At 38.0% G+C, this 72,089-nt stretch overlaps 5 protein-coding genes and 1 long non-coding RNA gene across 8 annotated transcripts; 3 read left to right on the top strand and 3 right to left on the bottom strand.

Annotated features, from left to right (window-relative positions):
* Window positions 1-12,419: 12,419 nt before the first annotated feature.
* Window positions 12,420-22,487, bottom strand: LOC142164640 (uncharacterized). Of its 2 annotated transcripts, none has more exons than XR_012695469.1 (2): window positions 21,400-22,487; window positions 12,420-12,556 (listed from the first exon to the last, which is right to left on the bottom strand). XR_012695469.1 is itself a non-coding variant. In XM_075222830.1 (2 exons), exon 2 carries the CDS (start codon window positions 16,507-16,509, stop codon window positions 15,370-15,372), a length of 1,140 nt encoding a protein of 379 aa, XP_075078931.1. In that variant the 5' UTR covers window positions 16,510-17,419; window positions 21,400-22,487; the 3' UTR covers window positions 12,568-15,369. The 2 variants fall into 2 exon arrangements, 1 of the variants encoding a protein (XP_075078931.1); XM_075222830.1 differs by lacking the exon at window positions 12,420-12,556 and adding an exon at window positions 12,568-17,419.
* Window positions 22,488-35,304: 12,817 nt separating this feature from the next.
* On the bottom strand, window positions 35,305-36,189 carry LOC142165103 (uncharacterized). Its single transcript, XM_075223732.1, has 2 exons — window positions 35,956-36,189; window positions 35,305-35,640 (listed from the first exon to the last, which is right to left on the bottom strand). Exons 1-2 carry the CDS (start codon window positions 36,187-36,189, stop codon window positions 35,305-35,307), a joined length of 570 nt encoding a protein of 189 aa, XP_075079833.1.
* Window positions 36,190-48,888: 12,699 nt separating this feature from the next.
* Window positions 48,889-51,120, top strand: LOC107825437 (uncharacterized). The gene is made up of 2 exons (XM_016652299.2): window positions 48,889-50,866; window positions 50,954-51,120. The coding sequence occupies exons 1-2, from the start codon at window positions 48,889-48,891 to the stop codon at window positions 51,118-51,120; spliced, it is 2,145 nt and encodes a 714-aa protein (XP_016507785.2).
* Window positions 51,121-51,491: 371 nt separating this feature from the next.
* On the top strand, window positions 51,492-52,177 carry LOC107825438 (uncharacterized). Its single transcript, XR_001657060.2, has 3 exons — window positions 51,492-51,608; window positions 51,888-52,004; window positions 52,106-52,177. It is a non-coding gene; the product is annotated as an uncharacterized LOC107825438 (long non-coding RNA).
* A 3,817-nt stretch (window positions 52,178-55,994) lies between these two features.
* On the bottom strand, window positions 55,995-56,780 carry LOC142165102 (uncharacterized). The gene has a single exon (XM_075223731.1). It carries the CDS (start codon window positions 56,778-56,780, stop codon window positions 55,995-55,997), a length of 786 nt encoding a protein of 261 aa, XP_075079832.1.
* A 1,749-nt stretch (window positions 56,781-58,529) lies between these two features.
* On the top strand, window positions 58,530-60,211 carry LOC142164855 (uncharacterized). Of its 2 annotated transcripts, none has more exons than XM_075223595.1 (2): window positions 58,530-58,826; window positions 59,761-60,211. In XM_075223595.1, exons 1-2 carry the CDS (start codon window positions 58,625-58,627, stop codon window positions 60,189-60,191), a joined length of 633 nt encoding a protein of 210 aa, XP_075079696.1. In that variant the 5' UTR covers window positions 58,530-58,624; the 3' UTR covers window positions 60,192-60,211. The 2 variants fall into 2 exon arrangements, with proteins under 2 accessions (XP_075079696.1, XP_075079697.1); XM_075223596.1 differs by having other exon boundaries at window positions 58,538-58,826; window positions 59,764-60,211.
* The last annotated feature ends 11,878 nt before the right edge of the window (window positions 60,212-72,089 follow it).

The following is a 72,089-nucleotide window of genomic DNA, read 5'->3' as shown; positions in this document are numbered from 1 at the left end:
ATCTCTTATGGTATATCATCTTCCTCTGAATCTTAGTCCGTTTGTTGCGTTATCTCGTTGCATGTCACAGTCATCGATTCATCAAGATAAGTAGTAGTAATGCTGTATAAGTAAAGTAATGAGAGAAAACAATAGTAATAAGTGTTGATTCATAAGAAAAATCAGAATGCTTTGATAAATTGCATAATTGTTTTAAACATTGGAGATCTTATTGCAGGAATTGAAAACATAGGAAAATAAAATCTTTCAGTAAATTAAAATAGTGCTTGTTTTAGTCTTGCTACCCTGGGCTCTGGTTGTCCTGATGGTCCAGTTATTGAAGCAGGCCCCTCTACTTACGGCCTGTATGGAAGGGCCTTCCTCCCCCTCCTCCTTGAGAACAATATAACAGCCCATATCATTGTCTTCTAGGAACAAATTCCTCACCGACTCAAGTGCTTATTCTTCTTTTGACCCATAGATAACACCGGCCGGTAGGAAAGTCCGCTCCAACTGTGGTTCTGGCTGCTCTAGCAGATAGTAAGGACCACGCCATGGTGGCGACCAATGGTTGAATTCCTCCCAGGTGTACTCATATCCCAGACCGAAGGTGGTGCCATGTTTCTTGAGTTTTATGGGCTTAGCATTTCCTTGGAGGTTTTTACCGAGCCCTATGCCAGGTTCGTACCCACACCAATTCAGTATACTCTAGATCTTGTTATCCCACCATTTGTCTTTGTCAACAGCATTCACCCTTTCGATGTGATGGTAAGTTTCTCTTCCTAGCTTCCTTCTTCCTTCGATTGACAGAATGGTCTGGCAACTGTATATAGGATTGCTTCCGTTACCGTGAATGATTACCTCTTGATGGTTCCATTCGAATTTCACTACCTGATGCAATGTCGATGCCACAACCCCAACAACATGAATCCATGGTCGTCCCAGCAGCAGATTGTAAGATGTCGGTACGTCTATCACTTGGAAGTCAACATCAAACCAAGTTGGCCCCATTTGCAAACACAGACTAATCTCCCTAAGGGTGGATCTTTAGGAGTTATCGAAGGATTTCACGTTGACAGCTCTGTCCTTTATCTCGTGCAATCCTTTGCCCAATTTCTTGAGTGTTACCAGTGGATAAATGTTGAGGCTAGAACCCCCATCAATCAGGATCTTGGTGATAAAGTAATCCTCGCATTGCATAGTGATGTGTAGTGCTTTGTTGTGCCCCAACCCTTTAGGCGGTAGCTCATCCTTATGAAAAGTAATTTTGTGACTCTCCAATACCTGTTCGACCATGTTAGCCATTTCTCCGCCAGTAATGTTGTTTGGCACGTATGCTTCACTCAGCACCTTCAACAGAGCATTTTTGTGTGCCTCAGAATTTTGTAGCAAAGCAAGTATGGAGATCTGCGCTAGTGTTTTGTTCAACTGGTCGATGAGCGAGTATTCCTTGGCCTGTATCTTTCTCCAAAGATCGTCTGGACCTGTCTCAATGATGGGTGACCGATTGAAGTACTTCCTGCTTGACTCAACTAGGTGTTCCAGGGTATAGATCCAACCAGTTCTCATCATACCCTGTGCGGCAACAGTTTCCTCGAACCAAACCTTGCCCTTCCTCCTTGCCTCAGCTGTATAGTCCCATGGTATAGCCTTTGTGTGGAATGGTGTCATGGTCGACATCACCACTGGGATTGACATGCCTATCTTCACTCCGAACGGAGCATGTTCCTTGGGTGGTAAAACTGCAACTTCGAATGGTGCAGGTGCATTTGCTGGGGACACGAATTCAACCTCAATTGGTGCTGGTGTCTTTGCAGATGACGTTGTTTCAAATTCTAGTGGTACTGACATATTTACCCCAGCGTCCCCAAAGGGCTGAATCTGGACCACGATCGGGTTAAGAGTAACTATTGGTTTCTTTGGGTCATCACCTTCTATGATCAAACCGATCAATCCCTCGGGATCCCAATCATCCTCTATTTCAATCATGTGAATATCTCCACCCTTGTGGTCTAGCAACGGGTTATTGCAGACATTCGGAGCGGGTTCCTTTGCCACAATAATCTTGTTGTCAATCAAAGCATGGATTTCTCTTTCAAAGAGCGACATTCGTCGATGGTGTGTCCTTTCTTGCCGGAATGGTATGCACAGGATTTGTTTGGATTAACCCAATAAAAAGGGTTCTCAGGGGTTACCGCAGGGATAGGGGTGACATAACCAGCAGCTTTGAGTCTTTCGTACAACTGGTCAATAGGTTCAGCAATGGCTGTGTAATGTTTAGGAGGTCTATGATCGAAATTTGGTCGAGGTCTAGGAAAGTTTTGGCATGTAGGAGGTGATTGATAACGGGATGATTGAGTATTGTAGGCTTGGTAAACATGTACGGGTTGGGAATATCTAGGTGAAGTATGTGGATATGTGGGAGACGGAGGTGATTGATAAATGGGTGGTGGAGCTTGGTATACGGGTGATGGTGCTTGGTAGTTCGGAGTTGGTTGATATGTGAGTGGAGATATTAGGTAAGTTTGGTATTTGATAGGATATTTGGTTCTCTGTGCAACCATTACGGCCCCTACGTCCTTTTTCTTGGATATGCCACCAGACTGCAAAGCCTTATTTATAGCTTGTAAGGCCTCGAAGTTCATAACCATACCACTTTTGATGCCCTCTTCGATCCTTTCACCCAGCTTGATAATGTCAGAAAATTTATGGCTCTCAATCAATATTAGTCGTTCATAATACTGCGGGTCTTGAGCTCGAACAAAGAATTTGTTTATCTATTCCTCCTCTAAGGTAGGTCTGTCCTTAGCAGCTTCGGACCTCCAGCGAGTAGCATACTTGTGAAATGTTTTTGAAGGTTCCTTTTTTAGATTCTGAATATAAAATACATCCGGCGCATTCTCAGTGTTGAACCTGAACCTGTCCATGAAGTCGGATGCCATGCCTACCCAACTTGACCACTTCTTCGGATCTTGGCTAATGTACCAAGATAGAGCATCTCCTTTCAGACTCCTCATGAACAGCTTCATGCAGATTCTCTCATCTTTCCCTACTCCAACCAGCTTGTCACAGTAAGTTCTCAAATGGACCCTTGGATCCCCTATACCACCAAACATTTCGAACTTTGGAGGTTTGTACCCCTCGGCCAGTTCGACATCGGGTTGTATGCAAAGATCTTCATAGTTCAGCCCTTCAATTCCCTTACTTCCTTCAACGCCTTGAATTCGACTAGTCAATTTTTTAAGTTCTTTAGCCAGGTTCCTGATGAGCGAATCTTTATCATCAGACTCGGGTGTGTTTGAGACGGGTTGGTTGGAGTGTGGCATAGTCTCCACATAGATGGGGGTGCTATGATGGTTATGGAAGTGGTCATTTGTGGAGTTCAAAGGTTCTGGGATGAGTAGTGGAGCATTGTTTGAAGTATGGCCGGTGTTGCAGTGGTGGTGAGGAGCAGGATGGTTTTGTTGCTTTGGGATATTTTGTGGAGGTGTGGGATTTTGAGCATTTGGGAAGTTGACATCTGGAGTGGTGAGGGAAAATAACAGATTTGCCAGATTCCGAACCTGATCAAGTTCCTCTTGGAACTTCAGCAGCTTTTGTTCCAGTTGGGATGCATTTTCTTTGGAAACCTGAGTACTATAAGCATGAGTGACCTCTACCCGTTCAGTTGAGTTCTCCTTTCTGGTGTTGTTCAGATCTTCCATCTTCCCTTTGTTCTTGTTTCTGACAGGACTAAGAGAAGGAGTGGGTGGAGGGCCCCTGGATCTCGTGGAATAAGATGATGTTGCCGGAGTGCGCCAGAGCTGTCACACCTCCTTTTTCCGGCACCGCTAGGGTACAAGGAGTTTTTCCAATTAAAGGACAATCGAAACGGGATTTGTTTATTTATTTCAGAGTCGCCACTTGGGAGATTTTAGGGTGTCCCAAGTCACCAATTTAATCCCGAATCGAGGAAAAGAATGACTCTGTATTACAGTCCGCGAACCAGAAATCCGGATAAGGAATTCTGTTAACCCGGGAGAAGGTGTTAGGCATTCCCGAGTTCCGTGGTTCTAGCACGGTCGCTCAACTGTCATATTTGGGTTGTTTATCTGGTTTTATATACAATTATGAGCTTATGTGCAGATTTTAACTCTTTACCGCTTTCATTATTATTATTATTATTATTATTATTATTTTACAGGGAATTGCAACGTTGTGAAAATGTATTTTGAACCGCGCCACAATCAATGTACCCGTGATCATCGACACACTTTGATTCCGTTGAGATGTGGATTTGGGTCACATAAATGTGCACCCGAGTTTAAGAAGATTAAATTATTAAAGGCGCGCCTAAAGCGACTAGCGTATCATTTACTTTGGGTAGGGCCGTGAAATTTTGCTAAACGGTCCATCCCGAGGTCTAAGCAATTTTAAAGCAAATATTTACTGAGGGCCCCGCAAATTTATATTTTTTATTCGGCGAGGCTCATCTCATTCTTATTTTTTAAAAGGAATTTGCAACGTCATGGACACGCATCTCGAACCACGTCACAATCAATGTACCCGTGATTAGAGACACATTTCGACTCCGCTGAGATTTGGATTTGGGTCACATAAATGTGCACCCGAGTTTAAGAAAGTAAGATTAATTAAGACGCGTCCTAAAGAAACTAGCGTGTTGTTATTTTGGGTAAGGCCGTGGAGTTCGCTAAGCGGCCTATCCCGAGTTCTAAGTAATTAACACATACATTTTGTGAGGGCCCCGCAATTTGCATTTTTATTTGGCGAGGCTCGTCTCATTATTTTTTTTATTTTTTATTTTAAAAAAAAAAGATAATCTTAGAATGACTACATTTTTTCTATTAAGTTTAGTCTCGAAAATAAAGAAAAAAAATCCTAATTAATTAGGAGTTAGAAAAATTAAGAACATGTAACATACTAATTGCTAAATTAGGACCAATATTAAATGAAAGAATTTTAAAGAAAAAATTTCGAAATTATAAATAAAAATAAGAAATTCGACAACTAATATTCAAAAGAAATCAAATATAGCTAGATTGAAGCTCGCATTGTTATATATAAAAAACAACTATTGGAATTAATTATTCATAGCCATTTGAAACTAGATTTAACCACAATTACTAAAGCTTATTAGAAAGATTATTAAACTTAAACATTATCTAGTCTTGTTTGGCTTTAACTAAATTTAACTATCCATTCATGATTGACCTACTGTTGACCATATTAAAACTTTCATAGCTAGTGAATTAACCCATTTTGCCAAGCTGATTCACTAAAGACCAACTTATGTTATTTTTCTCTTATTCCAATTATTAAACAGTAATACATGAAATAGCCTAAATACAATCAGTAAAAGAAACGAAGAAAAAACCAAATTAAAACATCAAAGTTCCATTCTTCATGTATTCATGCTTCACATTTTTCAGCTTGCAATAGCTAGTATTACAGTCGTGTACCTGGTATTTGAATACAAGGAAAGGAAGAATAGGATCAGCAGCAGTAGAAACAGCGCAGCAACAACAAACAACCAGCAGTCAGAAAACCCAGCAGTAGACTTGAAAACCAAACAGAAATTCCAGCAACCACTCAATAAAGCAATAACAAAGGACCAACAGTTAACTCAAGAAGCCAATTGAAAATCCCGGAAGCAAACAGTAGGCAGAGATCACACTCAGGAATACACGGAAATAGTATTCGGATATTTTAGAAATCCTCTTCTTCAAGATTAAAAGTATGTTCTTATCTCCTCTTTTGTTCTGAAATTTTTATCTCTCCCCCAAAATTCTCCTCCCTTTTTTTTAAGTGTCAAAATGAGTCTCTTATATACCCAAAGCAAGACCCAATATTTTTTCACTATGTGCACCCTTTAACTTTTATTATTACCCACACTTTTACTTTAGTAAAAGTAGTCAATGTGGGCCCCCCCGTGTTCCCTCTTTTTGAAAAGTAGTCAAAGTGGGCCCCCATGTTCCCTCTTTTTGAAAAGAATACATCATTACCCACCTTTTCCTTTTTGCTTTTATCATTATGTCTGGTCCCCACCATAATTAATTAATCTGTAATTGGTTAATTCCCGTTTTACCCCTAAAACTATTGTTACGCCCCGATTTAAAAATCTGTTCAACTTCAAAATTATCTAAGAACCTAAAATTAAATTACCAGCTATAACCAATCCTTAATCTAGTTCAATCAACAAATTCAAACTTAAACTATGAACAACAAGTTAACAATCGGAATTATTTTGACTGAACGATATTTTTAACAACACATATATTTACAGATTCAACAATATTAACAAATTCAACATAACCAACAAATAGATTTGAGTTTCTAAATTCAATAGCCAATTGATCTTTAAACTAAATCTAACAACATTACAACCAAGATGAATATTCAAATTAAATCAAGCATTTAAAACATAAATTCACATTAAATCACCGGATTAAGAACGAACTTCAACCAAAAGATGAACACGAATTTAATCTAAACTAATCAATAAAATGGATGATTCAAGTGATTAAACTAACATATTTCTATATTACAACTAAATTATTTTAAACGAATAAAAATAAACCGAAGAAGAATTAATTGATTGAATTTCAACTCGAATCTAACCACATTAAAATTAAACTAACAATTCCTTTTTTACACAAATAAACGAAATTAACATGAAACAAACCAAAAATAAGTAATTAAATTTCAATTTAATTCTAACAACATTAAAAATTAAAACTAACAATTTCTTTTAAATTAAAATTAAGCTAACAATTTCTTTTACATACTAACAATTAAACTTAACAATTTCAATTTGAATCTAACAACATTAAAATTAAACTAACAATTTCTTTTACAAATTAAATAAAAACACATGAAATAAACGGAAAAACTAATTAATTAAATGATAAACACGAACAAAACAAGAATCAAACATTTAACGATTTTAGATCCGAGAATATCAAAATAAAATACGGACAAAATGAAACTCAAACCCACTAACCGGATCGAAGCGACGACGAACTCGAATGGAAAGTAGTTTGGTCGTTTGGAAGAGGACGAAGAAGGAAACGCCGCAACAACCATGGCAGTGAAGAAACGCAGCAACAGCAGCAGCGTCGTAATAGTGATGACGACAAAGAAGCAACACGGGCAGCAACCACAACAATGGAGAAACGCAGCAGCAGCGTCAGAGAAGAAGAAGCAACAAACAGGTGACGATCTGAAGAAGAAGACAGTAGCAACAACGAGTGGAGAAGGCCAGCAACGACGTGAAACATGGAGGAGAAACAGTAGCACCGGGCAGCAGCCATGGCTGGAGCAACTCGACGGATGAAGAAGGAGAAGCAGCAGTAGCGACGACCGAAGAAGAAGAAACAACGGGCAGCAATGCGACGGGATCTCGTGCTCGTTTGAAGATCTTGGAGACGCAGCCATGGCGGACAGCAGTGATGGGATCTTTTGATCATTTTGAAGAGCTGTAGAAGCAGCCATGGCGGGCAGCATGTGACGAGGAAGAAGAAGCAAAGCAATGGACGCAGTGGCAAAATCTTGAAGACGCAACCATGGCGGACAAAAGAGGGAGATCGACTAGTTGTGTGTGTATGCGTCGCGTATGTGTGCGTATATGTGTTGTGTGTGACGTGAGGGAGAAGGGGTGTGAGGGGGAGGGGCTGCCATGGGAGGAGATTTGGAGAAGAAGGAGAGAAAGAGAGGAAGAAGAAGAGGGGGGGGGGTGCGGGTAGTCTTAGGTTTTTTGGTTTTTTTTTTTGTTTTGTTTTGTTTTGTTTTTTATGAAAAATGAAAGAAAAGGGGGTTTGGGGTCTTTTGGGTTATGGACTGGGTCGACCCAGTTCGAAATGGACTGGGTCCTTTGGGAAGATTGGGTCTCTTTGGGCTTGTGACTTAAAATTGAAGAAAATGCCCAATCCGATCTCTTCTATTTTTATCCTTTTCTATTTATTCAATTTCCTAAATAATAATAAAGCTAGAATGCTAAGATTAAATTATAAAACCCAAAATTATCTGGAAATACTAATTAACTCTTAATAACAGTTAACACATAATTAAATAGCGACTAACGAGAAAATCACACAATTTGGACATTAAGTGCTAAAAATGCAACGTACATTATTTTTATGATTTTTTCATTTTGTAAACAAACTTAATTAAATATTAAACACAAACGACATATTTTTATATTTTTTATTAATCTAACAAATAAACATGCATAGACAAAAATGCAAATAATTACACAGAAATGCCACGAAGAACACAAAAATTGCATACAAAGGAAAATTATTTTGTTTTGAAATTTTGGGAGTAATTCTCTTATAGGGAAAAAATCACGTGCTCACAACTGCCCCTCTTTGTCCGAAAACACAAAGAGTTTTCGTGCAAAGATAAAGTGAGTAGATACGAGCGATTTTTGCCCGTTCGAGTACTCCGTGCGAAGCATTTTTATATATTTTTTTTAAAAGATTTGACCGAACCTTTGCTTCAAAGGTTTCCTACATATCCTGGGCTAAACAGGAATCAAGTCAATGTAGTTCGGGAAGTTTTGGTAGCTGGGACTACCATGGGACTACAATGTTACTGATGCTACATGCTATTGCTACTGCTTTTTGATCTCCTTATTACACCGTGCCAAAAGAAAATAAGAAGCTAGACTAAGCTAGGAATTACAAAATCTTATCTGTATTCCCCTTGCTCTAGTTGCCTTGCTTTCTTGTCGGCTTGTGTTTCCTCTGGTGCCTTTTTTTTTGAAAAACTGCTGGGGATGACACTGGCCTTTTGCCTTTTTGAACATAAGTATTATTATTCTGTTCTGTCTGCTGCGGACACCGCTTCCTACATTAAAGCTTGTTATGCTGGGGATCTTTATTGCACTCCCCCTCATTACTGACTTCTATTTGATCTTGAAATGTACTCCTTTGTTCTGCAGGCGGGCTCCTGACTTTAACAACTTCCTCAAAATTTTAACACCTCCATTCTCCAGGAGGGCTCCTGACTTCTTCAACTTAAAAATATAATGACCTCCGTTCTACAAGCGGACTCCTGACTTCAATAACTTCTTAAATTTTAGCACCTCCATTCTCCAAGCGGGCTCCTGACTTCTTCAACTTCGAAAAATAAATCAGCCTCCATTCTCCAGGCGGGCTCCTGACTTCTCTAACATTGAAAAATAAATCAGCCTCCATTCTCCAGGAGGGCTCCTGACTTCTTCAACTTCGAAAAATAAATCAGCCTCCATTCTCCAGGCGGGCTCCTGACTTCAACAACTTTCTCAAAATAATTCAGCCTCCATTCTCCAGGCGGGCTCCTGACTTCTCCAACTTCGAAAAATAAATCAGCCTTCATTCTCCAAGCGGGCTCCTGACTTCAACAACTTTGAAAAATAAATCAGCCTCCATTCTCCAGGCGGGCTCCTGACTTCTTCAATTTCGAAAAATAAATCAGCCTACATTCTCTAGGCGGGCTCCTGACTTCAACAACTTTCTCAGAATAATTCAGCCTCCATTCTCCAGGCGGGCTCCTGACTTCTCCAACTTTGAAAAATAAATCAGCCTCCATTCTCCAGGCGGGCTCCTGACTTCTCCAACTTTGAAAAATAAATCAGCCTCCATTCTCCAGGCGGGCTCCTGACTTCTTCAACTTCGAAAAATAAATCAGCCTCCATTCTCCAGGCGGGCTCTTGACTTCAACAACTTTCTCAAAAATAATTCAGCCTCCATTCTCCAGGCGGGCTCCTGACTTCAACAACAACTTAAATGTAACACCTCCATTCTCCAGGCGGGCTCCTGACTTCAGCAACTTTCTTAAAATAATTCAGCCTCCATTCTCCAGGCGGGCTCCTGACTTCAACAATTTCTTAAATTCTATTACCTCTATTCTCAAGGTGGGCTCCTGACTTCTCCAACTTAAAATTTAACAACCTCCGTTCTTCAGGCGGGCTCCTGACTTCAACAACAACTTAAATTTTAACACCTCCATTCTCCAGGCGGGCTCCTGACTTCTTCAACTGCTTCCTTCAAAACTGGTGTTTTATTCCTCTGAAAATTGCTGGGGATAACACCGATATTTTATTTCATCAATGTGTCATTTTCCTTCTTTAAAGACTATTTCCTTTAAAGCTGGTGCTTTCACTTCCCTGAAACCTGCCGGAAATAGCGCTGCTGGGGAATTATCTTTCTTCTTTTAACAATGGTGAGGATGATACTGATTATCTTGCTTCTTCCAAGATTGCTTTTCTCTTAAAACTTGTTTCTCCCTTCTCGTATACTGCTGGGGGATTTTTCTTCCTTCAACACTTGTGTTATCTTCTCTCTTTCCCAAATGGCTATCTGATTTTAAGAAAATTTTCGTAATGAGAGAAAATTTTCTGCCCCAGTTTGATAATCTTCTTTGTGACCCTGTCTTCCTGCGGTCAATAATATTTCCTTGCCCTGTTTCAAATCAAAGAAAAATTTGTTAGTTTAAAACGGGGCGAGTGGTCGTGCCACTTCTGTTGGAGATGGTTTTTCCCTTTTTCTTTTCCCTTCTTTGCTACAAAACTTGCTGGGGATGACATTCCTGCTGGGGATGGTTTTTCTTTTTTCTTCCTTCCCCGCTTTGTGTTGTTCGACTATTGTGGAACCTGGTCGAGAATTTGTCAAAGTTGTTCCGGTATCTCGCAAATCTGCTGGGGATCCTCTTGGAATTTGATCCATAACTTCCCTTGGAAATTTGGGCCTCTAATGATCTAGACTCATTTATCATTTGGTCTTGCGACAAACTTCTTTTCGCTTTGTCGCCTTATCTTTGGCTTGCCTATTCGCATTTTGCCTTGCACCATTTTGGCAACTGGTAGTAAGCTCTGAAAATCCTTTTCAAAAATAAACTGTTGGGGAGGTAAAATCTTTTAAACCAAGAAATGAAAGAGTGATAATTTTAAAGATAGAAAAAGAAGTCTTTCTGAACAAACGCTGGGAAAAACGAAAAGAAAAGAACTTATCTGAGTGATATAACCAATCCCAACGATCATGTAGTGCATTCCGGATTGATCAACCCAGTCTATTCGTATCAATCAATCTTTCGGATGGCCTCATCTCGCTGGGGATAAATAAATAGTCAACTTTTGCCAAATGTGGACCTTTTCCGCCAATCTCGCCTTGTCGCCTCATAGTGCCCTTCGAGGGGTTTTCACTAATAAGACTCTCTCATTTCTCTCAACTCCCGTCGCCTCATGGTGCCTGTGAAGGTTTTCACCGATAAGACTCTCTCATTTTATTTTATTTTTCAGCTGGGTATTGGAGCGTTGTCGATATGACGCTTTTTGTTGGGGATTCTTTCGGCTATCAGTTCATTTCCAGTTTATGATCCTCTTCTCTGCTGGGGATCAGAGTGTTGTTCCCGACTTCCACGTGCATGAACTTGGCACTTCTCGAATACTGATCGGGAGGTCTTTTTTGGACATCAATATGGTTTATTTGTGTATGGCTAAAAAGAAAAAGGGGTATCAAAAGTTTAAAATAATTTGGAGGGGTGAAACAGTACAACTCTTGGAATCAAACTTTCTTTTCACAACTTCTGCCCCTTGTTCTTCTTGCTTGGGGATTTTGATTTTTTGGTTACACTATGACCGAGCCGTGAGGCGCCTACGTATCCGTCTTTGAGGAATCAGGTCAAACGTAGTTCCCACTTCCTTTGTTTTTTTTCTTGTGACTTTTATTTTGTCTTTATTATCATTATTTTTTTTCTTTTTCTTTCATTTTCATTACTGATTCCAAAAAGAGAGATATGAAAGAATAAATAAGGCTCAAAAGGGAAAGCAAAGGATAAAGTGTTTGAATAGAAGAAAGAATTGCCTCCGTCACTTCATTCTCCGATAAATGCCAAGTACAAACAAACAACAATTACAATTACAAGAAATCATACATAATATCTCTTAACTGCGTCAGAATTGATAGCCATGTCGATGCATTTCCCTTCGATATCTGTTAAACATAAAGCGCCATTGGGCTTGCTTTGTTCAGATTGCGATAATCAATACACACCCTGATTTTTCCATCTTTTTTGGCCCTGGCACCACATTAGCCAACCAATCAGGATATGGAGCGACCCGAATAACCTTAGCATTCAGCTATTTGGTTACTTCTTCCTTAATCTTCACACTCATGTCGGTTTTGAACTTCCTCAATTTTGCTTGACGGGAGGAAATGTCGGGTCAGTGGGCAATTTGTGAACCACTAGATTGGTGCTTAAACCCGGCATGTCGTCGTATGACCATGCAAAACGTTTTTGAATTCAATAAGTGCTTTTATTAGTTCTTCCCTGATGTTTGGTTCAATGTGGACGCTTATCTTAGCTTCCCTGATATCATCCGCATCCCCTAGATTGACGGCTTCCATGTCATTTGAGTTGGGCTTTTTTTTTTCAATTTGGCTCAACTCTTTGTTAATTTCTTCGAAGGCTTCATCCTCATCGTATTCTGACTCATCATCACAATCTTGTACTATAAGTTCAAAATCAGATTGATTTTTTTAGACTAGGTTGAAGATCCGCCGTGCATGCCATGTCATTAGAACCAGTATAAAGAGAACTATTCAGAAGAGAAAAAGAAGAAGAAAAATTAAAACAAAATAAGGAATGAAGAAAGAAAAAAAAACTTTTACTTTATTAAAATACGGGATAACAAGGTTTCACACTTTGGCGAGCACAAAAAGAAATCTGGAATACAACCTTGGAATAATCCAAACAACAAGAAAGAAAATCAGAGCCCACTACCAAGACTCCCTTCGGATAGGAAGAGGAGTAGCCATTCAGTTGTTGATTTTTGTTTTCATCACCACAAACTGTACATCTGCCCCAATGGACCTTTTTCCCAATACCATAACTGGCTTGTCATCTACCTTTTCCAACTATGCGACCGCTTTTCCACTGGTCGACTTTTCTTTGAACTGGCACGGATCATTATCACTGTTTGTGAGGGTTTCTTTAGCTCCCCTCCTTCGTGCACTAGTTCGATCATATGGGCTTCATGGTGCACCGGTAACGGATTTTCATTGATGTTGGGTGCCTCTGGTACCTGAACCTCGATCCTATTTGTGTCAATAAGATCTTGTATGGCAGTCTTCAACTTCCAACATTTCTCAGTATCATGCCCAGGAGCACCCGAACAATATTCGCAGCTTACTGAATGGTCCAAATTTCTGGGAAGGGGATTTGGCAATTTGGTTTCAACAGGACTTAGTAGGCCTATCTACTTCAACTTGTGAAACAGAGTAGTATAGGTTTCTCCCAACGGAGTGAATGTTCTTGGCTTCTGCATCCTTTCGTTCCTGAAAGTCTGATTTCCGCGGAAGCTTGGCCCTGAACGATTCCTGTACGCCCTCGGTGGTGGATATGTGTTTTGTGGAGGTGGATATGTGTTTTGTGGAGGTATATATGTATGTTGGGGAGCCGGTGCACGCCATTGCGGACGAGCCAGAGGCTGGGTGTAAGTCTGGGCTTGATGGACGGAGAAATGTTGTTCTTGTGGTGGGTAGTAGGGTTGTGGAGGGTAATTTGGAATGTGTGGGTAGTTTAGATGATGGGGTCTGGGTTGGTAATGAGGGGAAGGACCTCTAGATCTGGACCAATTGCCTGCCTCTATTGTCGTGACCTCCTCTCTCCTTTTCTTTTCGAGCACACCTCTCGTGCCGCTCTGAATGGCCTGAGTTGTTGCTTTAATGGCCGAGTAACTCAGGATCTTATTGGACTTAAGTCCCTCCTCTATCATACCTCCCATTTTCACCACTTCATTGAAGGATTTGCCAACTGACGTTACCAAGTGACCGAAGTAAGTCGGCTCTAGAGTTTGTAGAAAGTAATCTACCATTTCTCCCTCTCTCATTGGAGGATCAACTCTGGCTGCCTGTTCTCTCCATCAGAACCCAAATTCCCGGAAGCTCTCTCCGGGTTTCTTTTCAAGTTTTAGCAATGTGAGACGGTCTGGGACTATCTCAAGGTTGTATTGGAAGTGTCCTGCGAAAGCCTGTGCCAGATCATCCCAGGTGTACCACCTACTCGGATCTTGTCTTGTATACCACTCTAGTGCCGACCCGCTCAAACTCTGGCCAAAGTAAGCTATCAGTAGCTCATCTTTTCCCCCCGCTCCCCTCATTTTGCTACAAAAGCCCCGTAGATGTGCCATAGGATCGTCATGCCCTTCGTATAAATCGAATTTGGGCATCTTGAACCATGCTGGTAATTGGACATCAGGGAAAGGGCATAGATCCTTGTAAGCCATGCTGACCTGGTTGCCTAACCCGTGCATGTTCCTGAAGGACTGCTCCAGGCTTTTAAATTTCCGTATCACCTCATCCTGCTCTGGGCTCTTAGCCGGCTTTTCAATCTCCGCCGGGACCTCAAAGTGGGGATTATAGGTATGTGGCTCGAGATTTTTGAATGTGAGTTCACGGGGGTAATATTGTGTGTCGTGAGCCTGAAACAACGTCTCACTAGATGATCTGTGCAATGGGGCTGGGGGAGGCGCCACAAAGATGGGAACATTTGGTGGAGGAGGGTTTTGACTGGGTGGTGGAGCTTGGGGATCATAGGCCTCTCTTCCCTGATAGTAGTGATGGCTTGGGAAACTCTTTGAAGGGCCGGTGGAGGGGTATTCCGGTGTGTGTCCTGGTTGGAGAGTAGGAGTAACGGGTAGTTCATGCCCCTTCTGGGCTCTAGCTAAGGCTACCTGCATTTCATTCATTTCCAGCCTCATTTTTTCCATTTTCTCGAGGGCTTCCTTTAGCATCTGATTTGTCGTCTTTTCCGACTCAACGCTGTTGTCTGATCCAGTCATGCTTTCTGGTATAGGACCTTTCGATCTTGTTTGATAATGGTACGGTGCCAGTACGCTCTAACAACTAACTGGTATTTGAATTGGAAAAACAACAAACTTGTCAGTGTTAGAGTCTTAACAGATATTGTAATTGCACATTGGGGAATGCAATGTTCTTAGGCAAGTAACCATTTCTAATATGCTTTTGCTCTGACTGCAGGCATCATCCCGACTTATTTTATTTGTGCCTCTTTCGAGTGTTTTAGAAACCCCTCTTTTTCTTCTTCTCTCTTTTTTTTTTCAATTACGATCGAATCCTATGGAGATTGCCTACGTATCGTGACCCTGCACGAATCAGACCAGGCTTAGTTCATGAAGAAAGATTTTCAATTTTTCATTACTTAAAACCAACTATTACAAACTAAAATCCTTTTTGCAGAAAGAAAATAACAAACGCAAACTAAGGTCAGATACAAGTTCCAATACTACGGAAATACTTTGGTGCGAAAAGACAATGGACAGACAAACCACAGGCTAAAAAAAAAAATAAATAAATAAATAAATAAAAAATAGAGAAATACAGACACGAACTACGCATACTCTAAAGCTTCAAATATGGGTGCCCGCGGGGCATCGTTCGGCCTCGCTGCGGGCCTAGGTTCCAAATCCCTTTTGAGTTGCTCTAATTCATTCATGATCCGTTTCACATAGATTAGCACTGCTGAGACAAAAATAGCATGGGTCATGTCTTCACAAGCGCGACATCTTCTAAAAATGGCGCGGGTAATGGCTCTAATCATGTCCCTTGCTTGTTTCTTTTCTATAAGCAGGCGTTTTATCTGATTACTGCATGTTCTTAACGCCTGAGAATCCTGCATATGCTGATTCTTCAGTTGCTGCACTTCTACCTCCATTTGGGCCAACAAGTCGTAACAGTGTCCGCTCTCAATTTGAAAATCCTCAGCCTGCTTAACTGCTTTACCCTCAAGTGTAGCTACCTTTCTCTTCATATTGGCAACAGTTTTCTCGTGGTCGCGTTTCAATTGATTCGAGTATCGGCGACGCTTATCTGCTCTTGTACCCCACTGTGATTTGAGCTCTGCCATGACGTTCTCAAACTTTTCTAAACCATCCCGCCATTCTCTGACTTCATTTTTCAGCCCTTTTATCAACTGCTCATCTGATCGACTCCTTGGTTGTTTATCAGGAGCCATTCTCAATTTCTGGATTTGGGCCCTAAGTTCTTCATTTTCTTGGGCCAATCTATTCTTTTCGCCTCGATCCGCAGCAACTTGCATACTATTATCGAATTTCAGACTTTCAACCTGTTGCTTCAACTCACCGATCTCCGCCCAATAACCCCTTTCCTTTGCTAACCAGTTCCATTGCTCCTGGGATGACTCAGCGAAATCTTTGAGATGAGGTCTTTTAGCTGGTTTCCCGCAGGACATGTCACCTCTGAACCAAGCGTGATACCCTTGGGAAACTTCTCCTTTAGCCCTATCCAACACATAAGTATTTGCCGTCAAATGTTGACACTCACTCCAGATCTGGCGAACTTCTTCTTCGGGGAACCGACCGTCAGGACTGATTTCAACCACTTGGGTACTCATGTCTTCATCTTTCGGCACTACTTGATACCTCCCAAGTTGCCTCAAAACCCGATACGGTGCATAGGGTTGGATGTTTTTAAGTCCCATCAACAGAAAGTGGGGCCTGGTTGCCGGCATGTATATGATTTCCTCAACAGGCAACCATCCGAGCGTCCACTAGATTTGGTTGGTAGTGAGAGTTCGGAAGAATGACGTCCAAGCTGTGACTCCCCCGGGTAGACTAACCCCTTTGATTCTTGTGTAAAATTCTCCAATACAAGTCTTCTCGGACGAACCGTAACCCAAGAGCTGGGAGCGGTGGCATAAATGATCGGTCATCCACATTTGCAACAATAGGTTACATCCCTCGAAAAAGTCGCCCCCGGCTCGGCAAGCAGTGAGAGCCCGGAAGATGTCAGCCATAATCATAGGCGCCAGAGTGCTTTTATCTTGGGTGAGCAAGGTACTGACGACCCCAACTACTTTCAAATCAATGTTTCCGTCTTTACTTGGGAATACTATAAGACCCAAAAAAGCTATCATAAAAGCTACTAGCCTGTGTTCATCCCACTTGTGTCGGTTATCTCTACTGCATAGTTTGAAGTCTGGCTTATTGAACCCGCCCACGTGGCCGTATCTAGCATATATGAGGCGGAGACTGCAGAAACCTTTTGCAAAATCTGGATGGTGAAATGTTCGGGGTATTTTTAGGGAATCCAATAACCGGTGTACAGTGACGGCCATGGGTGCAATCAAGTACTTGAACCTTAACGGAGCTTCATCACTTCCGATGTATCCCGCTATTTCTTCCAATGTCGGGGTGAGCTCAAAGTCCGAGAAATGAAATACATTGTGTGTTGAATCCCAGCAAGTGACCAATGATCCGATAATATCACCCCGAGGTTGGATGTCTAGTAAATCCGGGAGATCTTTCAGATACTTCTTTACTTTGTCTTGCCCTTCCTTGCCTAGGTCATTCTACCATAATCGCAACTCAAAAGGGATCTTGGTCATTATTGAAAAGGGTTCGTTTTGTATTGTACTCATCCTGCACATTTATTAAGGTGATTATGCCAACAAAAAACTTTTATTTGACTCAAAATAAAACTATCTATATTCTTTTCCAAGTTTTTTTTCAAAACGATGGACTCGGTTTTCAAATGCGGCCTTTTAGCACTTCGAGAACGAAGATTTTAAGGCTGCGAGAGTCAACCGGACAAAAATCAAAAATGATGACCAAAGATGGTCGTTTATGCAATGTCAGCCTTCCGGCATCCTGCTTAGGAACATTCGGCTATTTTTTGCAAAAAACGGCATTATCCGACTTGTTTATAACGAAAATTAAAATAGACTTTTTGGATATTTTTTACAAAAAGGGAGGTTGGACCCAATGAGGGTTGCCTACGTATCTCACACCCAGTGAGAATCAAACCAGCGTAGTTCGGGCCAATAAAAGATAAATAATAATAAAACATTTTATTTTATTTTTTTTAATTTTCATAATAAAACAAACTTGATTATAAAAGTTTAAAAACTGACCATACTAACAGACTTTGACAAAAGACAACAAACGGACTCGAAAATCAAATAACTCGCATACTCAATCAAAGAATTACAAACTCAAAAACAAACAGCCAGATTCCTTCCCCTATATGCCAATTTTAACCAAATGGTTGTTTTTCAGACGTGGCCCCTTCTCAATTTCACATGAATTTTAAGGCCGGGAAGGACTATTTTATGACCTTTCACAAACTTGTTAGTTCTTTTACAAAAATAGCCCTTCGACAACTGAAAGATACTCTAAGGCTATCTCGGCAAGAATGGTTTAAGACATCATCGAAACCGGGCCGGCTTATTTTAATTAAAAACCAAACGGTATTCACTTGACCATGGGCTATTTTTCTTGTTTTTCAAATAATAAAAGACCTGGTTTTGCAAACACGACCTTTCAGCACTTCAGAGACGAAAATTTTAAGGTTGTGCGGGATAACTGGTCGCAACCCAAAAGAATGACCAAAGATGGTCGTTTTACGCAAAATCAGCCTTCCGGCGTCCCTTTCGAGAACATTCGGCTATTTTTGACAAAACGGCGTGACCCAACTTATTTATGACTCTTTTCTTGTTTTTTTTTTCAAATAAAATAAAAGACCCGGTATTGCAAACACGGCCTTTTAGCGCCTCTGGGACGAAGATTTTTAAGGCTGTGTGGGTCAACTGGACCAAATCTAAAAAAAATGACCCAAAGGTGGCTGTTTATGCAAAGTCAGTCTTCCGGCGTCCCTTTCGGGAACATTCGGCTATGTTTTGACAAAACAGCGTCACCCGACTTCTTTATGATGAAATTAAAATTTGACATGTTTTTTTTTATTTATTTGTTTGTTTTTGGTTATTTTAGCAAAAAGGGGAGGTTGGACCCGATGAGGGTTGCCTACGTATCTCACATCCGGTGAGAATCAAACCCACGTAGTTCGGGCAAATAAACTAACTGATTTTGAAAACAAACATATTTTCCCCCTTTTTTTTTTAGCGAAAGAAACTATTTTTCCTTTTCGTTTTTTTTTTGAAAACAAAGCAAACTAAAATAAAGGACTTTTTCCTACACACTTTCTGCTTTTTTGGGTAAACAAACAATTTTAAAAGTAAAATATATATATATTTTTTTAAAAAAAAAAATCGGTAGAGTTCCATTTAAAAAAAAAATCGGCAGAGTTCCAACAGTACTTGGACACTGGGTTTTTCTAAAATAATCAATTAACTCCCTAACTGTTATTTCTCTCTTTTTCTCTTTTTTTTCAATTTTCCAACGTTCCCGAGATTCAAAAACTGGTCAACATGCGGGTTCGGAATAAATGCACAGCACAAATAGGATGCACCAGGATGGTCTTTTCATTTCAGGTTGCTAGTCCTAGACGGACCCAACCCCTGTGTTGAGTCCCCTAAGTCAAATGCAACATGATTCAAATAATCGTTCCTACTAGGGATCCGGCATGAAGTCATGTTATTCTATATTCAAAACCTGAGTCGGTGTTCTAGACTGTGTACCCGAGTGGACAACTCAAGTCGAGGAGGAGGCAACTTACCGGGAACCAAAAGGCCATCCGGCTTCGTAACTTGTCCGAGCCTCTTTTTTTATTTCAGGGTATGACACTAACAGAATAGGGAGTCTCAACCAGTAAGCACATCCCCGGAGGTGAAGAGAGAAGGGTTCGACACAGTTTATATATACAGTCAAATAATATCAAAGCGGTAAAAGCAGCATTTAGCACATTAGGCTCAAACATGTAAAAATCAGATAAAGCCAAATATAACAATTTATCTAAGCTCGAATTTCTAACCCTGAACCAGTGGTTCTGGGTTACTAGTCCCCAGCAGAGTCGCCAGAGCTGTCACACCTCCTTTTTCCGGCACCGCTAGGGTACAAGGAGTTTTTCCAATTAAAGGACAATCGAAACGGGATTTGTTTATTTATTTCAGAGTCGCCACTTGGGAGATTTTAGGGTGTCCCAAGTCACCAATTTAATCCCGAATCGAGGAAAAGAATGACTCTGTATTACAGTCCGCGAACCAGAAATCCGGATAAGGAATTCTGTTAACCCGGGAGAAGGTGTTAGGCATTCCCGAGTTCCGTGGTTCTAGCACGGTCGCTCAACTGTCATATTTGGCTTGTTTATCTGATTTTATATACAATTATGAGCTTATGTGCAGATTTTAACTCTTTAGCGCTTTCATTATTATTATTATTATTATTTTACAGGGAATTGCAACATTGTGAAAATGTATTTCGAACCGCGCCACAATCAATGTACCCGTGATCGTCGACACACTTTGACTCCGTTGAGATGTGGATTTGGGTCACATAAATGTGCACCCGAGTTTAAGAAGATTAAATTATTAAAGGCGCGCCTAAAGCGACTAGCGTATCATTTACTTTGGGTAGGGCCGTGAAATTTTGCTAAACGGTCCATCCCGAGGTCTAAGCAATTTTAAAGCAAATATTTACTGAGGGCCCCGCAAATTTATATTTTTTATTCGGCGAGGCTCATCTCATTCTTATTTTTTAAAAGGAATTTACAACGTCATGGACACGCATCTCGAACCACGTCACAATCAATGTACCCGTGATTAGAGACATATTTCGACTCCGCTGAGTTTTGGATTTGGGTCACATAAATGTGCACCCGAGTTTAAGAAAGTAAGATTAATTAAGACGCGTCCTAAAGAAACTAGCGTGTTGTTATTTTGGGTAAGGCCGTGGAGTTCGCTAAGCGGCCTATCCCGAGTTCTAAGTAATTAACACATACATTTTGTGAGGGCCCCGCAATTTGCATTTTTATTTGGCGAGGCTCGTCTCATTATTTTTTTTATTTTTTATTTTAAAAAAAAAAGATAATCTTAGAATGACTACATTTTTATTAAGTTTAGTCTCTAAAATAAAGAAAGAAAATCCTAATTAATTAGGAGTTAGAAAAATTAAGAACATGTAACATACTAATTGCTAAATTAGGACCAATATTAAATGAAAGAATTTTAAAGAAAAAATTTCGAAATTATAAATAAAAATAAGAAATTCGACAACTAATATTCAAAAGAAATCAAATATAGCTAGATTGAAGCTCGCATTGTTATATATAAAAAACAACTATTGGAATTAATTATTCATAGCCATTTGAAACTAGATTTAACCACAATTACTAAAGCTTATTAGAAAGATTATTAAACTTAAACATTATCTAGTCTTGTTTGGCTTTAACTAAATTTAACTATCCATTCATGATTGACCTACTGTTGACCATATTAAAACTTTCATAGCTAGTGAATTAACCCATTTTGCCAAGCTGATTCACTAAAGACCAACTTATGTTATTTTTCTCTTATTCCAATTATTAAACAGTAATACATGAAATAGTCTAAATACAATCAGTAAAAGAAACGAAGAAAAAAGCGAAATTAAAACATCAAAGTTCCATTCTTCATGTATTCATGCTTCACATTTTTCAGCTTGCAATAGCTAGTATTACAGTCGTGTACCTGGTATTTGAATACAAGGAAAGGAAGAATAGGATCAGCAGCAGTAGAAACAACGCAGCAACAACAAACAACCAGCAGTCAGAAAACCCAGCAGTAGACTTGAAAACCAAACAGAAATTCCAGCAACCACTCAATAAAGCAATAACAAAGGACCAACAGTTAACTCAAGAAGCCAATTGAAAATCCCGGAAGCAAACAATAGGCAGAGATCACACTCAGGAATACACGGAAATAGTATTCGGATATTTTAGAAATCCTCTTCTTCAAGATTAAAAGTATGTTCTTATCTCCTCTTTTGTTCTGAAATTTTTATCTCTCCCCCAAAATTCTCCTCCCTTTTTTTTTAAGTGTCAAAATGAGTCTCTTATATACCCAAAGCAAGACCCAATATTCTTTCACTATGTGCACCCTTTAACTTTTATTATTACCCACACTTTTACTTTAGTAAAAGTAGTCAACGTGGGCCCATCGTGTTCCCTCTTTTTAAAAAGTAGTCAAAGTGGGCCCCCATGTTCCCTCTTTTTGAAAAGAAGACATCATTACCCACCTTTTCCTTTTTGCTTTTATCATTATGTCTGGTCCCCACCATAATTAAATAATCTGTAATTGGTTAATTCCCGTTTTACCCCTAAAACTACTGTTACGCCCCGATTCAAAAATCTGTTCAACTTCAAAATTATCTAAGAACCTAAAATTAAATTACCAGCTATAACCAATCCTTAATCCAGTTCAATCAACAAATTCAAACTTAAACTATGAACAACAAGTTAACAATCGGAATTATTTTGACTGAACGATATTTTTAACAACACATATATTTGCAGATTCAACAATATTAACAAATTCAACATAACCAACAAATAGATTTGAGTTTCTAAATTCAATAGCCAATTGATCTTTAAACTAAATCTAACAACATTACAACCAAGATGAATATTCAAATTAAATCAAGCATTTAAAATATAAATTCACATTAAATCACCGGATTAAGAACGAACTTCAACCAAACGATGAACACGAATTTAATCTAAACTAATCAATAAAATGGATGATTCAAGTGATTAAACTAACATATTTCTATATTACAACTAAATTATTTTAAACGAATAAAAATAAACCGAAGAAGAATTAATTGATTGAATTTCAACTCGAATCTAACCACATTAAAATTAAACTAACAATTCCTTTTTTACACAAATAAACGAACAAACCAAAAATAAGTAATTAAATTTCAATTTGATTCTAACAACATTAAAAATTAAAACTAACAATTTCTTTTAAATTAAAATTAAGCTAACAATTTCTTTCACATACTAACAATTAAACTTAACAATTTCAATTTGAATCTAACAACATTAAAATTAAACTAACAATTTCTTTTACAAATTAAATAAAAACACATGAAATAAACGGAAAAACTAATTAATTAAATGATAAACACGAACAAAACAAGAATCAAACATTTAACGATTTTAGATCCGAGAATATCAAAACAAAATACGGACAAAATAAAACTCAAACCCACTAACCGGATCGAAGCGACGACGAACTCGAATGGAAAGTAGTTTGGTCGTTTGGAAGAGGACGAAGAAGGAAACGCCGCAACAACCATGGCAGTGAAGAAACGCAGCAACAGCAGCAGCGTCGTAATAGTGATGACGACAAAGAAGCAACACGGGCAGCAGCCACAACAATGGAGAAACGCAGCAGCAGCGTCAGAGAAGAAGAAGCAACAAACAGGTGACGATCTGAAGAAGAAGACAGTAGCAACAACGAGCGGAGAAGGCCAGCAACGACGTGAAACATGGAGGAGAAACAGTAGCACCGGGCAGCAGCCATGGCTGGAGCAACTCGACGGATGAAGAAGGAGAAGCAGCAGTAGCGACGACCGAAGAAGAAGAAACAACGGGCAGCAATGCGACGGGATCTCGTGCTCGTTTGAAGAGCTTGGAGACGCAGCCATGGCGGACAGCAGTGATGGGATCTTTTGATCATTTTGAAGAGCTGTAGGCGCAGCCATGGCTGGCAGCATGTGACGAGGAAGAAGAAGCAAAGCAATGGACGCAGTGGCAAGATCTTGAAGACGTAACCATGGCGGACAAGAGAGGGAGATCGATGAGTTGTGTGTGTATGCGTCGCGTATGTGTGTGTATATGTGTTGTGTGTGACGTGAGAGAGAAGGGGTGTGAGGGGGAGGGGCTGCCATGGGAGGAGATTTGGAGAAGAAGGAGAGAAAGAGAGGAAGAAGAAGAGGGGGGTGCGGGTAGTCTTAGGTTTTTTGGTTTATTTTTTTTTTTGTTTTGTTTTTTACAAAAAATGAAAGAAAAGGGGGTTTGGGGTCTTTTGGGTTATGGACTGGGTCGACCCAGTTCGAAATGGACTGGGTCGTTTGGGAAGATTGGGTCACTTTGGGCTTGTGACTTAAAATTGAAGAAAATGCCCAATCCGATCTCTTCTATTTTTATCCTTTTCTATTTATTCAATTTCCTAAATAATAATAAAGCTAGAATGCTAAGATTAAATTATAAAACCCAAAATTATCTGGAAATACTAATTAACTCTTAATAACAGTTAACACACAATTAAATAGCGACTAACGAGAAAATCACACAATTTGGACATTAAGTGCTAAAAATGCAACGTACATTATTTTTATGATTTTTTCATTTTGTAAACAAACTTAATTAAATATTAAACGCAAATGCGACATATTTTTATATTTTTTATTAATCTAACAAATAAACATGCATAGACAAAAATGCAAATAATTACACAGAAATGCCACGAAGAACACAAAAATTGCATACATAAGGAAATTTGTTTTGTTTTGAAATTTTGGGAGTAATTCTCATATAGGGAAAAAATCACGTGCTCACACTAACCTTTAGGGAGGGAAATAAATAAACAAAAAGTAAAAACAAAAAGGTAACAAGTTAGTGAGGATTATAAGAAAATGTTGCGATATTTAAACACATAGTGCAAGAATGTAAATCGTATCCTATTTGGGAACCTCTTTGTGCCCGAGGTAGGCCTAGCGATAAGTTGATTTGGAGAACTTAGAATGCTAAATGCCTCATTTTATTGATAAAAAGTAGACGAATCCCAAATCGACACTAAATAATAGAAAATAAGATATCACTAGTGGCCATTGGCCTCATTACATTTCATAAAGCAAAAGAAAACTCCTATCTATTTGGTTCTAGAAGGACCTTCCTCGGGTTGAATGCTCTCGTTGATCAGATCCTCCAGTTCGCGTAGATTCACCAGTAAAAATGCCTTTGCCATGTGCTCTCCTTCGTTTCCCTCAGCATTCTGGCAGTCGGTGACTCTCTTCCTCACTTTTCCTTCTAATTCCAGTAGACTGTATTCCAGATATTCCAACTTTTTACTAGCTCTGGCAGCCCTCTCTTTCCACTTATTAATTTGGTCATCTGATGGAAAACTCCTCCACCAGTCTAGCAAGAGTGGGGGCGTGCTAACCATATCGAAACTGGGGACCTCGTTCTTCATTTTCTGCAAGACAAACAAGGTTAGGCCCTTACCCCCGCCGAACTAAACTATTTAACATCAACAATTAGCATAAAAGCATTTAGTTCTCCAAATAAATGCACAGAATACGGTAACGTCCGTTTGGGTTTTAGGAAAACCCAGTGGACTTTGGATAAGGCTATCTTAAAGAGTCATTATGCAGACAATAATTAAAGCAGTATATACAACAGTTCTTTATAATTTAAAGTAGTAGTAAGGGAAAGCAGTAAAGGAAAGTAATAAAGGAAAGAAACAAAAGACAAGTCAGTTTTGCAATCGAAAAGAAAATTGAATGCTTGAAAGAAATAAACAGATAATTGCGCATAAAGAAGCATAAATTCATAATAATAGTCTGAAATGGTAAAAGCCTAAAAGTCCCCAGCAGAGTCGCCACACGGTCGTGTCCCCTTTTTCCTTGCAGAATCGGGTTTATGACATTTGGAGGGACAACTCATTCCTTTTGGGAATTGGGTTTGATTTGAAGAGTCGTCACCTAATGATTAGGGTGCATTAGGACACCAAGAGGGTTTGATTTGAGTAACCAGAGATTGGGTAAGGGCTTGAAATTATTCCAAGGGGAATGTGTTAAGTACCCCTCAGAATACACTAGTGTGGTTCTCGGCCAGACAATTATTGTGAGTTTACGGTACAATTAACATATAGACAAATAAAGCTCAAATAGGAGGGGATTTCACATATAAAGGTTTGAAAATAGACAAAGTTTAAAAGAGCAATTTGAGGAAGCGGATTCTAGAATGAAAATGTTAAAGAAATAAGAGTAAAGGCAAGGGGGTCCTAGGTTTACTAAAAATATGGATCACCCCACACAATGTCCGGTAATCACTCCTCAATGAGGGGTTACACATGACGTTATCACGTGGTCATCATATCCATATCTACCCTTCCCACCATGTTAAGGTATTTAAAGCGCGGGTTGGTCTCGTTTACTTATTGCATGCTATTACCCATCCTAATCCTATCAGTCCCGGAGGTATTTGGGACTACTAATCCTAAAGGGAGGGATATTGGGCTTATTTGTAATTTCAAAGGTAAAAACTCTAAGGCGACATACAAAACACGTATTGCAAGTTGAGGGAAAGCACATAAGAAGCAGAGGCTCAGATATACCTCCTTGAACAAAGAAGCACGTAATCAGCATGACTTACGCAAAATGTTTAGGTCTGATTATTATAGATGAAGAAGGACGGTTACTGAGGTAGTTTTAGTTTATTACATAACTCAGATAAGAAGTCCGAATCAGGCATACCTGCTGGTTGTAATAATTAACAGAAACAGATTCAGTTTATAATTATTACCCTAAGGCTTGCCTAAGTGTTGGACAAGGATCCTATAGGCATGGTATCTACTAGATTCAGAAAACAAGAAAACAACAAGGCTCGAAGTAAACTGTTTTGAATGCATACTCATTAAACTTGCTAAGTGATAGAATCAGATTGTTAAAAGAGAGGCGGGATTTAACGAATTGATTAAAAGTCCCACGAGTGATAGTAGCCATTATTACTGGGTGAATCAGATCTTTTATTAGAAACCCCTATAGGCATGTTTTCTATACATTGCTGATTTTTTTTAAACCTTATAGACATAGTATCTAGATGCAGAGTTTGTTTTAAACCTATGAGCATGGTATCTAGATGTAATGGAATATGCAGAATTGAACAATCCTATAGGCAAAATTTCTATATGAAGTTGAATATGCAGAATTCAGAATGGGCCTATAGGCATGATTTTTATTTGCATTTGAATATGCAGAATTCAGAATACCTATAGACATGGTTTCTATATGAAAGGTTGGATATGCAGAAATATAGTAGTCTTATAGTCATGATTTCTACCCTTTTCATACATAGTTACCCACCATTTTCCATGAACCATCCCCAAGTGTTTATTACAAATTATTACAGCCCAGAATAAATAAAATTACATCAGAAACTATAAAGAAAAATACAACCATAGGAAGCCTAATTCTTGACTTCCTCTCTCATATGAGATAGACCAACTCAAAGAGACCATGATCCAAAGCCTTTCTCCCATTTGAGTGTGTCAAAGTTCCCTAAGAGCCTCAATGGGACTCCAGGCAATGCTCACACCCAAATTGCATTATCAGAATGGGGATCAGTGCAATGTGGAAGGGCCAGCCCTCAAGTGTCCAAGTTCAGAGGGAGCTCAATGGGTCCCAAGGCAAGGCTCACAAGAGAGGGGCAGAACCTAAAGGCTAAGAGGGAGTGCAAGTGCATAAAAAAACTTGAAGAACTAGGGGAGTAAAGGAAAAGGGAAAGGGGTGCTACAGAAATAATAACTCCGCACAAAAGGGATCCAGGGGTTGGGTATTGATTGCAAAAAGCCCTTGTGCCTGGGAATTTATTGATTCTGGGCATACGCAGCAATATGGAATGTTGTTATGCTCACAAAACCAACAGAATATATAACATACAATGGTAGCATGAGGTTATGATCCCAGGGGATCACATTTGAGTCCTAGACAGCAATACTTTAATGTTGTCATGCCTCAAACAACTATCATTGTCAAACACACTTAGAATACACAATAGAAGTAGAACATGCAGAAGGAGAATGCTAAATAAGTATTGAACTAAACACAAGCAGTAGGCAGACAGGAAGAAAAAATGTTAAACAAACACATTGTTGTGGTGCTGAATCTTAATTAGAACATACTAGTTCAAAGAAAGCAAATAGAGAGAGAAGAAGGCAGCAGGATTTGCAAACAGGCCACAAGTAACAAGAGAGAATACTTTTAAGTGTGAGTATGAGTTCAAAAAACTACGAGTGTTGGTGTGTTTGTGTCAATGAAGAGCAAGTATTTATAGTGTGAAAACATGCGGAAAGAAGGTAAGAAAATAATTAAGGAACTGGGTATCAATTAAAATCAATTAGTACGAGACTTCCTTTAATTAAGGAGTTTAAACTTAAATGGTAATGAACAAAATTATTTATGGAAAAGGATCAAGTAAGCATCTTGTGCAAAGTAGGCAATTTGGGATAGATACATAGGAGTTTATTTAAGGGAAGAATTTTTAAATACACGATTAAATAAATAAGGTAAAAATCAATTAGTACATAGTAAATCAAGGAGTCAGAGATTGGTAATTACTGGTCCATGAATAAACCAAGTCATAAAGGCTAAGGAAAGTTTTCGACCAAGTAACAGGGAAATCAGCAAACACGGAAAGAAATCAATCAGGCTTACACAAAGGAAGTCTGAAATTAATCAAAAATTAAAAGCCATTTTAGAGGGAAGTTCGGCATATATAAAGAGCACACAAGTATGTGAGGCTGAATTTATGACAAAGAAGAAACGTCATGCAATTGCAAAATTAGTAAGTAGTAAACTATAGGAACATGGCAGTCACATAGGTCAGTCTCAGTAACTCAGCAATGTAGAAGAGAGAGAGTATCAAATAGCATACAAAGGGTCCAGTAGAAAGACCTTAGAAGAGTTTAACAGGGAATCAGAACCATATAAAGAAACAAAGGTTGAAACAAAGCTTTGGAAGCCTAATCGAGTAGTAGATGAGATAACTTCAACAACTCGAAATAGGTTCAAAGAAGTTAGGGCTTTTTTTCTTTTGAAATCAAACAAGTTCAGATATTTCAGAAAGGAACTGTGACATTTAACATGCATATTTCAGAAGAAGAAACTCATGAAAAACATAGTAAAAGAACAATATGTGAAATACAGTAGAAGAACTCATAAGAAAATAGTAGAAGAAACACATAGGAAGACACAGTAGAAGAACTCGTAAGAACACACTAGGAGAGACACATAAAATTCATAGTAGAAGAAACTAATAAGAAACATAGTAGAAGAAATACACAAGAGAAAAAGAAAATCAGAGAAGCATCTAAATAACTTAACAAAAACCCTAAATCGGAAAGATAAAGGTTTTGAAAGCATAGTCTGTTGAAAGAAATCTCGAGAAATCATTTAAAAGTTTAGGGAAAACACGAATCTAGAACAGATCTAAAGAAATTAGAAGAACCTCAAAAGATAGGGTTTCAGAAGAAACCAGATGGTGAGAAAGGCTTGGAGAGTCGTTGATCTGAGCAGGAGAAGTCGAGATCAGGCTCGAATAGCCATGGCTTGCCGGAGCAAGGGTCGTAGGTGGCCATAGAACCCGAATCAAACAAGCTCTGGGCCAAGCTTCTTCGTGGTCAGGCCTTTAAACTTCAGTAACCAAACGTGTAGGAGTTATAGGAGGCCGGTATAGGACTTCTATGGCCTTGGAAGCCATGGATTCCGGTGGTTTTAGGGTGGAAGTGGAGGTAGGCATCTAGGGTTTCTGAGAGAGAACTTGGGAGAGGGTGAATCAGGGGGCGGCTACCGGTGAGAAATGATTATGGTTTGGGGGTATTGGGAAATTAAAAAGGAAAGGATGAGTATAAGCCGTTGATCTAACTGATCAACGACTAGGATTGAAAGGAGGATCCGTGTGGGTTATTAAGAGGGTCGTGGGTTGGGTAAATTTAAGATTTGGGCAGGGTAATGGGATCTGAAATTGGGTTCAATTAGGGGTGCCCAATCTGGCCAAAATTTAAATACTAATGGGCTATCATTTAAATAGCCATTTCCCTTATTTATTTTATAAAAAATAGTAAAATAATTTAAAGGTACTAAATGATTAATAAGATATAATTATAAAAATAAAAATACTGGAGTCAATTTTATAATTATAAACACAATTAAATTTTAAAATAGGCTAATATTGCAATTATATGCAATTTAGCTTTTAAAAATACTAAATAAATTTGTAAAATTATGCAAAAATTATGTTAGCTATATTTTAGTATAAATGTGAGAATCTAATATGTGAATTGCCAAAATGACAATTTTGGAAATAATTATTGAGTTTTTCTTTATAAAATAGGGCAATAAATTGATCTAAAAATCTTTAAAAGTTAATGAAAAATATGAAAACCCTTGGACATATGCATACATATGCTATTTGAAAGGTAATTTGCATATAAAAATATACAGGAAAAAAATGTGTATCAACACATGGCACTGAAATAGGGTCTCGTCGGAGCACCCCGAGGAGGTGGTGGTGCTGGATATGTGGGCCTCCTAGGCTGACCCCTCCCAGGCTGACCTCTTCCCCCAGCCGGGTCACCTCTAACTCTCCAGAAACACGGAACCTCTTGTCCCATTGCATCTGCTCTCTACCCTTCTGACGGTAACCCTCAATCCTCTGAGCAATTTCCACTACTAGCTTATATGAAGTCCCTATCTCAACCTCACGGGCCATACTAGCCTAAATACCAGATTGCAACCCCACAACAAACCTCTGCACTCTCTCTTCGTCAGTAGAAAGTATCATAAATGCATAGCGAGACAGTTCAAAGAATCTCACCTCATAATCGGTCACTGGCCTCTGACACTACTAGAGCTGCTCAAACTAACACCGCAACTATTCCCTCTGAGAGGGTGGCATATACCTATCCAAGAAAGGCATGTAAACTGGTCCCAAGTCATGGGAGGAGAACCTGCTGGTCTACCAAGAAGATAAGACTCCAACCATCTATGATCCCTGCCCTCCAGCTGAAAGGTAGTGAAATCCACCCCTTGGAACTCCAATATACTAATATTGTGTCGTCTGTCCCTGCACCTATCATTGAAGTCCTGGGGATCCTCATGTCGCTCACCCCTGAAGACAGGAGGGTGAAGCCCGATCCATCTATCAAGTAGCTTCTATGGCTCTCTAGGATCACGTACAACTGCTCCAACTGGCTAGGCTCCGCCCATGGGTAGTATGCCCGGGGTCTGATATTCCGCAGTTGCATGCCCAAGAGCCTGAGCAGTAGGGGTTTATGCCCCCCTCCCGTTTGAGATGTGTCTGGGTCTGCTGGAAATAAACCAGTCTGGGTCATAGAATCCATGAATCGTAGCATACCGCCCATGACCTTCTGAAAGCCCTGTGCTGTCATGAAATCGACCGGGGCGGGCTCTGATGCGGGCACCTCATCCTGCTCCTCAAAAATGGGATCCTCTACTGGGTCAGCTGGTGATACAACTGGGGAAACTATGGGACGTCCTCGTCCCCCACCTCGAACTGGTGCCTTCCCCCGGCTTCTGCCTCGACCTCTCGCAATAGGGGGAGCAACTCCTCCTAGGTCCGAAACGTCTGTCGTGCGCGTTCTCACCATCTGTGAGAGAATACGAGAAGAAACTTAGTACACCATCAACTGAATGATAGGAGATGAATAAAGAGTAGTTTTCTAACACCCTATAGCCTCTCAAAGATAAGTACGAACGTCTCTGCACTGATCCGCAAGACTCTATGAGGCTTGCCCATAACTTGTGAGACCTACATGAACCTAGTGCTCTATTACCATGTTGTCACGACCCAATTCTATAATAGGTCGTGATGGCACCTAACGTCGCTGCTAGGCAAGTCAACTGTGAACTAGCCACGTGATTTCTTCATTTTAACAAAATTTTCCAAGTAATTAAACTTTTCTTAAATTAAAAGATTTGAGAAATAGTGGATTTAAAATAAATAACACGATAGCAACTGAGTGCAATTATAATCATAGAATAAAAACAAAAACCACAAGTCTACTAGTGTGTGGAAAGACCTGGTGTCACGAGTGTATGAACATCTAGTAGAATATACCAAAGAATACTATTCTACTGTCCGAAGAGGAATAGATAGAAAAATATAATCAAAAGAAAACTCTGGCTACTGTAGATCGGGCTCAGAAGGCAGCTCACCGTGAAGCCTCAAATGGTAATCAAGTGTGCACGTCGTACTGATATCTAGATGCACTTGCCTCATATCCTGCACATTTAAATATAGAAGTGTAGCGTGAGTACATAAACTACATGTACCCAGTAAGTATCTAGTCTAACCTTGAAGAAGTAGTGACGAGGGGTCGACTTCGACACTTACTATGGGCAAACAATATAATAATGTGAAATTTTAATTAAACATGATAGATATAAATGACAATAGAACTCAGAGTAAGAAATAAACAAACAATCATTTTTCCGTGAGCAAGAATCGAATCATTTCCCTCATTTAAACATATAATTCTTAGCCAATGAAAAATATATCAAATATAAAGGGGAGTTCCAGTATTATTACGCATGAATTATACCAAGAACGTGTGGCCCGATCCAAATATACATATACATATACATATACTGTGTGCACTGCCGATGGTCGAACAGCATGAACCATAGATTCATCTATTAACCTGCCGAGGAGAACGACCCGCTCCCATGAGAGTAGTGGAGAAGTCACCCAACTCGCGAAATATACTTGCGATGCGGTTAAATATAAATTTCTCAAGTTAATCATAACATCTCTTAATTCTTTTCAAAATGAAGAAATTCAAGTTGAAAATCTGAAAATCCTCAACCCTAGCTTTATTCAAGACATTTAACAAACATAATCAAATAACAGGGTCCACAAAGCATAGTTTAGGCCTAAAACTACATGGACAGACGCATGAATAGTAGCTACGTACGGACTCTCATCACCTCGTGCGTACGTAGCCTCCACAAATAGAAGCACATATTAATTAAGTCCACCTATGAGGTTAATTCCCTCTTATAAGATTAGAAAAGAGACATACCTCGCCTCAAAGTCTACTTTCCGGTCCAAGATAGTGCCCAAACCCTCAATTTGGTGCGAAACAACTCGAAACTAGTCAAATATTATATAAAATAGTCAATACATACTCAAAAGTTAATATTCTAACTATCAAAGTAATTTTCCCAAGCCTATTTGCAAAATTCCTAAAATTCACCCTCGGGCCCCCGGGCCTGGATTCCGGAAATTTTCGAAGAAAGTTATTACCCATAACCCCATGAAATCAAATATATGATTTTCACTAAATTCCATAACAAATTTCGTGGTTAAATCTCATTTTTATTAAAAACCTAGATTTTCATCTAAACCCTTGATTTTCACAAATTTCTACATGTTAATCTACCCATAATCTATGTATTTAACTCATGTCGCATATAAATTACTTACCTCAAGGTGTGAGGTGAAAACCCCCTTCCAAGAGCTCCAAAAATGGCCCAAGAGTTGAAAGAAAATGAGTCAAATGGCCTAAGTCCGGCATTTAATAGAGTTGTTCAGAAGCTTCAGATGTCGCATTTGCGACACTTGGTTGCCAAGGTCACAAATGCGAAGTTGAGGTCGCAAATGTGAATAGTGCCCCAGGTCAGGCTCCATCGCAATTGCGAAGCCTTTCTCGCAAATGTGAACAATTCTCGCATTTGCGAAACCTGAAGCACCAGCAATAAAACACCAGAAAAACTGAAGTTTTTCCCAACCTTCCGAACATCTGAAACTCAGCCAAGCCCTCGGAGCTCTACACCAAACACCCACAAATGTCTAACAACTTCATACAAACTAGATTGTGCGATCGAAACACTGAAATAACATCAACAACCACGAATCGGACACCAAAACGCATGGATTAACTCATGAACTCAAAACTCCTAGAAGTACTTCTGTGCGCCTGATTCCTATCAAATCAACTCGGAATGACGCCAAATTTTGTGTGCAACTCTTAACTGACATTACGAACCTACTCTAACTTTCGGAACTGGAATCCGAACCCGATATCAAAAAGTCCACCATCAGTCAAAATTTCCAAAAACTTCAAATTTATAACTTTCGCCAAATAACTCCGAAACGACCTACGGACCTCCAAATCCACTTTTGATTGCGCTCCTAAGTCCATAATCACCATACGGAGCTATTCCCAGACTCGAAATCCCAAACGGACATCTAGAATGTAAAAATCCATTTCAACCCAAACTTATGAAATTCACTCAAAATGCTAACTTTCATTATTAGGCACTGAAACGCTCCCGGATCGGGTATGCGCCCATGTCTGGAATCATCATACAAACCTATTAGAATCGTCAAATCCCGATTACGCAGTCTATTACTCAAAATATTGACCGAAGTCAAACTTAGCCTTTTAAGCCAACCTTAAGGAACCAAGTGTTCCGATTTCAACCATAACCCTTCCAAATCCTGAACTAACCATCCCCCCAAGTCATAAAACAGTAAAAGCATGTACAAAAAGTCTTATTTAGGGAATATGATTCTAGAAAGCAAAACAACCGATCGGATCATTACAAAACCTGTATAGCGACAGAAATATACTATTTTACTAGGGAATTCGTCCGTTGCTAAAGCCATTTTTTTATAGTGGAACCTCTTAATTCTCTAAAAGAAAGAGAAATCTAAGTTTTTAATTTGTTTTATTTGACAAATCTTTGTTGATAAAAAATTCTGTTTGTGTTTTGTTTATTTTGTATCAGGTCATAGAAATAAAAATAATATCCATAAAATACTTTTATAGACATTCTTAAAATTTACTATAAGTCATCTGATGACTTTTATGAGCAAAATTTCTTTTTTTATTGAGCTACCTAAATAAGATCAAATTTGTTATTTTTATGACTTTTTATTTTTCGTTAATTTTTATCTTATATGTTAAATATATTATTTAATAATATTTATGTAATTAAAAAAATGTATTTATTGATATAGGGTACATGTGCGAAGCGCCTATCCTAAAATCAGTATGATAAAATATAAGGACAAAGAACACAAATCACAATATTTTGCGCTGGAGATTCGTTGTGTGAAAAGAAACTTTCCTTTTACTACTTTGTATTCTCTTTTATTTTTCAAATATCTTTTGTCCTTATTCAGTTGATTTTAAATTCCTATCTATTAGGCAAAATTAAATTTTTACTTAATTTCAAAGTTATTAATATTACAAAAATAATTCAAATTATATATTTAGTTAATGTAATTTTTAAAGAATAAAAAAATAAACGACACTTCTTAATTGTGTCATGCTTTTAATATGGTAGTACTAAAGACAAATTGGACCTTCAATCGATGTAACGATAACTTAAGATGCAACCATAAGTTAAGTCTCCCGTTTCCATCTTTACATCACTGACATAGTTCCTCAATTAGAGTTCTTTATGAATTGCCGCAAAAAATATTTGTATGAGCTGAAGATGAGAATATCAAGCTTTCCAAGACATATCAATAACCAAATACAAAACATATTAAAATACCACCATTCGTTAATACTGAAGTTTGGTGATTAATCACCAGTAGAAGCCCTAGCTACAAAGGAGAAGAGAAAGAGAAGAAGAAGAAGAAGTTATCTGAGAAATATAATGAATGAAATAGTGAAAATTGTATTCACCGCTTACAGTGCATCTCTTAAACTTACGGATACATATACACACGTATGACTAACCACTATTGTAACAAACTAACTAACTAAGTACCTTAGTAACCTCGCTAACTTCCTAACAAATCAACGATACATAAATATGCTAAACTACTCTCATAATAAAGTTACTCCTTTCTCCTCAACACTTTCCCTCATGCTAAGTGGTATGAATACATCAAGTACTCCTAGCTTGGACAACAAATAATCATGTTGAATTCTAGTTAAGCCCTTGGTTAGAATATCTGCTAGTTGTTCCTTAGTTGCTACATATTCAGCCTTCACCGGCCCATTTTTTATCTTCTCTCTTCTAAAATGATAGTCAATCTCAATGTGTTTGGTGAGTTCATAAAACACTGGGTTGGCAGCTATTTGAATTGCTACTTTACTGTCTATGAGTATGTTCACATAGAGTTCAACATCTACCCCAATATCCTTGAATAAGCCAAGTATCTAAACCAATTATGCCACAGTTGATGTAATGCTCATGTACTCTGATTCTGCAGAGCTCCTGGAGATAGTACTTTGCTTCTTTGACTTCCGTAACACTAATGACTCACCATACTTGATAAAGAATCTAGTTACTGATTTCCTAGTGAGAGGACAGGCTGCCCAGTCAGCATCACAGTATGTTGTGATAATGTTTTCCTTTCTGCTAGACAGTAGCATGCCTTGTGCATGATACCCCTTCACATACCTGACCATTCTTTGTGCAGCTTCCATATGAGACCTCTTTGGCTTCTACATAAATTGACTTAGGATTTTAACATTGAATGTTATGTCTGGTCGAGTGACCGTCAAGTAGAGCAGCTTTCCTAGTAGCCTCTGGTACTTCCTAAGTTCTATCAAGGTTTCATCTGATGTGCCATCGAGGATGCCGGTGGGTTCATCATATTCCTTAGTAGTAAGCTTGATATTACTTTCAATAGGTGTAACTGCAGGCTTTGCAACTCCTAGTCCAAGTTCAGAGATGAGATCTAGTGTGTATTTCCTTTTATGCATCATGATGCCTTACTGTGACCTGGCAAATTCAAGGCCAAGAAAGTATTTAAACTATCCCAAGTTCTTCATCTTAAAAGTCAGTTGAGCTTAACTTTGACTTCATCTATTAGTGTCAAGTCGGGTCCAGTGAGAAGCATGCCATCCATATAGACCAAGATGATGACAGTGTGTTTGCCTATTCCTCTTACAAACAAGGAGTGATCATGTTGACTCTACATGAAGCCCAAGTGCACCAGTGCTTTAGATAGCTTAGCATTCCACTATCTTGGTGCATGTTTAAGACCATACAAAGATTTCAAGAGTCTGCATGTTGGTCTACTCTCCCCTCAACTTTGAAAGCCTTGTGGTAGAGTCATATATATCTCATGATACAAGTCATCTTGGAGAAAAGAAATGTACACACCCATCTGATGAATGTGTCAATGCTCAGATGTATCAACAACAAGAATTGTTCTGACTGTAACTATTTTAACCACTAGACTAAATATTTCCTGATAATCAACACCCTCTTGTTGACTATACCCCCTGGCCACAAGCCTGACCTTGAACCTCTCAACTTCTCCTGAGGCCTTGTACTTTACTTTGTATATCCACTTGCATCCAATAGGAACTTTGCCATCAGGCAAGGAGACCACATCCTAAGTATGGTTAAAGTCTAAGTATAACGACCCGATTGGTTGTTTTGAGCAATTACATCTAGTTCGGCAGTTTTAGGTCACGAGCAATTTCATATTATGTATATCAACTTGTGTGCATGGTTGGATTTAGTTTCCGGATAAATCGGAGTCAAATTGGAAGAAGGAATACAGTTTTGGAAGCTTAAGCGGAGAGAATTTGACCAGAATTTAACTTTTGAGTAAACAACTCTAAAATGAGCTTTGGATGATCTTAGTAGCTTCGTATGGTAATTTTGTACTTAAGCGTGCATTCGGATTTGGATTTGGAGGCCCGTAGGGTAATTTGAGTCATTTCGGCAAAAGTTGGAAAAGTTGAAGTTTGGAAAATGGAGAGGTTTGACCCATAGTTGACTTTTGTGTTATCGAGGTTAGAATGAGATTCTAAAAGTTGGAAAAACTTCATTATGTCATTTTAGACTTGTCTGCAAAATTTGGCATCTTATGGAGTTGATTTGATATGGTTCGTACGCGTGGTTGTAAGTCTAGAAGTTCTTGAGGTTCGTAGGGATTTCATGCGTTTTAGCTTTCGATTCGTGGTTTTAGAATTGATGTTTAGATTGCGTGAGCGAGTTCGTGTTGTGTGTTCAAACTTGTGCGGGTGTTTGGTTTAGAGCCCCGAGGGCTCGGGTGAGTTTCGGAATGGTTTTGGAATAGTTTCGTGAAATTAGATTTTTCTAGTTCTAGTATCTTCGCATTTGCAATCTTCTGGTCACAAATGCAGCCATCGCAATTGCGAAGAACCATCGCATTTGCGATGCCTGAGCGGCTGGGCATGTTCTCACATTTGTGATGAGGCTGCCGCATTTGCGAAAGCCGGCCTTCGCATTTGCGGAGTTTCTATCGCAAATGCGACCTTAGTAGGGTAATTCTAGGCTTCCATTTGGGAAGTTTTCTTTGCATTTGCGAGTTCGCATTGTGAACCCAGTGTCGCAAATGCGACATCTGTAGCCTGCTAAAAGCTAAGTATTCTGAGTTTTTGCTCATTTTTCATATTTTTGAACCCTAGAGTCGCGGTGAGGCGATTTTGTGGAGAGATTTTCATACCAAATCATTAGGTAAGTATCTTTAATCAATTTTCAACTACATTTTGTGATTATATCTTAGATTTAACATCAAATTCACAAGAATCTAAAGGAAAATTTGGGAAAAATTGTAAAATCATTCAAAAATGTAAAATGATGATTTGAAGGACCAAATAGTATCGGAATTGGATAATTTTTGTATGGGTGAACTCTTATCAGAATGAGCATTCAGTTTTTATAAATTTTATCGGGTTCCGAGGTGCGGGTCTGGGGATTTGACTTTTGTTGACTTTTTGCAAATTGTATAACAATCATACTTTTGTTAACTAAAATTATTTTCTCTTGTATTGTTTGATATATTCAAGTCGTATTTGGTTAGATTTGAGTTGTACGGATGTTTTTTCACCCTGAGAAGTACATTTTAGAGTATCAGTTTGTTGTATTTGAGGTAAGTATCTTACCTAACCTTGTGTGGGGGACTTCCCCTTAGGATTTGAGTCTTCTATGCTAATTGTAGTCCGTGCACGTGAGGTGACGAGTGTGTGCTTGGACTTATTTGTGAGAAATATGCCTCTAGGGTTCTTAGATCCTTATGTTCATTATGTGGAAAGTATTCGGTTATGATTGAGTTTCCTAATTGATTAAATTACCTCTATATTCTCCATATGATATTTTTAGTTTTTCTCTAATTCTTACGTGTTACTTGACCCCTAATTGCCTTAATTGAAGTGATTGCTTTCCTTATTGTTTTGATACTTCTTGGTTGTGAGTTCCTCTATGACGTCGTGAAAATATGTTACATGTCCAATTGTTTTGGTTATGGGTGTAGTTATCAAGTGCTTATTATGTCTTCTTGATTTGTTAAGACTATTGTGCTTCTTGGTTTTTCTGTGATCCTAATTATGTACTATTCATGCTTAAATTGACGATTATTCATGTTGAACAAGACTTATGACATTCTCTTGGTAATTGACCAGACTCAAGTTGAGATCTATATTGTGAAGCTAACTGTTGAAACATGATTGGTTATTGTTGATTCCCTTGCTGGGAGGTTATTGTTTTTATTGTTGATTCCCTTGCCAGGAGGTTATTGTTGCAATTGTTAAATCCCTTGTCGGGATGTTATTTTTTCTATTATTGATTCCTTTGCCGGGATGTTATTGTTTCTATTGCTTCGGTGAGTAATAGGGTGATGTCGTGCATGATGTTGTGATGAAGAGTGTAAAGTACTAAGAGTGATGTCGTGCATGATATTGTGAGTGATTGTTAATGCACGAAGGGTGATGCCGTGCCGATATTGTGAGCGTAAAAGCATGAAGGGTGATGCCGTGCCACATTATTGAGAGTAAAAGCACAAAGGGTTAAGCCGTGCCATTATTATGAGAAATTTAAAGCACGAAGGGCGATGCCCTGCACATTTCTATTTATGAATATGGCGAGGAAGATTGATAAAGCATGAAGGGTGATGCCGTGCACTTTCTGTTTGTTGTGATTATTTGTGGTTATCAATTCAAGTGTTTTAATTGTTCAGATTCCTTTACTGCTGTGATCATTTGGGATGGAACCCCATAGTGTTTTCACTACTTCCGTATTTATATACATATTTCAATACTTCAAGTTTCAATAATTGTTCATTTTTAATTCAATTAGTTACTCAATTAAATTTTCTTAAACTGTCTAAGGTTGTATTTTACTTAAAAAGGAATTTCTACTAAGTTAATTTATTAAATCCGATGTTAAAGGTAATAATTCATTCGATGTTGTATTTTAATTGAAAATGGTACTTTCTTCATTCAAATGATTTCTAAAAATAACTTCATCATTTTTTGCTAATTTCCTAATTGGATTAAAGGTTGTACTCTACTTTATGTTATGTAAATGAGACTCTTTAAACATCTTAATTGTATTGGTTATGGACCGTATGTACTGAGTAACATGAGAATATTGTTGTGCAAAGAGAGATAGAAATATGTGGGTACAAGGTGTCGGGTTTGCTAAAGGTTTGGTAATTGAGGTTATGATAGGAGACATCGAGTTTTAAATGGCTGGAATTGTGCATCAGAAATGATATGATTTATTGAGCTGACATCGCCTTCCTTTCTTGAGTTCATTCTACTTCACTGTGTTCCAGCTATGTTAGTGTTTATTTACTTGGTTATCTTTCATTTCCATCCGAGTTTTATTTTATTATTTCAACTGATTGTAGTTTGATTAATCCCTGTTGTTGATTTACTTCGTTACCTTTATCTTGAAATTTGATATCAAATCATATTCAATTTATTTGACCAGTAGGTGTCTGGATTGTTCCTCATCACTACCCCACTTAGGTTAGTCTTGATACTTACTAGGCACCACTATGGTATGCTCATATTATACTTCTGTACATTTTTGTGTACAGATCCAGGTATTCGATTGGTAGAAGATGTGCGGGTCATTGCCGTGGAGACTCAAGGTAAACCTGATGCAGCGTTCGCATGCCTCGGAGTCACCTTCATATGTACTTGTTTTCATTTTTTCCTTTGTTTCGGAACAGTGATGTATTTATTTTGTATAACTATTCTTATAAAGGCTTATGACTTGTACCACCGGTTTTGGGAAATTGTGATTTATTCAATGTTATTTAAATTTGAAGTTAGTAAATATCAATGTTATTTCAGTTAATGTTAGGCTTACCTAGTTTAGAGACTAGGTGCCATCACGACTCATTCGGAGGGATTTTTGGGTCGTGACAAGTATGTATCAGAGCTCTAGGTTCATAGGTGCTACGAGTCATAAGCAAGTTTAGTAGAGTCTTGCGGATTGGTATGAAGACGTCTGTACTTATCTTCGAGAGGCTACAGAACTGTTAGGAAATTTCACTTCTTTCATTCCTTATCGTGCAATATTGATTCAGCTCGTAGTATATAACATATGTTCCTTTACATTTACTCCTGCATAATATTACGCTCTTAGTATCCGTTATGCACCAGTGGTTCGTGATGTTGCAGATGGGCTACGAGGGAGTTAGGGATGCTCAGACATTGTCTCAACGTGTTGTCCAGACTGAAAATACAGAGGCATTGAGAGGCTATTTAGTTGTTCATACGGAGGCGCAGCGGTTTCCGGCATCTGGTTGATGAGTGCGAGCTTGGGAAGGTTTAATTGGTCGACTAGTCATCGCGATTGTGGCAAGGCCACAATGTGGGTGTTGATTGGGAATAGTTGGTGGTATTGGAGTACCTTGTGATTTGTGTTGTACGAGCTGTGAAGGTTAGTTTTGCGGATCATCAGACGTTATTTTCTTTGGCTTTGCACCAAGTAGAGGAGTTCAATAGCGGCATTCAGATTGCAGAGTCAGATTTGGCCTGAGGTATATATATATGTGGTATTAGTAGGTACCCAGATCTTGTGTATGACCAAGGTCTGAGATATTGCATGGGATGATGTTGGGGATTACAGTGTTTTTGTGTTAATGGATCTACATTTTGTGAGAGTCGGAGGAATAACTTCAGATTCATAGAAGGTCTATGCAGCGTAGGTACCGTGGTTGCGGCAGGATGGGGTGTTTCAGAGGAAATGCAGTGGTTTATAAGCTTCTAGGCTACGTGGTTCGTGTTAGGATCATATGTATTTGGGGCTTTGATTGGGATTATTGCATATTGACTATCCGAAGGAATGGGTCAGCTTTGTGGTGTTAGGTTAGCACATCAATGAAGTAATTGGTCCTTTGAATAGGAATTCTCTACTGGCATTTGTGGCAGCACTCTTGGATTGGACAATTTGTGTGACTCGGTTGAGTTGGGGAGGTGAAGTCATGATGGCTTAGTTGCGTGCGGGCGGATCTCGGAGGGTTCTCGGTGGTTTGGCAATAGCTAGAGCTGGTTGTCTTCTATGGGCGTAAGAAATATATGGTGCATTGTGGTTTTCTCCTGGATCAGTATTTGGAATTAATAGAGGGTGGAATTGTTGGCCATCATATTTGAAGAGTGTGCCATTTTTGGAAAGGACCTTGAGTTTTGGTTTGCGGGTGCATGGCTAGTAGCATGGTGATTACTGAGTTTTTAGGCTTTTGAGGTTCATGTTTTGTTACGTGACCAGAAATCCTATATGGGTGCTTCAGCAGAATGATAGGGTGTGAATGATATATTAGCCATTCGATTTGCGTAGTTGAGTTGGGTACGAAAATTTGGGTATTCCTGAGGTTTGGGGCTAGATGCCCTTATATGTGGACTATTTCCGTTTGTGGATTATGAAGAAATGATGAGAATGGGATAATTAATAGCATGTATTATCGATGGGTTGCTGTGGATCTTTTGAAGAATATTTATCTAATTGGGAAGGGCCAGGATTTGGTTGTGGGCTATTTGGAGGATCAGCGAGAATATGTATGATGTGTCAGATCAAGTTTGTGTGCCTTTGTGAGATTAACATTTTGGTTATGTTACTAGGCAAAAGGGATATTATTTGTGCCCCTAGCCTATATTATGTACTACTCTTTTATGTTGTGTTAGGCTGTGAGGTTGTATGATTATATCCTACACATGTTGTAATTCTGTTCAGGCCTTAGGGCGAGGCAGGCGAGATAGCCCTCGTGATGTTGATTTGCTCATTGCACCTTATATGTGCTTGCTTCTCTCATATTTTATTACTTCTGTTCACTTTTCCTACAATTTTATTTGTGCACTCTGTTGTACTTAATATCAGTATTCATATGATCAGTGAGTCCTAGCATTTTGTCTTGATGAGTATTTGGGAGCGGGTTGCACGCCGCAGCGGATGTTATGAGGGATACCCCTTTCCTTGTGTTATTTGGTGTTGTGTTTTCCCTCTGTGGGACGATTTGATAAAAAACTATACTTTTGTTGCTACACATGTTGTATTTGTTTGATAATTCTTATACCTTATTTTCCTTTATTATGCTGCATAATTGAGTTATTGTTGGGTTGGTGTACGCACTGTGTAGTGTGAGAATCTGTATGGTTCCGTGATGAGTTTTAGTTAGGCTACTTATATTGACTGAGATTAGGTTCTTAGACTTGAGATTTGTATTATGGTATTGGGGGTGAGGAGTGCTTGGATGTATGTGGTTGTCTCTGCTAAGAGTTGGGTAATGGTCCTTGGCGGGCGAGAGAATTTCTTGACTTGTTGACTTCATGAGCAGATATGAATATCCACATGTTTCTTTATCATGGGCAGTGTTGTGGGAATCCGGAACAAGGTTATATTCAATGTGAAGTGTATTTCCGGCATCCAGGATGTTATTAAGCAGTTGTGGTAGTTAGAGGTTATTGTTTCGGGCATTTGAGTTGTGTGGGACAACATGTGATTATATTCTGGATTGGAATTTGGGCTCGGTTCAGCTTGTTCAGGTTCATGCAGTGTGATGATGTGGAATTCAGGTCCTATGATGAATGTCAGATGTTGAAGTTTAGGTTATGTCCTAAGGTTATGGACTAAGGATGGGGTGAGACCTTCAGTTAAGTTGAAGGGCCAGTCTTACATAAGCTGGGTGATGGGGGAATCGCCCCCAGGTGTATGTATAGTGAGCTCATGAAGTGGTTCAATGGCTTTGGAACGACTCCGGGCACGTTCGAGGACGAACGTATGTTTAAGTGGAGGAGGATGTAACGACCCGACTGGTCGTTTTGAGAAATTGCATCTGGTTCGGCAATTTGAGGTCACGAGCAGTTTCATATTATCTATATCGACTTGTGCGCATGGTTGGATTCAGTTTCCGGATGAATCGGAATCGAATTGGAAAAAGGAATACAGTTTTGGAAGCTTAAGCGGAGAAAATTTGACCGGAATTTGACTTTTGAGTAAACGGCTCCGGAATGAGCTTTGGATGATCTCAATAGATTCGTATGGTGATTTTGGACTTAAGCGTGCATTCAGATTTGGATTTGGAGGCCCCTAGGGTAATTTGAGACATTTATGCAAAAGTTGGAAAAGTTGAAGTTTGGAAAATGGAGAGGTTTGACCCATAGTTGACTTTTGTGTTATCGAGGTCGGAATGTGATTCCGAAAGATGGAACAACTCCGTTATCTCATTTTGGACTTGTCTGCAAAATTTGGTGTCGTTTGGAGTTGATTTGGTATAGTTCGGACGTGTGGTTGCAATTCTAGAAGTTCTTGAGGTTCACAGGGATTTTCATGCGTTTTGGCTTTCGATTTGTCGTTTTAGAAGTTATTTTGATGTTCTGATCGCGTGAGCGAGTTCGTGTTGTGCGTTCAGACTTGTGCGGGTGTTTGGTTTAGAGCCCCGAGGGCTCGGTGAGTTTCGGAATGGTTTTGGAATAGTTTTATGAAATTTGAGGTAAGTATCTTGCCTAACCTTGTGTAGGGGACTTCCCCTTAGGATTTAAGTCTTATATGCTAGTTGTAGTCTGTGCACGCGAGGTGACGAGCGTGTGCTCGGACTTATTTGTGGGAAATTTGCCTCTAGGGTTCTTAGATCCTTATGTTCATTATGTGAAAAGTATTCGGTTATGATTGAGTTTCCTAATTGCTTAAATTACATCTATATGCTCCATATGATGTTGTCAGTTTTCCTCTAATTCTTACGTGTTACTTGACCCCTAATTGCCTTAATTGAAGTGATTGCCTTCCTTATTGTTTTGATACTTCTTGGTTGTGAGTTCCTCTATGACGTCGTGCAAATATGTTACATATCCAATTGTTGTGGTTACCGGTGTAGTATCATATATTTATTATGTTTTGTTGTTTTGTTAAGGCTATTGAACTTCTTGGTTTTTTCGTGATCTTTATTATGTATTATTCATGCTTAAATTGACATTTATTCATGTTGAATAAGACTTATGACATTCTCTTAGTAATTGACCATTGTTGAGCATTGACACAAGTTGAGATCTATTTTGTGAAGCTAACTGTTGAAACATGATTGGTTATTATTAATTCCCTTGCTGGAAGGTTATTGTTTTTATTGTTGATTCCCTTGCTGGGAGGTTATTATTTCTATTGTTGAATCCCTTACAGGAATGTTATTATTTCTATTGTTGATTCCCTTACCAGGATGTTATTATTTTTATTGCTTGGGTGAGGAAGTGTGTAAAGCATGAAGGGTGATGTCATGCATGATGTTATGAGGAAGAGTGTAAAGCACGAAGGGTGATGTCATGCATGATATTGTGAGTGATTGTTAATGCACGAAGGTTGATGTCATGCTGATATTATGAGTGTAAAAGCACGAAGGGTGATGCCGTGCCACATTATTAAGAGTAAAAGCACGAACGGTGATACCGTGCCACATTATTGAGAGTAAAAGCACGAAAGGGGATGACATGCCATGATTATGAGAGAGTTAAAGCACGAAGGGTGATGCCACGCACATTTCCTTTTTTTCATATGGTGGGGAAGAGTGATAAAGCACGAAGGGTGATGTCGTGCACTTTCTGTTTGTTGTGCTTATTTGTGGTTATCAATTCAAGTGTTTTAATCGTTCAGATTCCTTTACTGTTGTGATCCTTTTTGATGGAACCTCATAGTATTTTCACTACTTTTCCGTATTTATATACATATTTCAATACTTTAAGTTTCAATAATTGTTCATTTTTAATTTAATTAGTTACTCAATTAAATTCCCTTAAACCGTCTAAGGTTGTATTTTACTTAAAAAGGAATTTCTGCTAAGTTAATTTATTAAATCCGATGTTAAAGGTAATAATTCATTCGATGTCGTATTTTAATTTAAAATGGTACTTTCTTTATTCAAATGATTTCTAAAAATAACTTCATCTTTTCTTGCTAAGTTCCTAATTGGCTTAAAGGTTGTACTCTACTTTATGTTATGTAAATGAGACTCTTTAAACATCTTAATTGTAGTGGTTATGGACCGTATGCACTGAGTAACATGAGAACATTGTTGTGCAAAGAGAGATAGAAATATGTGGGTACAAGATGCCTGGTGCGCTAAAGGTTTGGTAATTGAGGTTATGATAGGAGACATCGGGTTTTAAATGGTTGGAATTGTGCATCAGAAATGATATGATTTATTGAGCTGACATCGCCTTCCTTTCTTGAGTTCATTCTACTTCACTATGTTCCAGCTATGTTAGTGTTTATTTACTTGGTTATCTTTCATTTCCATCCGAGTTTTATTTTATTAATTCAACTTATTGTAGTTTGATTAATCCCTGATGTTGATATTACTCTGTTACCTTTATCTTAAAATTTGATATCATATCTTGTTTAATCTATCTGACCAGTAGGTGTCTCGACTATTCCTCGTCACTACCCCACTGAGGTTAGTCTTGATACATACTGGGCACTGCCGTGGTGTGCTCATATTACACTTCTGTATATTTTTGTGTACAGATCCAAGTATTGATCGATAGTAGCTGTGCAGATCATCACGGTGGAGACTCAAGGCAACCTGATGCTGCGTTCGCAGGCCTCGGAGTCACCTTCGTTTTTAATTACGTTCCATTGATTCCTTCTCGTTTTGGAATAATGTTGTATTTATTTTGTATAACTACTCTTAGAAAGGCTTATGACTTGTACCATCGATTTTGGAAAATCGTGATTTTTCAAAGTTATTTAAATTTGAAGTTAGTAAATGTCAATGTTATCTCAATTAATGTTAGGCTTACCTAGTTTAGTGACTAGGTTCCATCACGACTCCTTTGGAGAGATTTTGGATTGTGACACTAAGACGGCAATCTTAGCCTGCATTGCATCCACCCACATAGGATTTTTAACAGTTTCCTCAAAGGAGGTAGGTTCCACTATAGTATAGAAGGCTGCTAGATAGGCTTGATATTTGGCAGAGAGTCCATCATATGACACATAGTTGGTAATAGAATAAGACACAAACTTGTGTCCTGGCAAAGACGCAAAGTCTTTCATACAAATAGGAGCTTGATTGCTCTTTAATGATCTTCTCAGACTAGTGAAGCTCTAATCCTGGGAAGGCAAGGAAGTTGGCACCACTTCTGATAGTGAGTGGTGCTATAAAGATGAGTCGTGTTCTGATCTGCTAGCTGCATGGTCAGAATTGATAAAAGAATGAGGTGAGAGGAGTTCTGCATCAAAAGTGGATGATTCAGGGGGCAAGAACATAGGTGGTACAAATGCTGAAGAGTCCTTGAAAGGGAAAACATCTTCCCTAAAGGAAACATCTATGTTAATCAGAAAGCAATGAGTGTCCAAATTTAACAGGATACATCCTTTTTGAGTAACAGAAAACCCTATAAGGACAGTAGGCTTAGCTCTGGGAAGAAGTTTGTCTGTTTCTTGAACCTGTTTGGCATAACACAGACAGCCAAGAACTCTCAGATGCTCCAAGGTGGGTCACTACAAGAATTTGAATTTTTAGTGGCAACATATAGTGGCGACCCTATAAGTTGCTACAACATTTATAGCATTAGCAGCAACATAAAAGGTCGCTACAGATGGTGAATATTTAGCAACGACTTCTCTAAGGTCGCCTATGATGTGACTGAAATTTTCGGTCCCGCTAAGAATAAAATTTTGGCTCCAAATTATTTGTGGCGACTTTTAACCAATCGCCGCTAAAGATATTTCGCAGCGACTAGGTCACTGCTATACCCTAGAAATTTTAATTTAAAATAACAACAAAAAATTTAAAAAGCCCCTTCTTTCTAATTAAAAGATACGAAGCCTTCAGACATACAAACAGGCCTCTCTCTAGAAATCCCTCCCCCCTCTCTCTAAAATCACATCTTTGCTAAAATTTCATGACCTAGCTCTAAATCTTTCTAATCAAAATGTGAATCTCATTTATCAGGTATGTGTTCAAATCCCTATTCTTTTCCTTTTTCTTTTAGGAACGAAAAATCTGATATAGCTGCTAGTGAACCTAATCCTTTCTTTTTTGTTTATACCCATACTAGTTTATATATAAATTTATGTATGGATTTTTTTATAAGGATTCTTTAAGGCAAAATTTTCAACATGCAGTTAAGGATTATTGTTATTTCAGTAATTTAATAGTTGTATTCTTAGATTTCATCTTGAATTTCTCTGAAACATTTGATAATCTACAGGAATACAACAAAAAAGAGCCTCACATGAAGACTCATTTGAGGCGTATTTGATGTTGTTGTTGTTGATTTTCAGTCTTGACAGAACTCGACTATCTTAGTTTGGGTAAGTTAAAAGCTTCTTGTTGAGAGACCTATTGTATGTTGGTATTCCATACTCGTAAGGGCTGGTTGAATCGCTGCCATAATTTTCCTTTAGCGGTTGTATCCAATGTGTTTCTATTGTGGTGTATTCATTTTTATTATGTAGATTTTTGAAATTCATAGTGATCTCAGATTTGTATGAGAATAAAGACCATTTACAAACAGATAGAGTTAAATTATTTGATATTCTTTGTTTTTTACTGTCATTACTTATCAATTAAGGTTAATCACTAGATTCGAAGTATGCTTGTATTCTTAACATTGTTTCTTCCCATGGGCTATGTTGTTGTCGTCTCTCCAATATCTTTTGTGAGGATTTAAGACTTGGCATTTTTTTTGAGTTATGCAATCTTCTGTAGACATTGTTTTTAGAGGTTTCTTCATCACCCACAAGTTCTGGTTGACATTAATCACAAAAATTATTGCATTTAATTAGTAGAATCTTGCAACCACGTCGTAAACATAACTAGTCTATAACCATAAATAAAACATTGATAAGCTGTAATCATGTGCTTAAGTTTGGAAAAATAGTTACAATAATATCATTCTTTCATAATATACTCTTATCATTAACCTCTTCTTATTGTCTATAACAAATTATGCAACAGAAACGACGCCATGTCTACTTCCATTATAGAGAAGAGAAAAACCTAATATGGGAAACAAGATATAACAAGAAGTCAATTCCAACTTTTGTCATTCAAGTTGGCAATTTAAAACATGTTTCCAAGTTCCTTGCAAGGATCAATGTTGTCTGATTTAAGATCATCACTCTATGTATTATATATGTTTTGATTATTATCAACGCTGCACTTTTATTTAATTAACTTTCTTTCTTTTTTTTAAATAGAAAGGATGGATAAAAGTTGGTTGAATATTAGGAATAGAGTCGACCAAAGGTATAGAGATGGAGTTGACAACTTTCTTAATTGGGCATTCAGTCAACCTACGGTGAGCACTATGATTCGGTGTCCTTGTAAAGGGTGTATGAATACCGAGTTCAAGCTACGGGTTGGTGTAAGAGGAGATTTATTGAGGAAGGGATTTTGGGGTTCTTATAAAGTGTGGGACTTGCATGGAGAAGTGTCAGTTAGAGTTGAAACTTCTAGTGTTGTAGTTAGTGATGATGGAGCAGAAGATGATAGCATTGAAGAGGACAATATTAGTGAAATGATTCACGATGCTTGTGGATATACGAATGTGGAGGATAATAATAATTCAGAGGACAACGAAGAACCAAATATACATGCAACAAAGTTCTACGAATTGTTAGAAGATGCTGAGACAGAACTTTATCCTGGTTGTGAAAAAGTCTCAAAGTTGTCTTTTGTTGTTAAACTACTTCACTTGAAGTGTCTTAACCGTTGGAGCAACAAATCTATGGATGCATTATTGAGCTTCTTTAAAGAAGTTCTTCCAGATGGGTCATTTGTGCCAAATTCTTTCTATGAAGCAAAGAAAGTTCTTTGTGACCTCGGCTTGGGGTACACCAAAATAGATGCATGTCGAAATGATTGTATTTTATATTGGCGTGATTATGCCGATATTCAAGCATGTCCTAAGTGCGGTAAGTCTAGATGGAAGTCCGAAGGACACGGAGGCAAGAAAGTAGCTCATAAAATCTTGCGGCATTTTCCAATCAAACCAAGACTTCAAAGATTGTACATGGCAAGAGAGACAGCTAAAAAGATGAGGTGGCATAAGGAGGAAAATATTGATGATGGTGTCTTGCGACATCCGTCTGACTCAATAGCATGGAAATCCTTTGATGCACAACATCCCACCTTTTCGGCTGAGTTAAGAAATGTTCGACTAGGCTTAGAGAGTGATGGGTTCCAACCATATGGGAACATGAGTTCTAATCATAGTATTTGGCCCGTCGTACTAGCTACGTATAATTTTCCACCATGGGATTGTATGAAAAATCCGTATTTCATGATGACACTTCTTATTCCAGGCCTCAAGTGTCCAGGCAATGATATCGATGTATATTTACAACCAATGATTGAAGAGTTGAAAGAATTATGGTTCGGGGTGGATACTTATGATGCACACTCAAAATCTAATTTTTTGATGTATGTGGCTATCATGTGGACGATCAATGACTTTCCTGCATATGGAAATCTTTCAGGATGGTCAACCAAAGGCAAGCTTGCATGCCCTTGTTGCCATAAAGATACACAATCGACTTCCTTACGTAGTAAGTTGTGTTATATGGGTCATCACCGCTTTCTTTCCATGGACCATCTATGGCGTAGAAGTAGGACGTTATTTGATGGGAAAGTTGAAATGAGAGTTACGCCTAACCCTTTAACAGGTGATGAAGCACTTATGCAATTACAAGCTTTAGGTAATGTGACTTTTGGTAAAGGACAAAAGAGAAAGCGTGATGTTCATAACAATGCATACAACTGGAAGAAGAAAAGTATCTTTTTCCAATTGCCTTATTGGAAGAGTCTTATATTACGACATAACCTTGATGTGATGCACATCGAAAGAAATGTGTCCGACAATATTATATCAAATGTCATGAATATGGTTGGAAAAACAAAAGACACATTGAAAAGTAGATATGACTTGATGGACCTTGGAATCAGACAAAGGTTGCATCCAATTGAGGATGAGATCAATATTCTGTTACCTGCAGCATGTTATGCATTGTCCCCGGAAGAGAAGCTGAAGGTATGCAGTTTCTTGGCTAATCTAAAGGTTCCTGATGCCTTTTCCTCAAACATTTCAAGGTGTGTCAATGTACAGGAAAAAAGGATACACAGATTGAAATGTCATGATCATCATGTATTATTGCAAGACATTTTTCCAGTAGCTATACGTGGTTTGCTACCCAAGGAAGTGTGTGATACAATTATAGCCTTAGGAAAAATTTTCAAGAATATATACTCTAAGTGATTGACGATTGAAGATCTTGATATCCTAGAGGCAGAAATTCCTATTATTTTGTGCAAACTTCAACTTGTTTTCCCTCCGGCGTTCTTTGATGTCATGGTTCATTTGCCAATTCACTTGCCAAGTGAGGCAAAGCTTGGTGGACCAGCTCAATATCGGAATATGTATCCTATAGAGAGGTAATTTATTGCTTAATAATTTCGATGCTATAGTTTTAGAATGACATATATTAAATAATATGAAAAGCTTTAAGTTGCAAGCAAGGAATCTGTTTCAGTAGATTTTCCTTTTGTTGGTCCACTGTTGGCTTGTTGTTTTGTAGTTTATTTTTTGCTTGATATTCCCACAACAATGACATGAATGAGGTTGGAATGGGCAGTAGTGTCTTCAGTGTTAGACAGACCAACCTGCCCAGTCCACTCCTTAGCTAACATGCTTGTGCTTACCAATAACAAGATAAATTTGAAGTTTACAGCGGGCTGCAAGAGCATAGGTTTCAAGCCTTCGTAATTAGTACTATGCAAAGACTTTTTAGAGCATGGAAAGCTCGACTCAGCAGGTTATACTCTAAGTACAATACTAATGAAGAAAGATTGTCTCATCGACCTGAAGATGTTGAGCTTGAGGACTGGAAATACCTAATACAATATTTTGGAAGTCAGGATTTTAAGGTACTAACTTAATACATAAAGATTCTGTCAACCAAAGGGCACCATTCACATCTTTGAAAGGTGATTTATTAATCTATTGACTTACAGGTTGTAAGTGATAGGAACAAAAGAAATAGAGAAAAGCAAATAACTAAACATACTTGTGGTACAAGGTCTTTTGCAGAAGTAGAGGAATCTACGGTAAAAATATATTTAATCCCCTAATATCACATATGCTTCTTTGTTATTCACATATTTATATATTTTCTTAGCCATTTTTTCTCTGAAATTATATTGCAGAGAAATCCTATTACTGGAGAAATAGACACACCAGATAAAGTTTGGGAGATCCAACATACACGCAAGGATGATAGAGGAGAACTGGTGTGGGTGGATTCACAATCCCAACAAATTCATGTAATTATCTAAAAGCATAGACTTGTTATCTTTCTGTTTCTGAAAGGTACGTTCAGTGTGTTTTATTATGTTTCGATGTAAATGATTATGCATTAATGCAGGGTCAACTCCAAGAAGTTGTCACTCAACAACAATCTGAAGAGATCGAGCATCCCATGACTAGAGATGAGATTTTATCCATCGTTCTTGGTGAGAGAACAGGCTATGTTCGCGGAAAAGGATACGGAAAGAAGCCTCCTAAAAAGAGTAACATGCAGCATGCAAACATAGAGTCCAGCGTGTCTTCAGCTATGGAAATTGTGCATCAAGAGATGCAAGCCGAGATGGATAGGAAGTTGCAAGAAGAACGTGAACAAATGGCTGCTGAGTTGAAAAGAAATATGGAGCTTGAATTTCAAAGGAAGTTGGCAGAGGAGCGTGAACACGCAAATGCAGAAGTGCAAAGGAAGTTGGCAGAGGAGCGTGAACACGCAAATGCAGAAGTAGGCAAGAGGATCCATCTAGAAGTGGACAAGAGGATGTATGAACAATTTGCTAGTTTCATGATCAGAATGCAACAACAGGTACTTGCTCCGCTGCTTCTTAACAATTTTTCTTCCTTCTCGGCATTTCTTCTTCCTTAATTCTGGATAATTCTTCTGTCACTTGCTCCCTATCTTCTTTTCAACTTCTCATTCTTTAAATTTCATCCTCTTGATAATAGACTATTGGGCTATTTTTTGTTTATGTGAAATCTGAATTTTTACAAACCAATTCAATTCTCTTAATCTCGTAATTAGTTACGTTTATGGCAGTTAATATGAAGAAAACACCGTAAATGCATGTTGCTGATGAAATAAAACAGCTATATTGAATTTCTATGTGAAGGGACGATGTGCTGGTTATGTTATGAACTTGTAATTTGATCAAGTAGCATCTGGATAAGAATTTTCAGATCTGCTAACTAAAGCTTTAAATGTTTGGTGGTCTAACTTCTGAATGAGTATTATTCTAAAGAAGATAGTGGTCTTTTGGCTCTTTTTTTCTTTCTTTTTCTTTTAGCTCAATGTTAGTATGATTATAACAGAGATGAGTGTCCTTCAACTTTTTGGCATTTCTTTGTTGCTTTTGCCATACTACATTTTTCTGCTGTGAGATAGTTAAAGAGTAGAAACCTTTTGTCAAGACAGTACACGCTTCTACGGTTTTGCCTGTGGATATGCTTTACATGATAATTGTGAAAATTTTCGGGACCATTTATAGGTCCTGTTTGAAGGATGAAAATAAGCTTAAGCTAGAATTCCTGTTCAAATTTGATTACAGCCGCTTTGTAGCTCCTGTTGTTATCTGACTAGTGCAATGCTTAGAAGAATTTGACTAGTGTAAAATCATTTTGACTTGCGATTCCTGCTTATGTGTTTATTGTTTCCTGCTTATGTGTTTATTTTAATAGTAAAATCATTTTGACTTGCGATTGCTATAATGTTAGATGCTTAATACTCCATGATCGGGCTATAAAATGTAGTAATTGTCATGTACATTAGCTTTTTTTCCTGCTTGGGCAGTGCTAAATGTTTTACTATAGATACAGAGTTTTCTAGATCAAAGGTGAAAGTAGGATAAAGAATGACAATGCATCCAAACCAATATGTTATTTCTGCTTGTGCAATGTATCCTTGTTGATTGGGCAATGCATCCTTGTTATCTTTCCTCTTAATAGACTAATTTTTAAAAGAATGATAATGCATCCAAACCAATTCAATAACGAGTAGTCGACTCCAAAACCTAACTTCTGAATGAGCATTATTCTAAAGGAAGTCATTGTTATTCTAATAAGTTTTTCTATATATGTTTTTTGATATAAAAATATCATTATGTTCCTTATATGTATATATATTATTTTTTTAGCAGGGTCAAAGTACTTAAACAATGGTATCGTTCAAGGATGGTGTCGACCAAGGAGCAACTACAAGGCACTTAATATTTTATCTTTTTTGGGATATGTATATGCGTACAATTACAATGCACAATGAAGTGTCATGTAGTATTATGTAATTGACTTCTTTGTAATGAAAATATTTATAATATTTAGTTTGAGAAATTCTTTTGGTGTTTTTTTAAATATTATTGGTTGCTTTTAATATTGGTAGTCAATAGATGTGAATATCCAGTTATTAAATTTAGAGAATTAGGTTCCTACCGGAAATATATATAATTTTGGTCATTATAGGTTTTGAGAAGATAGGTTTTAGTGGCGACATTATTTTGTCACAAAATATTAGTAATTGTTGCAATGTTAAAATTGCCACTGTTAGTTTATTTCTTTTGCAGCGACTTTAGTCGCCACAGAAAGTTATTGTGCCTTTCTTGGTTAATTATTTTGTAGCGATATGAGTTGCTACTAAAAGTCATTTATAGTGGCGATATGAACTTGCCACTGAAAATATGTTTTGGTAGCGATAGTAGTCGCCGCTAAAAGGGAATAGTAGTGGCGACCCAGCTAAAATTTTATTCTTGTGGAACTATTTTGTAGCGGGTTTTGTCACCTTTTGTGGCAACTATGTCGCCGCTAAATATGAGCTTTTAGCGGCGACCTTTTGGTGTCGCCACAAAAACCTTTCAGTTACGGTTTTCCTTGTAGCAACACAAATGTCGCCACTGATAATATTTAGCAGCGACTATCATGGATTTTGTAGCGACTTTGGTCGCCGCAATAAGGTTGATTTCTTGTAGTGGGTGCTCTACCATACAACAATTCAAAAGGAGACAGTCCATTGAGTACAGAAGATGACATTCTATTGATAATATATATTGCATAAAGAACACAATGACCTCAGTACTTAATAGGAATATGGGCCTGAAACCTTAAGGCTCTAGTTACCTCTAGGATATGCATGTGTTTCCTCTCAGCAACTTCATTTTACTGAGGAGTGTAAGAACATGTCTTCAGATAAAAAATGTCATATTTGTGGAACAAGGTATTGCATACAGAATTGACAAATTCAGACCCATTGTCAGATCTAACTGCCTTCAAGGTTTTGTTAAATTGAGTTTGAACAAACACAATAAAATGTGCAAGTAAAACACATACATCAGATTTAATTTCAGAAGAAATAACCAAGTCATTCTGGTAAAATCATCAACAACAGTCAAGAAATATCTATTTTCATCAAAAGTTGCATATTTGTAAGGACCCCAAACATCCACATCAATCAGATCAAATGCTTCAGTGCTCTTAATGCAGCTAGTAGGGAATGACAACCTGGTTTGTTGAGCACATGGACATATAGTGCATTTATTTATAATGCTATTAATACTTGCTAGTTTAGCAGGAAATAATTTTATGAGTACCATACTAGAGATATGACCTAGTCTTTTATGCCACAAAGTAATATCAGTATTTCTTGACTTTATTCCAGTTGCAACTAAAGTGGTAGTAGTAAGCTTCTTGGCCCCATGTTTCAATAGGAAATATAGGCCATCTCTTTTCCTACCAATCTCCCTCACCTTGCCACTGAAGAGATTCTAAAATACACAAAAATCAGGATAAAAGGAAGCAAAGCATCTTAGATCTCTTGTCGCCTTGGAGACCGACAATAAGTTGAATTAGAATTGAGGTACATAGAGCACTTCTTTACTAGTGTTTCTATCTGAAATATGACTCTCCAATCTGAGTAACTTGAGTGACATCTCCATTAGGTAGTAGAACTCTTCTAGGATGAGAAGGTGTGATTAGGGATGTTTTGGTCAGTAAATTAACATCTAACATCATATGGTTGGTGGCACTTGTATCAATGATCTATTCTTGTACTTAATGGATGCTAAAGGGGCAGTATCAATACCTGCTGAATTTGCTTGAGTAGGAGGAGTTGGGATATTATTCAAAATATGCATTATTTGATCATATTGTTCCTTATTGAAAGGAAAGCCACCTCCTTGTGAAGCAGTACTTGCTGATCCCTGAGGTTGTGCGGAAGAAGAACCTACTTGATTCTGAGTGCCAGAGTTTCCTTAACCCTGTAATCCTTCAGTAGCTTGGCTCACATACTGATGGCCATGATATGTGGACATGGATTGCATTGGCATAGGTGTCATTGACATATTCTGAGAGACATGATTTGTGTGCAAAGGCATAGCATGACTAGGTTCTATCATAGCATTGTGTGTTCCAGCTCCCCTTTGCTTTTTAAACTTATAGTCTTGTGGATATCCTATTATTTTGTAGCAGTTTTCCTTATTGGGGCCTTTCATTTTACATAACTCATACTGAACGTTGTAATTCTTCCTAAACTTTTGGTTGAAATTAGGCTTAGCACTATACAAAGCAGTGGAATCATACGAATTTGTGCTTACATTAGGAGCATATCCTAACACTCCAGCACTAGCTGCTATAGTTCTTTGACTCTTATCACTCATGAGCATTGCATAAACTTTATTCACGGTTGGGGATTTCATCATAAGAATTTGACTACGAGCTTGAGAGTTAGAGTCATTTAATCCCATTAGAAATTGGTACACCTTCTGTTTTTGTAGATGCACAATAAATTCTTTTGTCTTAACACAATCACAGCCAGGAGTAGGTACTATAGATTCAGTCTCATCCCAGAGATCTTTGAGCTTCGAGTAGTAAACAAAGATAGATGCAGTACCTTGATTTAAGGTGGGAATTTTCATGTGCAAATTGTAGCAACGTGTATCATTCACCTTATCAAAGCATTCCTGAATATCCATCCACACTACCTGTGCACTAATAGCGTACACAATGCCACTAATTAAGGTCGGAGCCACTGAATTCATCAACCATGACAACACAATTGCATTGCATATCTCTCATTGATACAAGTACTTCTCATGAAATCGCTCATAAGGCCATCGTCCATCAATAATCCCAAGCTTATTACGGCAAAGTTGGGCAATTCGCATAGATCGATGCCACATGGAGTAATTGTCAGTGTCGGTTAACTGAAACGAAATCAAAGAGATTCCACTTGTATCGCTGGGAGCTAAGTACAGAGGATGAGTGACTTCTACTGTCACTTCTTCCTCAAATTCATCATCTGATGATGCATGCGAAGCATTTTCAGCAGTAATCGTTGTGTTTTCATGAGATAAATCATCAACCGCAATTGTTGAGCAATTTCGAGTTTTAAAACTAGAAGAATTGAGATAACAGTTTTGAACCAGAAATTAGGTTGGGAAGAAGGTGAGTATCAATTTCTGGGCTTCAATTCCGAGCTCAAAGCTCTGATGCCATACTGAAGTTTGGTGATTAATCACCAGTAGAAACCCTAGCTACGAGGGAGAAGAGAAAGAGAAGAAGAAGAACTGAGTTATTTGAGAAAGAGAATGAAGGAAGCAGTGAAAATTGTATTCACCACTTACACTTCATCTCTTATATATATATATATATATTATATATATATATATATATATATATATATATATATATATATATATATATATATATATAATCACTATGTGAAGCTAACAAACTAATTAAGTACCTCATTAACTCACTAACTTCCTAACTAATCAACCATATATAAATAGGCTAAACTGCTCTCATAATCAAGTCACTTCTTTCTCCTCAACAATTAATAACTTCCATTTGAAAGTTGTAAATCTAACATGGCATTATTCTACGAAGGGATAATTTGTGCGTTTATACAAAGTATTGAATATATAAAGAAATAATTTAAGAGTTTATATGCATGAAGACGTGCCTAAAATTATATTTTTAAAATTCCTAACCTAAATTAAAAAGAAACATATTAATTGATCTGAAACCCTAAATTAGGAAAATAACTAAATGATATATTAATGGATTCGAAGTTCTAAATACTAAGAAAAAAATTCAATAATTATTTTGTCTAGTGTGAAATATATTTCTAATGGGTTAAAAACGAGCGATATTTTGCTAAGGAATTTTGTGCTCTTAATATAGTATAAATTATAATTACACAAGTGAAAATAAAAAGTAATAGGTATAAAGAGAGCAAAAGGGATAAAAGAGAATTAAGGAAATGAAAATAATTAATAGAGTGGGTTGAGATTTGTTTCAGATTCAAATTTCAGAGGCGATAAGAATACTAGTCTTGCCGTTTCAATTTAATTGATGCACTTTTCTTATTAATTCGTTCAAAAAAAATGATATATTTTTATATTTGGAAATAATTTAACTTTAAACTTCCCATTTTATAAATTTTACTCTTAATGAATTTTTTTTATAGTCATACAAATATCATGATCCCATAAAACTTTTATCCTTTATATTTTAGGACCGAATATTTTAAAAATCTTTTTTTTTTTAAGAAGTACGTGATTTATGCTCATTTGTTCATGCCAAGATAACGGATATCTCAAGAAATCAATCGAAATGAACCAAGCTAAACTCGAATATTATGATTATAATTGAATTTTTTTAAAGTAAGCAGCAGTGTGTCCGAGGAAACAGGTGTCCACACTGATTTGTTACTGCATGCTGCTGACCCATCTTTTCCCTTCTCATTTACTACGCCACTTGTTCATCTTCTGTTTCATTTATTATTCACTCCCTCTTTCGTATCTGCTTATTATTATTACCTTCTCTTCCCGAGAAACAGTGTCTAGCAGAGAAAGAGCAAACAAGAAAGAAGAAGCAAATGAATTCAAAGAAAAACAACTCACCAAGAAAAAGGTTGAGAAAATATCATACAAGAAAAGCTCCTATTATTAGCTCTTATATGGACATGGCTGAAGCTAGAAGAGAAATTGTTCATGCTTTACAACTTCATCGATCTTCATCTTCATCTCCAACTCCGTCTATTAATAGCCCAAAGAAGTACACATTATTGGGTCAAGGAGGTAACAACAATGAAAATAGAATCAAGGATTTATAGACGAGTTTAACTAATATATATATGGTTAGAATTTTTATACCATCAGGTTATTTTTGTAGCAGATAGTATTTTGTAGTAGACCACAGATAACTTGTTTTATTTTCGAGATTTTAAATCCCGCATTTTAAGGAAGTTTACCTTTAAACTAAATTATTTAAATGATTTGGTAGTATAATTTTTTTCTTTTTACACTTCCAGTATTCGTAATTTTTTTGGTTTCTCCCCGTATCCGGCACTTGCATTGGAGTCCGATTATATCCGAATTCTTCCTGCGTGGGGAAGCGCTCCCTATCAAGAATTTTTTCATACTATCGGTTGAGGGAGTAGCAGTCCCATCCCTACCATCGGTGGTATTCGTAATTTTTTTTTACATAATATAATGTTCTAACGCTTGACTGTTAAATGGCTTGTAATATATGTGAAGTCAAATAGCCCCAATATCGTAAGGTAGAAATAAGTGTAACATGACATGTATGTTCATGAAATTAGAAAAATGTAGCGAAGTCTTCTTTCGACTATAAATTGATACCATCTTTTTTCTGACTTTCTTTTATTCTATTTTTATTTTTTAAGAAAGTATTGCTCATTAAATTAGATAAGAATTCTGAATAGCCTGCTTCCTACCCTATAAATTCAAATTATTAATTGCTTTTACTTTTTGTTATTCTATATTTGTTAAATAAATTCGAAGTCTTTTCTCTTTAATTTCTTTCTATCATTCTAGTTTTTCTAAAGAAAGTTGTTATGAAATAAGATAAATTAAAGTTCTGAATAGACTTCTTTCTACCCTATAAAAATCAAAGTTTTTTTTTAATACTTTCTGCTATTTTATTTTTCTAAAGAAAGTTATTTTCACGCCCTTTTCTTACTTTCTATTATTCTATCTATTTCTATCTTAGCAGTTGTAAGCTCTCAACAATATTACTATTACTCAATAGTGGAATCTATGCCTATTCCTGAACCAACATGGTCTACAACGGCTCCGGCAATACTTAATGCACTGCCACCGCTGCCGCTGCCGCTGCCGCCACCTCCGCCGCTGTCTTCTTCTTCCGGTGAAGTTCCAGAGTTTGAATGGTGGATAGGGTTTTTGAAGTCGTTGGACGGCAAGAAGAGTGCTAACAATGGTGAAGTAGTCATAGAAAAATATTTTCCTCTAGAAGAAAATGTTTTGATGGAAAATTCAAAGACAGGTTTTGGTCAATTAGAACATGGATTAAACAGTGAGTCTCCTAATTGTATAGATAAGAATGATGATCCTAATTACCAATTTCCAGATGAGTGGTTGATTATCCCTACAGCTGATGATGATTATGTACTTGAGCTTTAATTAAGTAACTTTTGTGTCAACTTTTTTAATACTAATTCAATTATTATATATGAGAAAGGTTTTTTTTTTTTATTCTTGCATAGTCTACCAGCAGTGACAGGCAGGTAATGAACACCAGTATTGTTCTTGGAGCAATTTTCGTCATGAAGCAAGAAATACCTAAAATGTCTAATTTCATAACTTTGAAGCACGTCTAAAATGTTACTCCTGTCTCAATTTGTGGATATTTTTTGCTTTTTTAGATTTAAACTTAAAGTTAGACCATGCATTTGGATAAAATAAAATTATTTTTTCAAAATAAAATTTATTTATTTTGAAACTACTTATAAAAAGTAAGATAAATTATAATAATTAATATTTAAAATATTTAAAATGCATATGAAACAATTATGTTTAAAAAATAAGTCGTTTGACTCTAAATATATTCTTACATAAATTGGGAAAGAGGAAGTAATTAAATATAATTTTATATATAAAAATTGATAGTGTGAAGAAGTTCTATACTATCAGCATCAGGTATGTTATAATCGATTTTACGTTTCTTTTCAGGTAATTAGTTTCATTTATTATAAATATAGTTACTTATTCTTTTAGATAACTTATTGCCTAGGCATTCTTCTATAGTTTTTGCCGTAAAGTCACTAAAACTCAAAACAAATATTACACACACTAATAAATATGCACACATATGGAGACGTAGCTAATTTAGTGAAGCGTCACTGATCTTAGTTAGGGTTGACGTACCATTTTGCTTATGGGTTTAGCATAATTTAATCACTAGTCTAGTCAGGCCTTACCTATTGTTCTGCTTAGGGTGAAGCACACAAATAGCTTTTAATCGTGGATAGTCCTAAATTTTTGTCTTCCTTTGTTTCATGGATAGTACTTTAGAGTTAATTAGTGTTGTCTCTCGCTTGTTACATGGGCTAGTACTTTTAATTTTTGATCTTGAAATTCTGCCCATGAAATAAGCGGGAGTCGAACATAAAAATTATCTTTAAAAAAATCGGGCTCGTATATAACATGGTAGAGCGGGCTCGAAACATGAGGATTTGAAGATCGATCCCTGGTCCCACCGGACCAGAACCCGAGATCAGAATGTTTCGTCCTTAAGAACAATGAGTATGTGGTCCCAGAATCGATTCTGACTCCGATCGAGCTCGAGGAAACATTGTCAACAGAAGACCGCAATAACAAAAGACCGAAATACCCGTGACCAGTCAGATATTACGGCGGGAATCTCGGCACGTATCAATAAGGAACCGGCAAATCAGGAGATCTTTGCCTTTTATAGAGTTATACCTAATATAGGACTTCCCTACTATATAAGGGGGTCTGATTACTTGTAAAAGACATGGTAACAATCATTCAGAAGTAATATACTATTATTTTCTCTTAAAAGTTCTTCTTCAATTGTGTGACACTAGTCGAAGATATTCTATTCAAGGGTGGCTCACCTCCCAAGGTTGTAACTGATCAATTCGTGTGGTTTGAATTTACTTTATTTCAATTGTAATTTAATTTAACTCTTTGTATCAATTTAATCCACGTATGCTTAAAACCACTTACAAATTCAATTGTTATCCGGTTTGAGGGTAAATAGTTTGGCGCCCAACGTAGGGTTAAGGATAATAGTGGTTATTTGATACAAATTTTCCATAACACATACTACTTTACACTTGTTCTTTGAAGTGCCTCTAATTTCAGGTTAAATCTCAAAATGTCAAACTCATAATTGGCACCCCTACATGTTGACAATGAGTCCGGTCACCACGGTGAAAATAACAACATAATGCCCGATAACGAGGTACCGCCCGTTGATCCCATCGGAATTCCAGTCGCGGACCCGTTGGACGCTAACTAGCATCTGGCTATCGACACAAACATGCCTACCGACCCCGAGAAAAACATCTGTGGTGGAGCCCGATCGACAACAAAGAATACTCAAAACAATGGAGGAGATGGAATCAATCTACGGATGATCGTCGAAATGTTACAACCTCAACAAGCGGCGATAGCTCAGTTCTAGAACCAAAGCCGCGCACCGAGCATAACTGAACCCGATCTGTTCCCAGAAATCATTCGCAGGGAAGAATCGGTCCCAAAGAGGTCGAATGAAAACGAGTCGGGGACCAACCCCAAGATCATAAAAATGCTCGAGGAACTGACAAAATGAATAGAATCAGGGGAGAAAAAAATCGAAGCAAATGTCAAAAAGGTAGAAACCTACAATTCCAGGGTCGACCAAATCCCGGGAGCCCTGCCGCTACTAAAAAGCCTGGATTCCAAAAAGTTCGTACAATAACCTTTTCCTCCAAGTGCGGCTCCGAAGCCGATTCCTAAAAAATTCAACATGCCCGAGATTCCCAAGTACAATGGAACGACCGACCCAAATGAGCATGTCACTTCCTACACATGTGCTATCAAAGGGAACGACTTGGAGGATGATGAGATCGAGTCTGTCTTGTTGAAGTAATTCGGAGAGACCTTGTCAAAGGGAGCTATGATATGATATCACAACTTGCCTCCTAATACTATTGACTCATTTGCTATGCTTACAGACTCTTTCATGAAAGCACACGCCAGGCCTATCAAGGTCGAAACCAGGAAGTCAGACATTTTAAAAGTAAGATAGAAGGATAATGAAATGCTCAGGGAGTTCGTATCTCGGTTTCAAATGGAACGGATGGATCTTCCACTGGTCGATGATGATTGGGTCATTCAAGTTTTTACCCAAGGAATCAATGGTCGAAGCTCGGTGGCTTCACAGCAGTTGAAGCAGAATCTGATAGAGTAACCAGCTGTTACTTGGGTTGATGTGCAAAACCGATATTAATCGAAAATCAAAGTCAAAGATGATCAACTTGGGGCTCCTTCCGAGTCCGTTTATCCCTTTAGATCCATCGACAGAGTCAAGAGAGATTTCGACCATGAACCGAGGTCAAACAGCGACCGATACCAGCAGTACAATGGAGATCAAAGAAACAGTGGGTTAGGACGGAATTCTATACGAAGTGAAAGAAGAAATAATCGAGGTCAGAGCAGCCGAGGACTCATGAGAAAGAACAGTTTCGGCATGCCTATCAGGCCTAAAGAAGCACCAAGGTTATCAGAATATAACTTTAATGTTGATGTTGCTGCCATCGTATCAGCTATCGGACACAATAAGGACACCAAATGGCCTCGACCTCTAAAATCCAACCCAGCCCAAAGGTATCCTAACCAGATGTGAAAGTATCATGGCACTCACGGCCACAGAACAAAGGATTGCCGACAGTTGAGGGAGGAGGTGGCCCGATTATCAACAACGGGCATCTTCGAGAATTCCTGAGCAACCGAGCCAAGAATCATTTCAGAAATAAGGATTCTAATAACAGACCGAACAAAAAAAACATCAACACGTCATTAACATGATCATCGATGGGGTCGATGTTCCTCAAGGGCCAATGTTAAAACGCACCAAAGTATCCATCACAAGGGAGAAATGGACTCGAGATTATATACCAGAAGGAACTTTGTCTTTCAACAACGAGGACGCAGAAGGGATCGTCCAGCCCCACAACGATGCACTGGTAATATCTGCATTCATAAGTAAATCTCGAGTTAAGCATGTATTAATTGATCCAGGTAGCTCGGCCAATATCATCCGATTGAGGGTCGTAGAACAGCTCGGCCTACACGATCAAATCGTGCCTTCAATCCGAGTTCTAAATAGATTCAACATGTCATGTGAAACAACTAAGGGAGAGATACCAGTGAATGCCGTCGGGACCATCCTGGAAACTAAGTTTTATGTGATTGAAGGAAACATGAGGTACAACACCCTGTTCGGGAGGCCATACAACATGAGGGCAGTGGCCTCGACTCTTCACAAAATGTTAAAATTCCAACGCCAGGAGGGACTAAAACAATCTACGAGGAACAACCAACCACAAAGGAAATGTTTGCAGTCGAAGAAGTGATTCCAATATAAACACTCACAACATCAAAGGAACCAAGTTTGGATACAAAGCAAGAGGCTAAATAGCAATTACCGACACCAGCCACGATCCAATCGGATAAGCACGGACTGGTGAAGATGATGATTATAGGGTTCCCATATCTTTTATAGTCCTCGATTGTCACAACCCGAATTTTCCACCATCGAGACCGTGATGGCGCCTAACATTTTACCCGTTAGACAAGCCAATGTTACTAATTAATTTACCTTTTTACTTTATCTTTTAACAATTTACAAGTTAATATAAGAATAACAGCGGAGCAAAATAAGAAAGAACAGAATATAACAGATTAACTTAGTACAAATACGAAACCATAATAAAACTCTACCCAGAACTGGTGTCACAATCTCACGGACGGTCTACGAATACTACATACAAAGGTCTAAACAAGGAAATGTACACATGTTCGAAAGTAGATAAACAGAAAAGAAATATGATAGAAGGGGACGCTAAGGACTGCGGATACCTGCAGGACTACCTTGGGTCTCCACTGGACTGAAGGCAACAACCTCGAACTACGGTCCGTAGGGTCTAGTACTGGGATCTGCACAAAAAGTGTAGAGTGTAGTATCAGTACAACCGACCCCATGTACTGGTAAGTGTCGAACCTAACCTTGGCGAAGTAGTGACGAGGCTAGGACACGACAAACATCATAAATATGTGCAGTTAAATGATATCTCACAGAATAACAATAATAGAAGCTAAACAGAAATTAACGGGAAGGGGCAACATGTTATGGGGAAATACCAGAATAAGAAAACACTGAAATAACGGAAATGAAACAATTAAGGCACTTGAACCGATAACAGCAAATAATCACATCAAACAGAAAATGAATGCACAGCACCACCCTTCGTGCTTTTACTCTCAATCCTCACCATGCAGTCAATAATAAACATGTACACGGCATCACCCTTCGTGCTTTATCACTCTTTCTTACCGTATGAATAAGTATGAATGTGCACGGCATCACCCTTCGTGTTTTATCTATCTTCCTCACCATATGCATCAGTATAATGTAAATGTGCACGACATCACCCTTCGTGCTTTATCACTCTTTCCTTACTGTCACACCTTCTTTTTACACCCGAGGGTAATATAAGGAAGTTTTTTCAATTAAAGTGACATAATTCGAAATGGGATTATTTTATTTAAATTTTCAGAGTCGTCACTTGGAATAATTTATGGTGTTCCAAGTCACCGATTTATTTTAAAATCTCAAGTCAAGGAAATTTGACTTTATTTAAAAGTTTGCGACCAGAAATTCTAGATAAGGAATTTTGTAAACCCAGGAGAAGGTGTTAGGAATTTTCGGGTTCCGTGATTCGAGCACGGTCGCTTAAACTATTAAAATTGGCCCAATTATCTGATTAATTACATGTTTTAAACCTATTGTGCATTTTTAACTTATTACCGCTTTTTATTATTTTAATCACTTTTTAGGATTTATGGAATTATTTCTTGAACAAGTTACGATTATCGTACACTTGCCGTTTTGGAACATGCCGCAAATCACGCTACATGAAATGCACCCGCGATTCGCGACATGTTTATTTTTATTGATGTTCGAAGTTGTTATGATCGGGTCGCATGAAATGCACACTCAAATTGGGATTTACATATCGTGACCACGCCATATGAACTGTACCCATAACCACGATGATTTAATTATAGATCGCCTAAAGCAACCTATGATGTCTATGAATGGTGTAATTATCAATTTGGTGATTAAATATATAACTATGCGACGAACTCGACTCAAAAGTAGGGGCAGCTTCGAGGTGCTTTTAAATGAGATTTTTGGCTAGTTTAGGTGTTGCATTTTGCAGTTGATTCGGGGCTGTTTGCGAGCTGGTTTTTCAGCTGATTTTAGCTATTGCTTCAGCTGTGTTTTTTGAAGCTTAAGATGGTATATCTGGGGAAGAAGAAGCTGGTGTTCTAATAGCTGTTTGGGGTGGATTTTTGGCTCATTTATGGGTGTTTTTGGGGGCTGATTTTTGGTGTAATTTGGAGCCAAGATTTAGGAATGGCCCTTCGTTTTTTTGAAAATTAGGAATAAAAATCCTTGTCTCTATTGAAAGAGGAGATGACAGTCCTTTGATTTTTGAGAAGGATATGGTTCAAATCTCATTTGGGAAAAGGGGTCTTCCGCCGTTTTTCCTTTTTTGTCTAGGCCTTTGGTTCTAGGATTTAGGCATTATTTTATAGGGGGTAGAAATTATGTTAGGTCAAATGGGAAATGGGTATGGGCTTGGATCCATGGGCTAAGGATGATTGGGCTTGAATTTAGGGAATTGAGTCATGAATTTGGGTTAATTAACTTTGTGGCAGGAAGACTAAATCAAATTTTTTTTTCATTTTTCTTTTTTCTTTGATTTTAAAGTCTAATAAAATCCTAAATCAATCTAATTTGTAAAAATTAAAATTGTTTATCTATTAAAACAACTAATTAACTTAAAACTAAATAAAAACACTACTTTCTAAGGACTAAAAGCTAAATATATAAAAATAACTATTTTTTGTGATTTTTCTTAATAAAATTAATTCCTACATGTAAATTGGACCTAAGATGACATGAAATTAAAACGTGATATTTTTTTTCATTTTCTTATGATTTTAAAATGTTAAAAATGCATGAAATACAATTAAATAAAGAAAAACTTCTAAAATCCCTTAAAAATTATTTTTGATTTATTATTAGGAGTTATTTTCATGTAGGGCAAAAATTATGTGCTCACAGTTGTTCCTCTTTGCTCGGAAACATAAAGAGTTTTCGGACAAAGATAAAGTGAGAAATTACGAGCAATTTTTGCCCGTTTAAAACTCCACTTGAAAGCATTTTGAAAAAGTTTGACCGAACCTTGCTTCGGAGGTTGCTTACATATCCTTGGCTATAAAGGAATCAGGTCGGTGTAGTTTTAGAAGGATGATGGAGTGATGAGTTCGAGAGTCGAGTGAGGTTCCGTCGAGACTCCAGTCCGCGGTCTTGTTATTACATCAAAATCAAAATGAAAAAGACTAACTAAACTTATCAGCTACAAGTTACAAGATTCCTATCTATAAATTTTCTAAAGCTTGAGTCTTGGCAGGTTCTTCCTGCAAACTCTGATCTGAATATTGACGCTTGTTAGCTGTGAATGCTGGTTCATTTTTCTTCAGCTCTTCGGATCAAGGCGGGACATGCAAAGCTTGTGACTTCAATCATATCTTGGGCAGTCCACATCTTTTCTCCGCTTCTGCACTTAGAGTTCAACTTCTTTTGTTGTTCTTCTTTTCTTTTATTTGGGTTGAGACTCCTTCTTTTGGTCACCTCAAACCTTGTGCCTCATAGTGAAAACCTGTTCAGGCACCAAAGCAAACAAACGGACGAAATTTTATACCCCAGTTTTCACTATGAAAATTTCGTGAGTTATTTGTAACAAAATCTAAACTATTTCTTTATTGAAAGCAATAAAATCAGGATTGTGTATATTTGGGAAAATGAGACTAGGGAGTGGAGACCTTATATCTAAAAATAAAATCAACTAGGGAGTGAAGACCCTATGTTGAAAAAGCGACTAGGGAGTGGAGACCCTATGTCTAAAATAAATTCAACTAGGGAGTGGAAACCCTATGTTGGAAAAGTGACTAGGGAGTGAAGACCCTATGTCTAAAATAAAATCAACTAGGGAGTGGAGACCCTATGTTGGAAAAGAGACTAGGGAGTGGAGACCCTATGTCTAAAATAAAATCAACTAGGGAGTGGAGACCCTATGTTGGAAAAGCAGACTAGGGAGTGGAGACCCTATGCCTAAAATAAAATCAACTAGGGAGTGGAGACCCTATGTTGGAAAAGCAGACTAGGGAGTGGAGACCCTATGTCTAAAATAAATTCAACTAGGGAGAGGAGACCCTATGTTGTATAAGCAGACTAGAGAGTGGAGACTCTATGTCTAAAATAACTTCAACTAGGGAGTGGAGGTCTTATGTTGAAAAAGAAGAGAAGGGAGTGAAGACTCTATATTTAAAATAAATTCCACTAGGGAGTGGAGACCATATGTTGGAAAAGCAGACTATGGAGTGGAGACTCTAAGTCTAAAAGAAATTCAACTAGGGAGTGGAGACCCTATGTTGGAAAAGAAGACTAGGGAGTGGAGATCCTATATCTAAAGTAAATTCAACCAGAGAGTGGAGACCCTATGTTGGAAAAGCAGACTAGGGAGTGGAGACCTTATATCTAAAGTTAATTCAACTAGGGAGTGGAGACCCTATATTGGAAAAAGCAGACTAGGGAGTGGAGACCCTATATCTAAAATAAATTCAACTAGGGAGTAAAGACCCTATGTTGAAAAAGTAACTAGAGAGTGGATACCCTATGTCTAAAATAAATTCAACTAGGGAGTGAAGACCCTATGTTGGAAAAGCAGACTAGGGAGTGGAGACCCTATGTCTAAAATAACTTCAATTAGGGAGTGAAGATCCTATGTTGAAAAAGAAGAGAAGGGAGTGAAGACTCTATGTTTAAAATAAATTTAACTAGGGAGTGGAAACCCTATGTTGGAAAAGCAAACTATGGAGTGGAGACTCTAAGTCTAAAAGAAATTCAACTAGGGAGTGGAGACCCTATGTTGGAAAAGTGACTAGGGAGTGGAGACCTTATGTCTAAAGTAAATTTAACCAGGGAGTGGAGACCCTATGTTGGAAAAGCAGACTAGGGAGTAGAGACCTTATGTCTAAAGTTAATTCAACTAGGGAGTGGAGACCATATATTGGAAAAAACAAACTAGGAAGTGGAGACCCTATGTCTAAACTAAATTCAACTAGGGTGTGGAGACCCTATGTTGGAAAAGCAGAATAGGGAGTGGAGACCTTATGTCTAAGTAAAATCAACTAGGGAGTGGAGACCCTGTGTTGGAAAAGCAGACTAGGGAGTGGAGACCCTATGCCTAAAATAAAATCAACTAGGGAGTGGAGACCCTATGTTGGAAAAGCAGACTAGGGAGTGGAGACCCTATGCCTAAAATAAAATCAACTAGGGAGTGGAGACCCTATATTGGAAAAGCGACTAGGGAGTGGAGACCCTATGTTGGAAAAGCAGACTAGGGAGTGGAGACCCTATACCTAAAATAAAATCAAGTAGGGAGTGGAGACCCTATGTTGTAAAAGCGACTAGGGAGTGTGAGACCCTATGTCTAAAAATGAAAGCAACTAGGGAATGGAGACCCTGTGTCTAAAATAAACATCAACTAGGGAGTGAAGACCCTATGTTGAAAAAGCGACTAGGGAGTGGAGATCCTATGTTGGCATAAACTAGGGAATGGAGACTATATGTTTAAAATCATTAACTAGGGGGTGGAGAACCCGATGTCTAAGATAAAACTAACTTGGGAGTCGAGACCCTATGTTGGAAAAAATGTAACTAGAGATTGGGGACCATGTTTTTGAATTTTTTCTTCTTATCTTTTTTTTTCTCTTTTTTTTCATTTTTTTCCTTCTTTTTTTTCATTTTTTTTTATTTTCTAGAATGAGTAAATGCGGGAAAGAATTTTGGAGGGAACTTCCATTTATGGATTGTTGCTGCAAAGCTGTTTCTAGCCCTTGCGCAGTTTCTCTTTGGTTGCACCTGCTTCTTGCAAGGTTGCTTTGGATTGCACCAGTTTCATATTTTCAAATAAAGAACAATTGTTAGTTTGAAACGGTAGTTGGTTTTGTGGCCTTGATTATTTCAATCACTTGATATCGGCCCTTTCAACTGCAACTGGTTTCTTCCTAAATATCGACTGCATTTCTGACCCTGGAGAAACTCTGGCTTTTTCAGATTTTGCCATGACGATTGGTCGATGGAACTCAACCTTTTCGACTTTATTTTCCTTTATAGGCCTTTCCCTTTTAACTTTTTTTTATAACTTCGGAGCATTGGGGAACTTTTGGCTCCTCAATCTTTGCTGCAATAGTTAGTCGCGGGGGACGTAGCCTTTTTCAACTTTATTTCGCCTTCATAGGCCTTTCATTTTTGGCTTTTTTCTTCCAACTTCAATTTCAGATCATTTGGGTACCTTGGCTTTTCAAATCTTTTCCGAGACGGATAGCCACGTGGGATTCAACCTTTTCAACTTCATTTGTCTTTATACGCACTTCAATTTGATTTTCTCCTTCTGAGAATTTTGAATTCGAAGCATCGTCTGCCATGGCCAGTCGAGATCGACATGATGCCCCTGACGAGGCTGGGTGCCTTTTTGCACATGAGCTCGCATCAAACGAAAGCCCTGTAAATCAATCTTGCTATCTCTTCTTTGTGTTAGTTTCGGAATAGAGTTAGACCGAAAATGATTCAAAGAAAACAAACAAGGGAATGGAGAATGAGTTTAAACAAGATGTGTCCCTTTCGGGGAAAGGAAGGAAGAACTTATCTGGGGTACATGCGAACTTCAATGAACATGACATGCCTTTTGGACTGGTTGTCTGATCTGTGTAAACCATCCGACTCTCAAAAAATCATCACAACTTTTGCCTCAAAATCGAGAAACCTTGCCAAGACTTTGCCGGTGCTGATGGCTGCGAGGATCCTCTTTTTGATCAGGGGTGCCCTTTGCGGGGTTCACGAGCTGACCTTTCTCATTTCTCTTCTCACCATCGCCTTATAGTGCCCATGTGGGTTTTCACAAACAAGACTCTCTCATTTTGATTTCTTTTCTTACTGTCGCCTCACGGTGCCCGTGTGAGTTTTCACCAATAAGACTCTCTCATTTTATTTCTCTCATTTTGACTATATCGGATCCAAGTAACTGTATTCTTCGGTCCTTGAACATTCTCACCGATTGATCGCAAGGACTTGAAAAGGGTTTGGGTAAAAAAGGATTTGGATTGAGTTATAATTTTGGAACCTTTTGGGTGGGATCATCGCCGAACCATTATAATATCTGCCCCAGTTTCACTTTTTTGGGGACTTTGGATTTTTGTTTTAGTGTGACTGAACCCCAGAAAGAGGCTGACTACGTATCCTTTCAGAATCAAGTCGAACATAGTTCAAGGAACATTGTTTTGTTTATTTTTTTGTTTTTTTTACTTTCCTTTTTCACTCTTTTTTTCGTTTTTTCATTTCATTTTCTTTGTCTTTTCTTCCTCTCTTTTTTTTCTCTTTTTTCATTTTTTTCATTTTTTTTTTCAAATTTTTTTAATAACACTTTCAAGTTCCAAAGAAGGTAATCAAAGAAGAGTAACCGGCTCAAAGGGTTTGCAAAGGGTTGATAGTGATTGGGTAGCGAGAATGAAAGCCTTCGTCATCCCAACCGGAGAATATTAATAATATATGGAGGATCAAACATAGTACCTTTTGGCTGCATTTGCACTGACAGTTGTTACAGGGACATTTCCTTCGATGTGTTCCAAGTACAACGCACTCTTTTGGCAGTACTCTTGTTGTAATGTACGGACCTTTCTAAATTGAAGCCAATTTTTCTTTAGCTGTTCCAACACTTTGTTTTATTTCCTTAAACTTATCTTCATTGCATTCTAATCCTTGATTCATTATTTCGGAGTCGGACATCATTTTAAGATCTGGGCATGAAGTCCGCAAGCATGTCATGTTATTGAAATCTGCATTTAACAGAACTCACAAGAGAATAAGAAAAATGACAAGATTTAAGAAAAGAGACATTCCTGGACAATGAAATATTAATTTCATTTAATTTTTGATTTTTTGATAAATTTTTTTTTTCAATTTTTGAAGATAGAATTGTTTAAATCGGAAAGTAAGACAACAAGGTAAAACATTCGGATCACACCCTGAGATAATCCAGACGCAGAAAGGATAGCAAAGACTGGCTACCGAGACTCCCATCTGTTGGGAAACTTTCAGGCTTGGCGACCGTTTTTTGGCTTTTCTTCTGTCTCGGCAATGACTGCAATGGCCTTCAG

Source organism: Nicotiana tabacum, chromosome 10 (assembly GCF_000715075.1).
Source record: "Nicotiana tabacum cultivar K326 chromosome 10, ASM71507v2, whole genome shotgun sequence".
NCBI classification, from domain to species: domain Eukaryota; kingdom Viridiplantae; phylum Streptophyta; class Magnoliopsida; order Solanales; family Solanaceae; genus Nicotiana; species Nicotiana tabacum.
Note: the sequence above shows the minus strand (reverse complement) of the source record. Positions and strands in the feature narration are given on the sequence as shown.

Excerpts from the sequence above, each read along its gene's own strand:
- LOC142164640 (XM_075222830.1), bottom strand. The coding sequence starts at position 16,509 with ATGCCGGCAACCAGGCCCCACTTTCTGTTGATGGGACTTAAAAACATC.
- LOC142165103 (XM_075223732.1), bottom strand. The coding sequence starts at position 36,189 with ATGCATAAAAGGAAATACACACTAGATCTCATCTCTGAACTTGGACTA. Across the intron at positions 35,641-35,955 it reads GACCAGACATAACATTCAAT|ATACTTGGCTTATTCAAGGA; the intron begins GTTAAAATCCTA and ends TAATTGGTTTAG.
- LOC107825437 (XM_016652299.2), top strand. The coding sequence starts at position 48,889 with ATGGATAAAAGTTGGTTGAATATTAGGAATAGAGTCGACCAAAGGTAT. Across the intron at positions 50,867-50,953 it reads TTTTCCAGTAGCTATACGTG|ATCTTGATATCCTAGAGGCA; the intron begins GTTTGCTACCCA and ends TGACGATTGAAG.
- LOC142165102 (XM_075223731.1), bottom strand. The coding sequence starts at position 56,780 with ATGAATTCAGTGGCTCCGACCTTAATTAGTGGCATTGTGTACGCTATT.
- LOC142164855 (XM_075223595.1), top strand. The coding sequence starts at position 58,625 with ATGAATTCAAAGAAAAACAACTCACCAAGAAAAAGGTTGAGAAAATAT. Across the intron at positions 58,827-59,760 it reads CACATTATTGGGTCAAGGAG|CAGTTGTAAGCTCTCAACAA; the intron begins GTAACAACAATG and ends TTTCTATCTTAG.